The sequence below is a fragment of the Miniopterus schreibersii genome (genome assembly GCF_964146895.1).
Source record: "Miniopterus schreibersii genome assembly, chromosome: 7".
NCBI lineage: Eukaryota > Metazoa > Chordata > Mammalia > Chiroptera > Miniopteridae > Miniopterus > Miniopterus schreibersii.
The window spans coordinates 8214602-8286690 of record NC_138108.1 but is presented as its reverse complement, the minus strand read 5'-3'; the positions used below and the strand labels follow the sequence as shown (position 1 = coordinate 8286690).

At 44.6% G+C, this 72089-nt stretch overlaps 1 protein-coding gene across 1 annotated transcript; it reads right to left on the bottom strand.

The window, feature by feature from the left end:
- Positions 1-38370: 38370 nt before the first annotated feature.
- On the bottom strand, positions 38371-48106 carry FAM124B (family with sequence similarity 124 member B). The gene is made up of 2 exons (XM_081142703.1): positions 46962-48106; positions 38371-41743 (listed from the first exon to the last, which is right to left on the bottom strand). Exons 1-2 carry the CDS (start codon positions 47691-47693, stop codon positions 41096-41098), a joined length of 1380 nt encoding a protein of 459 aa, XP_080998829.1. The 5' UTR covers positions 47694-48106; the 3' UTR covers positions 38371-41095.
- Between the last annotated feature and the right edge of the window lie 23983 nt (positions 48107-72089).

The window sequence follows — 72089 nt, the reverse complement described above, 5'->3', positions numbered from 1 at the left end:
AGCCCAAAAACTTCTGTCCCTGTGGAGTTGGGGTGCATCACTTCCCAGCACGAGGATACGCTCTCCAGCCTGGGAGCTCTCCAAACCCCATACTGTTGGGATGTTTACGGAGCTCCTCATGTAGGCATGACCAATGATTAACTTCACTTCCAAACCCTCTCTTCTCTCTAGAGAAGTGGAAAATTCTAAGTTTCTAATCATGGCTTGGTCTTTTTGGTGACCAGTCCCCATCCAAGAACCCCCCCAGGAGCCACCCAGAGTCACCCCATTGGAACAAAAGATGCTCCAAGTGGTAACTTAGGAACTTACAGGAGTTTTAGGAGCTGTGAGTCAGGATTCAGGGGCAGAGACCAATGTACTTATTTCTTATTATTTCACACTACCTCATAGGGTTTTTGTAATAATTAAATGAGTTAATATATAGGGCTTAGAAAAACACTTGGCACAATGTAAGCCTTACGTAAGTGTTATCTACTATTTTAATTATGTGAAAGAATAGTTCCTATAAGAAGTTTCCAGAATGTTCTGTTGGCACTGAGGTCCAGATCTCCTAAAATATATAACCCGATATCAAGCCCTCCCTGCAGAGAGTGATATAAATTGAGAGAGCAATAAATGCTTTCTCCATAAGGAGCCCGCCTCTTTTATTTGACTTTTATCATGGAGCATTAAATGATTTGTATCGCCCTGGTCCCATTTCAACACAGGCTTGGATACTCACAGAAGCTGGAGGTACGGATCTGAGAACTGACCTCAAGGAAGTTTCTTATCCCAGTCTTTTAATTTCGTCTTTTAATTCCCCCCACCCGCCATGAAGCTCAAGGTTCCATAGCTGTTTGAAGACAGATTTCAGCCTAAAATTTCTGACTGTGTCAATCATCTGATCAGCAATTCTTCTTTCTATATCCCATATAGTTCTTTTTAAAAAATAATAATATAGAAAATAATAATTCCTCTCTTTATCCCATATGGTACTTACTGCTTAGAAATATCTAAATAAGCCTATTGTATGATTTTACCTAATAAAAATAGAATGACTGCATCTGCCCCATTATCCCTTCCATGCTCGGGGAGCAGGATTTCTAGTCTAATAAAAGAAAATGGTTATGGGTGTGATGAGGGAAATTTTAGGGGTGCTAAGAACGTTCTAGTTCTTGATTATGGTGATGGGTACACAACTGCAATCATCTGTCAAAACACGTTGAATTATATATTTTAAAATGGTTAATTTTATCATGTGTAAATTATTACACAATAAAGCTAATATTAAGAAATCCTCACAGAACACAATTCTTAGAATGTGGGCAATTGGTTGGATATAAATTATAACTCGATAAAGTTAACATAAAATTGATGAATCACCATCTACCAAGAAAAACATGCTGAGTTCTAGAGTCTAGAGCATTAAGAGGAGGAAGTGAAATGGGTCAAATATGGCAAAAGAAAGAGAGCAGGAAAAATACTTTAAGGCCAGCAACCACTCGCACAAAGATAGTGACAGCCACCTAGTATGGGTCCCCCGGGGCAGGCTCGGTTACACGGTAAGAGGCAGTGTCAGCCACGGGTGAGATTTTAGCACACCAATGCCAGGCCCCAGTGATGTAAGTAATACATAACCTCTCTAGCATGTGATAAATCCCTGGCCCCGATACTTTCCTCAATAAATAAAAAGCTTATGTTGCTTTTAGGGTACTCCTGTGACAGGTATGTTGGCATATGTTTCACCTTGGCCTGGTAAGGAGCGTCGACCTGAGATGAGCGCCACCAAGGAGCTGCTGAGCTTCGGCACACCCCCCCCCTGGTTTCCTTGCTCAAGAGAAAGAAGGAAGCTGCGGACAGAATTCGGGTGATTTCCCACAAGGAAATTTGAAAGGTTTCCTCAACAATGAATTTTAAAGTGAGATTTATTTGAATAGCTTGGCTGTTTGCCCCAAAGGTATCAAATTAGAGGCAGCCTGTTGAGAAGAGCCGGGCGAACAGGTATATTATGAACTCAATTTTCTCTAAATGTCTGACTCACACTCAAGGTTTGTTGATTTATTGTTAGACACTTTAAGGGAATCAAGACCTTGGGTTCTTAATCTAAAGGGCTGCAAATTCTTGTAAAGAACTAAGACAGGAAAATAAAAGGTAGCTAAGGAGAGGGGCTAATGAGCATTTTGGCAGGTGTTACACTGACCTTTCCCGAGCTCATAATGGTGTGGCTCTCTCTCAATAGGGATGAACCCAATTCAAAGGGAATTCGCAAAGGTTAAATACCACAAAAATGAGTCGAGCATGCTTATCGTAATGGGAATAGATCATTATAAATATATGACACCTTTTTCTCATTGAAGTTTATGTTTTTCAATGTAGTCAAATGAATGGAATGACTCTTGACTGGAAGTCTAACGGAGACTTAGGGATGTTTAGCTTGATGTAGTCCTCTCAGATCTGCCCTTGACTCGACTGACACCAGGACCGTGGCTCCCAGAACAAGGTCACGTGTGCAGAAGGGATCTGGGGTGATTAACCCCTGAAGTGGCTTAGAGCTCCACAGTAGGCATGACCTGGGGATTTTCTGCTGAACATTGTCAAGAAGTAGCTTTTTATTTCCTGACGAGCTACCTGTACTGCAAACCACTCATCTCCCACCTGGCTGGTTAAACCCAACCCCTAATTCCTCAGCTACACTGTTCACTGTGGCAGCCACATGTGGCTACTGAACATGTGGAAAGTGACCAGCACATTGAAACACACTCTAAATATGCTGGAATTGGAAGGCAGAGAGAAAAAAAGAATATAAAGTGTCTCATTATGTTGATCCTGTTTGGGATATAGTGGATTAAATTAAATCTGTTACTAAATTTAATTTCACCTGTTTCTTCTCTTTATTTTTTAATGTCATGTGGCTATTAGAAAATTTTCAGCTACACATGTACCTTGTACTATATTTACATTGGACAATGCTGTCCTAGGGACTGGCTGCTGCTCTGTCCCTCCCCCAGGCCGAGGCTCAGTGGACTCACCACTCCCACACAGCGCTCAGTGGCAATCTTCAGAGGCTCCTCCCTCGGACTTAGAAGACTATGCCTGTGGGCTATGGGTTGTGCCTACTTAGGGATTCAGTTTGGGGTTGCCAGGCCCCTTCCACCCATTGCATCCTTCTGAGTCACGGCTCTGTGTCAGCTTACAGAGATCAATTATAGTCTATATTCCTGCAACACGCCACTTAGAAATTATATTTTAGAAGACATCATCTATATTAGCATAAAAAAGTAAGTTGCACAAGGAATGTGCTTGGTGAATACCGCAGGACAGAATCTTGTGCATAATTCATGTTTTCCATTAATTAAGCAATATTCAAACCATCCTTCTGACATCACTTCAATGAATTTGCATGCTGATGTTTAGATCTGCATGTTTAGTCCTTCTGTACTGAGGTGAGATTTTGCAATGTGCCTGCTTTTTTCCTAACCATGCTAATGGTGGATAAATTTACATCATTAATAAAGAAGGCCAAGGATAGAAAACCAAACTGCAGATCGTGCATGTATTCTACACCTTAGGGGTGCAAATATTGGGCTACGAAATGAAAGGCTGCACACACTTCTGAAAACCTCACCCAATTCCCTGTGGGGCAACTCTAATTAAAAATAACTAAATGAGAGACAAAGAACTGAGGCAAGTAAAAATTGAAATAAAATATTCATTAAAATATTCATAAAACTGTAAATACAATATATTATAAAGTTAAATTAAATAAGGCCTCTTTAAGTTTATTTTAATAATATTTTTTGTTAGCCTTATTAATATTAGCCATTGAGTAGAGGTAATATTACTCATCAAAACACTAATGAAATTGAAAATATAGGGAAACAAGTCTGTAATGTCATAAGTGGATTCCCAGTTGAGTAAAATGCAGGCTGCAGTGCCATCAGGAGCTGTGTTCCTTACATGGGAGCCAAGTGTCTTGTGGGTCCTGTGATCCTGTGTTCAAATCTTGGCTTTGCCACTGAGCAGCTGTGTGACCTTTGCAAGTTATTTAACCTCTCTGGGCCTCAGTAGCACATGCGCAAAAGGGGAGTCATGATACCTACCTCACACAGTTACTGTGAAGACTAAGCAAGTGAAAACATACAAGGCCCAGGACACAACCTGGCACATGGTAAGCGCATGGTAAATGTCAGCTGTCCCCCTCACACCACCAGAGATCTGCACACCCCTCGGGAGCCATGGCCAATTGCTTGAGATGTCAGGTGACACTTCCACTGAGCTCCAGGGAACACGGCTGGCTGCTTTCTCCACACACAGGAGGGGCAGGGGCTGCAGCCACGGGCACTTCGAGGGAAGGCCTGTCGAGGCCTTTGCTCTTCACTCCCCAGCTGCCCTTCCCAGAGAAAGGACCACAGGTCCCCCCACCCTCCCTCCGTGCATCCCGCCACCCACCTAAGAAAACCGTCAGGCCAGAGACTAAATGCTCCAGGCCCTTCCATCGCCCCACAGGGGGAGAGAAAACTGAGCCAAGCAGCACCACAGGCGCAGCAGGCCTCACTGGGGATTTTCTGACTGTAACTAAGCAGAAACTAGAAAGTGACCACTTGGACCCTGAGGGTAAAACCGAAAGGCTGCACCCACTTCTGAAAGCCTCTCCCAGTCCTCTGATTACTGGGCCCCTTCCCTCCACAGTCCCCATTAGTAACAGCGAACTTAGCGCAGCCACGGGTGACAGTCAAGAGGAAAACATAGTTTATTAAATATGTCATGCTGACGGTCCCCAAAAAATCACACACACAGACACACACACACACAGTCAACACACAGACACAAACACACAGACACAATCACTGCCTAAAATCTATGATATTGATGATCTCATTTTTAGTGCACAGCGGGATAGAACTATGTAGCTTTTAGGAGAACCTAATGCTATTTTCTCTATTTAGGTCAAAAGGTGGTAGATGGAGCATTCTGAAAATTAGCAGAGGCTGTTCAAGAGACATCCATACTTTTGTTCTTTGACTAAATTACGGGATTATAATTAAGGGAAATCTTGTCATAGGAGGCCGAACTTCATCTCACACCTTGGGACATCTCCTCTCCACCTGCGAACTGCAGAAATTCATACAGGTAAATGATGATAAATCCCTTTAGCTCGAATGCACTGAGGCCTTCTCAGGGGTCCCTGAAAACCAATCCGGCCCCTCGCCGTCCACTCAGGCAGGTGGCTCGCTCCCTAATGGTGGCCCTTCTTCAGAGTTCCCACCCCATGCTTCTTTTCATTTTTTAAGATCGCTGGATCGGGACTTGTAAAGTGAGATCTGCAGAAATATACTTATGCTTTTGCACGTGGGGGACATCTCCGTGGTGTCTGTGCCTCTTTAAAGTTTTGTTCGTTTGGCGTGATGATACGCAAAGCAATTGAAGCAGTGCTCTCTGGTGTATACGTACCATGTTCTTTTGAATTTATGAGAGAGATTCTTTTAGAAGGATGCTGCTGCAATGAATTTGACTCCCCTTGAGTGGGAGGAGAGAGGGCGGGTGGGCGGCGATGGACCCCAGCACCCAGACCGCTGTGGAAATGGTTCCCCGCTCACCATTGGCACCCAGGGCATGGAAGCCTTTCCCAACCCTGGCTGTGCCTCATTTAAACAAATATTAAAAAGCTATTACATTGTGCCATGTACCAGAGCTACTTTACATAGGATGTGAGCATCAGCATCACTTAAAAAGTGATATTTGAGCCTGGCCAGGGTGGCTCAGTGGTTGAGCATGAACCAAGAGGTCACCGGTTCGATTCCCAGTCAGGGCACATGCCCAGGTTGTGGCCTCGGTCCCCAGTAGGGGGCGTGCAGGAGGCAGCCCATCAATGTTTCTCTCTCTTTCATGTTTCTATCGCTCTCTCCCTCTCCCTTCCTCTCTAAAATCAATAAAAACATATATTTTTTTAAAGTGATATTTGACCTGAACACCAAGTAGCATCTGATCTGAAGCCAGCTGAAAATTGGGGTGGGGTGGGGCGGTGATTAGGTCAGAGGGAACACAGCCTCAAGGCAGGTGAAAAAGCTTAGCAATAGTGGTTTGACTGCGCTATGTGAGCAGAAATAGTTTCACAAGATTATGACCATGACCTGTAATATTTAACGGAAGAAATGTTTCCTCTCTTTGACCTTAAAGTGGGAACAATTTAATCTACTAAATTACAGGCCCGACCAGCCCCTAATGGGTATTATCATTTACTCTGTCCACTGGAGAGCATTGATAAGCTGTTGAACACTAGCTGTGACCTTTATTTACTACCACAAGTTGAGATTAAATGCCTCTTTGTTTCCTCCAGCTTTCCCTAAAATATCATTTAGAATAAATGTATTCATTCCAAACCTCGCTTAAGCGCCTCTTATATTCAGAGTCTCTGTAGGAGAAACATTGAAGAATTAAACCTCCGGATTCTCTGGAATTTAGCATTGGCACGAGGCACTTAACCTTGAGAATTTAATGACTACTGCAAGAGGTACGGGGTCAGTGCCCGCTGGGACAGCATCGGGAGGAGCCTTGCTGGGGGGACCCTTATTGTCTAAGGTTAGTGGAAGGACGTTCTGTGAGCTAAGAATCTGTGTATGTCAAAGAACCAGTAAATGTCAGGCCAAAAAATATCTTAGAGATTCTAAAGGACTCAGGATCGTGTGTATTGTAAGTTTTCCAAATTCTTCTTTAAAATTAGATTCCAAGTATGCTCACTTATTTTACCAAACTTCTCCATGAATCAATTTACAAAAAGGATGAGACAGAAAACGGAAGTCAGAGACACTGAGCTTTTTCTCAGTTTCCAGGTCTCAGAAAACAATGCAATTTAAAACTCTCACGATGAGTAAATCACAATCCTTCGAAAGTCTTGTTCTTATACTACATTCAAAGATTCATAGGATTTAGATCTCAACACGTTACAGACTTCCTAATTTCATTCTAACATTTCAGAAACGGTAAAGCCGAGGTCCAGTGAGTGAGTGGGCTTCTGTAAAGGCCTAGCCTTCCCAGAACGTGTGTGGGCATATAATAAATTAGGTAGGCTTGGAAGCAGCACTGTTGTTGAAGCTGGCAATAACATGAAAGACCTAGAAATCAAAATGAAGAGAGCATAGCTTCCAGATATGGAAGAGGCTCTGCTCAAGTTAATTCTGTGGGCACTGATGGTAAGCGGGTGAAATAATGGTCCCCAACGATGTCCGTATCCTAATGCCAAGAATGTCCTCAGATAACATGGCAAAAGGGGAGTAAGGCTGTAGATGGAATTAAGGATCCTGGGTTACCTGAGTTTGCTCAGCTAAGGCTCCCCTGAGCCAGAGATCTCAAGGTGAACAGGGCTTAACGAGGTCACAACAGCCAGGAGAAACCATCCAGGCAGTAAAAATAGCATTGGCAAGAGCCCTGAGGCCCACAGCGCCCAGGGAGTGCGAGGGACTGAAGAAGTCAGCGCCGAGCTGCTGAAAGAGAAAAGTCCACCTTTGTCTTGGAGGCGACGGCTAGCCATTGAGTGCCTGCCTCCGCTCAAGTGGAGCTTAAAATCATTTATTTTCAGGACACAAGTTAACTTGGATCAAATCATTTTTAAGAAATGCTGCAAAATAATCCATATTGTTTTGAGAGGATTTCTCTTGAATCTTGAATTTTTAATACATGTGGTCGAACAATAACAGAATTACTCTCAATAGAAGAATATGTGGTATAAAAATCCAACTTTTTTAAAAATTGAAAAATGTATAGCATTTTGGTTAATCGAGTATATCTTCAGAAGGACTGAAAAATAAGCTGGTGTGGACAGAATTTAATGAAATTGTCCCCACGGGTAGCACTGTGAATGTACAGCCAACAGGCTGTGTGATTCTCCAAGGTCCCAGGATTAGGCCCATTGTTTCCTGGAGTACGTTATGCTTTATGAATTCTTTTCTGATTCGCTGTGTGGTCCAAGGACATCTGTGACAAAATCCCCTAGCACGAGGAATGTACAAAGGGGGCACCTGGGCCCAAATTGTTTTTCTAACCGAACAACACACACACGCACACACACACGTACACAAGCACACATGTAGACAGCTACCGATGGTTTAATCAAATCGCACAGGTCCATTTCATGAATGGGCTTGATCAAAAACAATAAAAGTATATGAAATTGACATTGTCCTAGGAAATCCTGTCTCTATGCCATCTGTTTCTATGGCAACCAACAAATTGTTAGGCCCTGCATCTGAATGTCCAGTATAATTAACTTCTTATGTGTTGGGATGGTTCAACGCTTCTAAAAAGCACAAAGAAGAACTTGATGAAATCTCTTGAAAACATGAAACACACACACAATCTAAATCTAAAACTACTATCCCTTCATGGGCTCTAACCTCATCCTTGCCGTGGTTTTGTGTTGTAGCTAGAAAATGGAGGGCTTTTCTTCCTTAAGGATCTCTGGTGTTAGCCACTTTTGCAGAAACGCGAAAATATTTTCTCGTGCGTGAGTTAGTTCAGCTGAATGATTATTTTGGTCTCGATACATATTTGCACGGTGGGACTCACCTAAAATGTGAAAAGAGAAGATCAAAATACCTATATGGTAGGTCTCCTTAACCCTGGCTGCATATTAACATATTTGGGAAACTTTTAAAAATAACCTATGCCCTTACAGGTTCGGATCAAACCGTTTTCAGAGCCCTGTCTTTTCTCAGGGAGCATTTCTTTCCCAATCACATTAAAACAAAGCTCATCCCAGCCTTTAAACAGTCCAACTCCATTAACATAGCCCATCTACTAAGACAGTTCCTCAGAATCATGGCTCTGATAGAAACTTTCAGCAAATTTGAGAGAATTGTCAAAATCAACTGCAATTCACTCTAATACTGACTTCGGTAAGATAGTTTCCTTCCTTAAAAAAAAAAAATGCCAAGGCCAATTCCTAGAAATTCTCATTTAAGTGGTCTGATATTTATTAAAAACACATATTGTTTGTTATTAATCACCCAGTGGTACAAATAAATGAAAACTATAGAAAATACCTAAGTTATCAATTTAGAGATCATTTTTAGTTAATCTCATTTGTCACCTCAGGAGTGTGATGTAATTTAAGCACCCAGGCTATGAGTTTATTCCTTGGAAATTATGAGCAGAAAAGTTATCAACTACTGGGAGTAAGGGCACAAGGATGATTTCTAGTTTTGTAGAATTTTTAAAGTTAATTTTAATTGAATAGGATATGTTTAGCTCCTTTATTTTACACATTAAAAACAAACAAACAAAAAAAACAAAACAAAGCCTTAGGCCCAGATAGTTTAATTAACTTGCAAAGACAATTAATGAAGCCAGAACTAGAACCTGATCACGCTTCATGTCTGATCTGTCTTGACAGTGATCTAGAAATATATGCACATTGAATACTGACTGACTTTGCTTTGTAAGGATTTGGGTTGGGGGTGTTTGGGCTTGAAATCATGGTGATAACTTTGCAAATACCACATTAACATAATAAGCAGATTTTGATTTTGCAAGGGGATGAACTTGAATGTCTCATCAAATACTAAAAATCGATTATTTACGTTAGTTTAGAGCTCACTTCAGTAATTTCCAACGAGCAAGATTTAACAGCCCATGGATCCTTGCACTGCACTAAGAATCAGGCAGACACATCATTAATCATTGATCGATGGACGTATTTGCCTAGCACTCAAACATTTCTAGACAAAACAGCTCGTTTTAGTGAGTAATAGGATTCCTTGTAAGAATGTGACCTCGAGTCACTTGATTACTGAAAGTGCTTGTAGGAAAACATTCAAGTCCAATAATTAGCAACATGGTTCATTTTGTATGTCTGGATATTGATGACTGTGTTACCTCCCATGTAAACAGTGGGCAAATCTTTACTGATGTCTTCTATGGCTCCCAGCATGTTCCAAGGATTAGTGGAATCATTGGGAAACACGGTATTTCTCCCCATCACATTCAGGCCATGGTAGAACTTGTTATTGACCTGAACAGCCTGAGCCACTGAACCACTGAACCACTGAACCATGGCCAAAGACATCTGAATGTTGCTGAAGCAAAAAACTGCAAAAAAAAAAAAAAAAAAGTTTGGAAGCGGGGAAGAAATTAAATTTTAGATCCTGGGGAGCAGAAATGAAGAGGTATAAAGATTGTAGGGATTGATTTTTTGTGTGTGTGCTTTGTTTACTCCTGAGAATCTTGATTCACTGAAATGGCTAAAGGAACTTCTGCAACTTAAGAGAGAAATTATTAAAAAGCCAATTATCTCAGTATAGTTATTTCCCATGGAGAAATCTCTTCAATACGCTAAATTGTGAGTTCCTTGTCATGCACCTAAAGATAGTAGGATACAGCAAAATAGCTTTTCATTTGGCCTGTGCATATATTTACACAAGAAAGTCGGCATTTTTACACATAGCATTTTTTTTTCTCAGCTGACAGCATGACCTGAGACCCTGTTCCCTAGACCCTCAGCTTCCTGTGTGCATAAGAGATGTTGGATTTAGATTAAGTAGGAAAATTAAACATTTCCTAATTAAAGGAGCCATAGTCAAGCTTAGATAAATCCCTAATCGTGAGCAAATTAGCATTTGAGAAATGCAGTACTTTCTAAACTCAGTTGTGCGAGTGACCCAGTGTGAGCAAGTCCAGCCTCCTCAGCAGGGTGTGAAGGCCCTTTGTGACCCAGCCCCACCCACTGGCCTACCCGTGTGATCCGGCCCCGCCGCTGGTCCCTCCTTGCCTCCTGCGCTGTGACACCTCCCCACCTCCACTCATCCTCCAGCTGCACCTGCAGCAGAGCCCCACGGTGTTCCCAGGGCTCTATGACTTTCCCTCTTTCTGTTCCTGTCTAAAGGGAACAAGGCTCCTCTCCTTTGATTTGTAGGTTTCTGCTCACCTTTCTCCTTCTACCTGAATCAAAAATTGCTTCTGAATTCTTCCCTGAGCCTCACCGATTGTCTTACTGATTCCCTTCCCGAGGTCCCCTTACGTCCTTGCCATTTTCTACTACACTCGTCCCCACCCCACCACAGTCCTGGCTGGAAACGACACCAAAGACTCAGAACTGTAACAGGTTGGACGCGTGACTCCCCTAAAGTCTAGCAGCTGCATTGAGAACCTGTGCACCATCTGTCAGAGCCTGTAGCTCTCGGAAAGTAGGAAAGATACAATTAAAGAGGCTTATGGAAGGAGTTATTCATTAACTATACAGAACTATTCAGAGAGCTCAAATGTTCATTTCTGGGCAAATGTACTTTTATACAAGTCCATTAAATTGGAAAAACATCAAAGGGTGTGCTCTTGGGCCTTCTGAAAGAACAACTCTATTAGCATGGGAAAGTAACCCCTGAATGGTTTGCAGATCGCTGGAAGCCAGCCAGTAAGCCCCGGACCCATAGTCATCTTTGCAGAGGTTTCCCGCCCGGGAGTGGCAGATAAGGTGTCCATGACAAAGTAAACAGCTCGCCCTGCCTCTGCATTAGAAGGCAAGACTATGGGAATAAAATTAGCGACACATGGACAAAAGCAGCTCAGAATCCTTCCCTGTATCATGAAGGGAGAGGAAGGTAAATACGGATCTTCCATCTCTACGAAGATATCAAAATGCATGTTATTTAGTGATAGAGAAACCCAGGCCAAGCATGCAAGCTAAGTGAAGAATATTAAATTATATAGCATTTGCCAAATCTACCCTTAGTTATCCTGGGTGGGAGGGAAATATCAAGGCTACTTCACAAATGAAAAAGGTCATTGTGACCTTCATCAGTTACACAAAAGTATCCGGGTGTATTTCACTGGGAATGAAAGTAAACATAGATGGTTTCATACATTTCAGGTCCTTTGAAAATGTATTTTGGGGAAGAACTTCTAGAGAGGGTTGGGTACACAGACTTAGTCTCTAAATGAGAATTCTTTTCCATTGGCTCTATCCAATTCTTCCTATAAACCTCCTTCTGAAACAAACCCAAACAGTGAATTATTTAAAATACAGAATGAGAGAGAGGCTTATGGGGTTAAAAAGTAGATCAAGTTTGTAGTTTCACATTCAGTTGGGACCACATTCTAATGCTTTCTAAGTCAAAGATTATAAGAAGTGACTGCGTTTTAGCATTGAGTAATCATTAATTTACTTTTGAAATAACTCTTAGTATTTTACTATAAAAGATGAGTAAAATGTGGAATGTAGAATTTTAAAACAGTGTGGTAGCCCGGCTGGGCTTGGCTCAGCGGTTGAGCATCGACCTAGGATCCAGGCGATCAGGGTTCAATGCCCGGTCAGGGCACTTGCCCGGTTGCGGGCTCGATCAATGACCCTCATCATTGATGTTTCTGTCTCTCTCCCTCCCACTCCTTTCCTCTCTCTGTAATCAATAAAGATATATTTAAAAAAACCAAAAAAAAACAAAAAACAGCGTGGTAAAGGAAGGGCTATCACTGAACTTGTGCGAATCCTATAATAACAATTTGTGGAGTCAGGACTAGAGATGCATATTCATTCGATTTCTAAGGAGAAGCCCAGAGTCAGTGTGTCCCGAAAAGGCGATTATTCAGCCGAATTTCTCTAATCTCCTAATTTCTGGCAATTATCAGGAAGATAATGCCCGCTTACTCTTTTCTGTTCTCTCTCTCTCAGTTTTTTTCTCTTTTTAAAATGTTGCTTATCTCAAAAGCTCCATTGTCTCTACTATTCTGAACAATCACCATAAAATTACCCACTAGGCTTCCCAGGATATAGGCTGAACCCATTTCTTAGTTCACTGAGAGATTCACAGACTCTGAGGGAAAGAAAAGCAGGAGCACAACTTTAATTTCCACGCCACTGAAAGTATGGATCCCAAATGTAGAAACAAAACGAACCGATGCTGGAAGAAATACTAGACTTCAAAGAGTTGACACTGTTTCTAACAGATTCATGTTGGCCAAGTTATCAATTCTAGCCAATGTTTTAAATTTTCATAGAGAATGATTTATAAATATAATTCCAGCTTTATTACCATTGCAGGTTTTTAAAATAATTTCCCATAAATTATGATAAAGATTGTACGGTGTTTTGTATCATTGCAAATTAAATACCACACGAAGAATGAGAAATTAAAACAACAAATTTGGTAATTTCTCTTTCGTTTCTGATTTTGTTTATTTGAGACTTTCCTCCTTTTTCCTTAGTGAGTCTAGCCAGAGGTTTGTCCATTGTATTAATCTTTTCAAAGAACCAGCCCTTTGTTGCATTAATATTTTATATAAGAAAGAACAAATCTGGCATTTTTGTGATCAATACAAATTAAATGACAGGTACATAAACTATGACCGCTTACTTTGTTACATCTTTATTACTGAACCAAGTGTACTTATACAGACAATTTATGACATCTGGCCTTAAAAAGATAATGGCAGCATTTTCCCTAAATGCTCTTCCCACTGCCAGGCAGTGGGGCTCTCTCCGGTACTCTGTCAAATCTTTACCTTACTGCTCTCACACGAAGCTCCCTCCTCAATGCTCTCAAATTGCTGTAAATGCTTTTTTATTCCCAGCTTTTCAGATTTCCTCATCACTGATTAAATGAACTAATTCCTCTAAATTGCTCAAAATGGGGCCTGACACAGAATACAAATTTAATAAAAATTACCTCCTACTACTATCCTCATTGCTACCAATGAGACCCATTTGCCGTCACTTATGATTTTGTAGAAGTGTGATCTATTTAAAATCTGGAGCGTGCTACAATTAGGTCTTTATGCCTTAGCCTCCTTTAATATTTTACTTTCTTTCCATTAAAGGAAACATCAAAGAAAATAAATTTCCATTATTATTTTAGGCATTCAGTCCTGCTGTTTGAAAAAATATTATGGAAAAAATATTATAAACTGGTCTACCTCTTGTATAAAATATAAGTGCAGTTATGTGTATATACATTCATTTTATATTAGCAATTAGAAAAAAATCTGATAAAAGAAGGGACACCAGATTGTCAACAATGATTATCTTTAATCATTGGGAATATCTTTACTTTTTAAGCAGCCGCATGATGGAAACACAGTCTCTGAATCAACTTTGTAGGGAAAAGCTTTTCTGGAAATATAGCTAAATTATCAGGGGAAAAGAGGGATCCAAACAGGATAACCTGCAGCATTCATGCTTTAGGTAAATGCCCAAGGCCTGGAGAATGCCTGGCAGGAACTGAATACACTACCTCTTGACCAAAGCACAGCCAAGGTGTCCTTTAGGTGATAGACATTAAGTAATATAAAGATGGAAGAACAGCCAGCCATTGCCTGGTATTACTTCTAGCCATCCAAATTGTCTACAATGCCACTAAGAAGAATTAAAACTAAAGGCAAAGAGCAGAATAATAAAGGTCATGAGAACATCATCCTTAGTCTCCCCAAAAAGAGACAATAAGGCGCAGTGGGACCCACCTCTGCAGATTAAACATAGTGATGGGGGATGAGTCATGGAGAGGGTACCCCAAAGTAGCAGACGGCTTCCAAAAATGGTCAAACCTGCTTCATTATGGGAAATTTGTCCCCAAAAGCCATCACCCAGCAGAAGGAGTTTATTGACAACCTGGGCTCCCTCCTGAAATCTACTTCATAGTACATACAGCATTGGGCAAGGGGCAAGATACAATAGTCCAGAAAAGTCCTATCACTCAGTACCTTGGGAAAATTCAAAGGTGGGGTCACAAATTATCAGCAAGTATTTGTGGAAAGGAGATTTTTGCATTTAACTTTTCTAAACTTTTTCTAGGTCACAAACCTCGAGTTTAATGATAACTCTTGACTTTCTCCCCGGGAGATCATGCACAGGAACACTCAGATTTGCAGTCAGCTCCAGAGACTTCAAAGACCTCCTGCTGCCTACAGGTCGGAGGAACGAACCTTTGAAATAGAAGCTAAATCCCTTTGTGAAAAGTTAAAGCCTGGTGGGAAAATATCCTTTTACATTTATCATATAAAAACATGGAATTGTTGATACGGAATTTAAAAATACCTAGGAGGACACAGGGAAAAGATGGCCTTTAAATTAGATGGAGGAGTGAAGGGTCCTGAGAAACAACTCGTATCTCATAGCTCTACCTTGCAAAGTTCCTAGCAGATAAAAATAATCATAGTGGTCAAAGGAAGAGTCATTGATTGTGTTATTTAACAGCAATTGAGAATTTTAGTGGTCATTTTAAATAAATTAATACATAGAACGTAGGAGAAAGCTTGAAATATATATCAAGTACTCAAGTTAGCTATTACTATTACAGTCAGGAAGTGCTCAGGTGCTGGTGGGTTTATATAAAATTGCCTGCCCGGACCCCTGACACCACCTTTCCCTAAAAACCCATTGATTCACCCAAAGCATGAGAACCAAGCACAGTAACACCCCCTGCCTTACCTATAGTTTCACTTTTCGAGGTTTCATTTACCCAAGGTCAATGTCAGTCTGAATATGTTAAATGGAAAATTCCAGAAATCAACACTTCATAAGTTTTAAACTGCACACTGTTCTGAGTAGTGTGATGAAATCTTGTCCCATCCCACTCTGTCCCACCCGGGACCTGCATCATCACTTTGTCCGTTGTATCCACGCTGTTCTGTGCTCCCCACCTGTTAGTCAGTACCTGTAGGTTATCAGATTAACTGTCAAGGTATCCCAGTGCTTGTGTGCAAATCATCCTTATTTTACCCGATAATAGCCCCAAAGCTGAAGAGTAGTGATGCTGGCGATGTGGATGGGCCAAAGAGAAGCCGTGAAGCGCTTCCCTTATGTGAAAAGTAGGTACAGTACAATGCGATATTTTGTGTGTGAGAGAGAGAAACTGCATTTACATCACTTTCATTACAGCATATTTTTATAATTATTCCATTCTACTTTATCTTTAGTTACTGTTGTTGATCTCTTACTGTGCTTCATTTATAAATTAAACTTTATTATAGGTATGTATGAACAGAAAAAAACACCAAGTAGGGTCCAGTACTATCAAGATTTCAAGTATCCACTTGGGTCTTGAAAGCTATTTCCTGTGGATGAGGGGGGACTACTCTGTTCTCCTTAAATATTGTGGGTGAGACTGACCAGAGACTGCATTTAGAATAAACATCTAAAAACTGCTGAAACCTGGATCCAACCAGGGACCTTTCGATCTTCAGTCTAACGCTCTCCCAGCTGAGCTATTTCAGCTTGTTTAGGTAGCTTCTCTCTCCTACCTAATTGTAATGAAATAGTAGTTGTTTTACAATAACACAAAAGGTCACTATTCAGGTTCAGCTGGAGATAGGTATTCAACAAATATTACAGAGGTCTTTGTCTACAAGCTAGAAGTCATGCATAAGCTTACTTTCTCAGTTATGTTTTTAACTGCCCTGCAATCTATTTTTCCCATTTAAAAATAAATCACAGACATCTTTCAAGTCAAAAGAAAAAAAAGGTGACTTTAGTTGACATTCTGATTCTGATATTTGCTTAATTTCTAGAAAAATGGCACCATGGTCTGCCTAAATATTTAATGAAATATCAATTTTTCATGAAAGAGATGTTCCATGGACCCATAAACACAGCCAGGATTAGAAACCTGGTGAAGACTAAAGCTCCAAAGAGATCACTAGGGGGAAATGACAGGCACAAAAATATGAACAGTAAAGAGAAAGTAAACTGAAAAGTCCTGTGATAGCAGAATGATAGGCCTCCAAACACGCCGATGCCCCAATCTCCAGAGAACATGGTATATGTTAGGTTACCTGGCCAAGGAGAATTAAGGTCGCAGATTCCTTTATCCTAGACAACTTAAAAATCTATACACTCAGTAAATACAGGAGGTAGGGTTGTAGCTAAATTCCAGTATTGGTTTAAAATAGACTTTATATGATTTAAAACAGAAGGTTGAGTTTAACACTATTTTTCATTGTTATACACATTTCTGCCCTTTTTTAGGTAGAATCGATGTAGTGAAAGAATTGAGCAGTTCATTTCCCTGGACCTCAGTTTCTTCACCTGTAAAATGGTGATAATAACCTGTTATGGACTGAATTGTGCCTCCCTCCCTGCCCCCCCCAATTCAGATGTTGAAGTTCCTCAGAATGTTAGTATTTGGAGTTAACAGCTAAAGAGCTAATTAAATTAAACTGAGGCTGTTAAGGTGGGACCCTAATCCAATCTAACTGGTGTCTTATAAGAGGAAAAGACACCAGGGTGCTCCTACCAGAGGGACATCCATTCAAGGGAGAGGCAGCTGGTGGCCAAATGCAAGCCAAGGAGAGAGGCCTCAAACAGGTCCTTCCCTGATGTCCCTTAGAGGAAGCCAGCCCTGCCTGCACCTCGATCAAGGCTTCCAGCCTCCAGAACTGTGAGAAAACGCATTTCTGTTGCTTAAGGCACCCACTCTGTGCTATTCTGTCATGGCAACCCTAGAAAACTAATACACTATCCAATTCACAAGGTAAATATGTGAAAATTTCAGAGTAAATAGGAGATGAAACAAAGTCATAGATGTCAAAAGCACTAGGTAAGTATCCAGGGGTAATGATATCGGGAGTAATATAGAGATGTTGAACCAAGACAGAATTCTAATTTTTAAAATTATTTTTTAAATCTCAAGGATTGACTCTTTGTTAATCTCTTTGTTTTGCCCAGTATATTTTTCCAGGAGAAAAGAAGCACACTTCTGCCCCAAATGTAAACCTCCTAATTAATATTGCAAGTACTTGGGGATATATAGCATTTTCCAAAGGGCCAGAGTCATTTATTTGCCTAAAATCATCCAGAAATTGGGGGTCTGATCATTGCATGATCACTGCAGTTATGATTTCTTTCTATGGAAGTTCGGTAAGAAAATATATCTTTTAAAGAATAAAACATTGCTTCAGCCGCTCGTTAGGCACAGGGTCATTTATAAACATTCCTTTGAAATATGAAACCAAAGCCTTCTGAGTCAGGAGACCTTGAAGTTGTGAATACCAGACTTTAGAATTCAAGCGGCCCAATCCTTTGAATAAAAAATGAAACGACAGAAACATTTTTAGCAAACCTCTGAATATTGAGGAAAAACAGCTCTTACCGAAAGGAAACCAAAAAAGTCAGAATTAAAGGCCGAGGGTCTATACCACAAATTTTATCCTGAAGCCTGTCACATTTTCTTGAGTAGCTTTGCTCAGATAGGCCTGTTCCCTGGGAGTGATTTTCCTCAGGATAAGCCACTGTGGGTTACACTTAATAATAACCACTGGGTCTTGAATTTCTTTTCAAATTATCTTTCCTTTCAAACATATCCAGAGTGGTCCACTCCTCCTATGTGGTTCTCCATTCCCTTCATCCAAAGCCAAGGGAAATATGGGCTATAGGAAGAAGGATCTGGGACTTGAACTTCTCAGTTATGACACACTTTCAGTCTATGGAATGAATTCACAGCGCATCAAGTATTAGAAATCCCCATGTTCACTTATTAATAAACACCCTTCACAGATGGAGCTTGCCTCCACCGGCCTCAGGTTCCTGTTTAGGATGCTCGAGTGCATCAGTCCGCTCTCTGCAGGGATCTCCTGGGAGACTCGGCTGGTTTACTCCAGGCTCGTCCAGGCAGCGGTCCCTGCGAGAGCTGAGACTTGCAGGGAAGACACCACTGGCTGCAGTCTTCAGCCTTTCTCAAAGTGACTGCTCACACCAGGGACACAGCTGCCATGGCCCCATTTGCTTCCCTGCCCAGACACTGAGGCTCACAACCCTGCATGCTCAGCAGATCCTCATGACGCCCATGGTCAGGCTGTGGCCCCAGCTCCAAGACTAGAGCAACAGGAAGGACCATACCTGACTGGGCTTCGGGGGCTGAGCTCAAAGTTTGAAGCACATGAGCATTCCCTGACCTGAGCTGAAATCGGATTCAAAGTTCAAATACACTTCAGGCTGGGAGATTTCAAATTCCCCCAAATATAATTCACTCCTAGGAAGGAGAAAACAGACTTTTTAAGTGCTGTTATTTACTAGCATGGGTTTCTAAACTCCCTGTGGCTTTGCCACAGCAGGTTTGGTCATGGTGAACATGACACAGTTATGACTTTGATATCGTGTCCTTCACACAGTGGAACAAACTGTCGCTTGGCCTCAGATTACATTCTTAACCCCAGTGATCCACATTAAAACCTCACTGCAAACATCCCTGAGCTTCAGTTTCCTTTCCTCTGAACTAGACAGAATGTTCTCTAAGTTCCCTGCCAGGTCCAGCGCCTAGGATTCCCTGGGACATTAGCCACCAGGTAGGCCAGAGAGACAAGGGGGCCAAGAGGTTGCCATCACCTTCAGCCATCAACCTTCAGGACTCGAGACGGTGTCCCATGCCTGGAAGATCTGGTGCAGCCTCCAGAAAAAGCTTCCATCCCCCCGCAGCACTTGCTCTCAGTATGTGTCAATGCTGCCGCTGACTCACCATTGGCAGGCTATGTATTTTGAGCGAATTTCTCATTAGAGGCGCTAGATTTACATAAATGCATTCACAGTTGATGGGGCTAGAAGATCCATTGTGGCACAAACAGCATCTCTCATGCTCCGAATCTCATTAGAATGAGCCTCTAAGAGGTGCCGTAGGACCCTGATTTCCAATATATCAAGTCAAGTGTTAGGAATTCCCCCCAGAATAGCCAGAAACTATGGTTTAAATAGCAGCCTCAGTAAAAAATGGCTTCGACCTAGAGAGGTTTAATTGGTCATGATGCTGTTTTAAAAACAATTGGTCGTGATGCAAAACTTTAATAAGGAGCAGCTTCATCTGGATAAAGGAAGGGCTGACCTGGCGACTCTGCCGTGTTAGGGGCCAGTCAGGTGGCAGAACAACTGGGGCGTGCTTGGAGAGCGATCTTCCAACGCACTGCTTTGGGTTTTTTACTCCTGTTGTAGACTTTCTTTACTCAGTTCTGTGAGTTTTTAAGTTAGTTCTAAAATGCACAATCCACCTGATCACAGCACCCAGCTTATTTCATGAGCCTCCCAAAGAAGATACCAGCACGCTTTTCTGCAAGGATAGAGAATCTCCTCTTGGACCCTTTGTAACTGTCAGGTGACTTTTGGCATATAGGAGGTGATATTTAAGGAAATGACCCCTTCCCCCCGACCCTTCTACCTCCCTTTCCCCACCACATTGGTAAATTTTATTATCAAAATTAATCCTTGGGAAATCAAAAGAGGGACAAAATTGTGAATAATGGTTGACAAAGTCTGAACATGACTTAATGTCTCAGATCCCGTCTTAGATAACAAACTTTTCATTTTAGGTCCTCAGATAGTTCCAGAAGCAACGCTTGACCTTTCTTCAGCACTTGAAATGAGAAACTGCTTCTTAGGCCTTCCCTTTTTTCTTAATTCTACAATCTATTGACGGACACACCTACGTGTAGCCTTTGAGGGACTACCTCACAACGCATGTGATCCCTCTTCAAGGAAACTAAGACAGCCATTAGTTTCTATGCTTTCATTATATCTTATTTTTTTTCTTCCACATTTTTCTCTTCAATAGAATGATCCTATTTTCTAAGAACCTATTTTCCTCTCATTTAAAGCCACACTCAAGCAATCAACCATTCTCAAGGCTTTCATGTGCAAGAGCAAAAGCAGTCACAAGTGTAGAAGATACACCTGAGAGACTCCCAGAACCACATCACAGTTTTAAGAGCTCAAAGTCCTCACGTCTGCTAGCTAAGAGAAACATTGTGTGGGCTGGTGTCCAGAGACGTCCCCTGCTCTTTCTCCAGGGGACTTTCGGGCACCTGCCAATTGCATCTCCTTTCACCTGTCCTCTTGAGCTTCCTGCCAGGGAATCCAGCATCTCTTTCTGATGTCCGCCTCCACCCAACTGAAAAGCACCTGGTGAGGCTGGGACCTTACATGATGGTGATAAGCTGTCAACATTATTTGGTTGTGCTCATAGAAATAGTTCCCTCATAGAAATAGACCTTAACTGAAGAAAGTGTTGGTAATGGTGGAAAATTCAAGTTGATGTCAGGTTCTCAGGACCAAGACTCTCCTCTGCATTCTCATGTACAACCTTCGCTTACTTCAAATCATTGGCCAGTGCATCATCGTTCTCTGGGCTTGTCGGCAACTCCACCACAACACTGGAAATCCAGCTCACTGTTTCTGGGCCTTCACTATATTATGTGTAGCCAGAGGATTTCAAACAACTTCAGGGCAATCTAGGATATTAAAACAAAATTCTCAAGGTAATTTAATATGATTTAATTTTGGTAATTCAAACACCAGGACAATGTCATGTTTTTAAATTCTCTGTGATTTTCTTTTTCATACAGAGATCTAGAAATTGGAAAATTAAGTGATAAGTGATTTTTGTCAGGATGGAACAAAAAGTGACTGTTAGAGCAGAAGAGTACAGCCATATTCTGCAAGTTTCCATCGAGCGATTAACTGAGACACAGCTCTGCTTGTCTAAAGAGGCAAGAGAATAAAGGTTCGAGCTGAGCTTTGGAGACTTAGAAGAGAATAGAACGTGACCAAGCTACAGAAAACTGGAAGCTGTGTGATGCCTAATACCTGTCACCCCTGAAACGTTACAGAAAATTCCACCGATGTGCACTGAGATTACTTTTTCCAGAAGTATCTATGGGATTGGAAGTTTCATGCCTTTCCCAGTATAATGGGAATGACAGGGGTTTAGTCACATACAGCCCGAAATTCCAAGGTAGTAATTATATATAATTTACCATAAATAGCTAATTATTACAGGTTATAGAAAAGGAAAGAATTAAAAGTTAATCCCCAAATTAGAAAGTGAGCCCTATCAAAAATATGAGCTTTTCTTTTATTTCTTTGGAAATCCTGGGCTACGATTTACTTCACTATTCATGTCACAATTGAGACAACCCATTTCAAAGCCAACCCAGTGAGTTTCGTTTGGAAATGGATACATAACCATCTACCAGGTGTAGCCTGGGCATCTCTCATGGCCCTGTATCACGTGTGGGGCCAGGGTTAGACACAGCTCAAGTTGGAGTCAATTGGTGAGTAATCAATTGACTTACCAAGTGATTCACCCACCTGCAGAAATATTTTTCTAACTTTAAATGTCTACTCACCATAAAAATCAACTTTTCTTGGATCGGTGCTCTGCTGCCCGTGGGTGCAACAAACACAGAGGGGTATCTTATTCTCAACCACACTACAAGGGATTCTGCATAAGAACCACCAAACACCACCCACATGCAACTGGTGAGCCCCAGTTTTTTGGCCATGATGGTTCAGAAATTGGCAAGATTAGCCAAGGCTTGCCTGCTGCTGAGGGAGTGGAGGGTCCAAGTACTCGGGTCTTTACAACTAAAGCACAAACACACTTTGCCTATGACACCAGTGAGAGCAGAATGACATGCCCCTTAATACATGCTTGAATGTGAGGCTAAAATGCAAACGTTGAAAGCACATTGAGATTTTTTACCCCCTTTTTGCTTTGGACATTTTAATGAAGATGGGCATTCTGGTTAATAGTGACATAAATGCAAGCAGCAGAAAGCAGGAGGACCTACCATTCCTCGTCTCACTGTGAGCATGTCCCTCCCATCCCGGGCACCGGGAGGAGTCCAGACCCTCTCTCATCACAAGATGGTCTTTCTTCATGTGCTGTGGACACTGTACCAGGCAATCGACCATCAGCCTGACTCCAAGGGTAGCTCTTACTTGAAAGAGAGAAGCTGGCATTGCTTCACTGTTTTCTGAGACTTTATAGAACCCATGGTCAATCGTGTGGAGGGTATTTTCTAGCCTTTATGGTTTGCCTGCTACATCCACATAAAGCCAATATGAGTTTGGATTTCCTAGGTTGTACGGGAGCCAAATAGCAATTTTCCATTAAGCTACTTTCAGTGGAGTTTTCTATAAGCCTAAGGAAGCCTGTTGTTTGTGTTAAGGTTGCTTTTAATCCTCAGCACTAAAGGAAATGATTCACATACCCTGCCCACTTGTTAGACATACTAATTTCAAGCAGCATAATGCCCTAAGTGGTTGAATGCAGATATTGAGGGGGGGAAAAATGGGCTAAAGACATGAAAAGACAATTCACAAAGAAGAAAAACAGATGGCCAATGGCCATATTAAAAAGAATTTAGTCTTCCTAATAATCATAGAAATACAAATGTAATGATGATTTTTTTTTTCTCTATTAAACTCAAATATTTTGTTGCAATGAATACTAAATGTTGGCAAGAGCTAGATGAGACAGACACTCTTGTGTACTATGGTAAAGAGTAAAGCAGAAAAATATTTCTGAGGGATATATTGGCCACCTACATATCAGGGCTTTATAGAAGGTAAAGGAACTTTAACACAGTAATTTCACTAGTAGGAGTCTGTGGCGGGACTAAGGTGGCCCCAAATACCCTTCTCCCCTTCTTGTCTTAGGAAAAAAATTCTGCCAGGCTCATGGAATTAAGCCTACATTTCTCAGCCACAACAATGTTGTTAGAGAAAAAATAGGATATAAAACTTAAACACAGTTTAATTATAGAAAAAGAACAAAGGTGAGCCAAGATTTTAGCAACAATTATTACCAACAGGTCAGATTGTAACTTTTCTCTCTTCTATTATTCTGTATTTTCTCCCCAAACGCTAATTTTAAAATCAGGAAAAAAATTATCGGAAAAATACTACTGAAAAACCAGGACCATATGATGTGATTCACAAACGTTAAAACAAGGGTTCATACAATAAGAATCCCTGTCATGTCTCATAATAATGACCTTCCATAAGAACATGACATAGTAAGTAATTCAGTTTGTTTTAAAAGTTATTTTTTAAATTATTCTTTCAAAAATAAAACTTGATCTCCTAATCACCGTCAACTTAGTTTCCATTCTAGACAGAGAGAGATGCCCTGAGTGAGTGAGGAGGAGGGTGCCACGTGGCTCAGGGTTCATTCTGTGCAGTCATTTGTAGAGAAGCATAATTCAGAAACCAACAGTAATTCAAAGGGAAGTCTGTTCATCGCAGGTGCGCCTCAAAGGACATTAGGGGACAAAAGCCTTAACCTACCTTAGCCCCTTCTTCTGCTTCCTACTTGTGTTTGGGAAACTCACAGGACAACCCCTCATACTCCCTTCCTGACCCCAATCCTGGGACCTTACTTTCCCTTTCTCCAAATTCTTTTGATTATGTGGATCAATCTAATCTCTTTTCCAGTTAGCATGGCCTTCTCCTCTTTGGCGATGAGGGGACAGAGCAGTCACGGGGGAGGAAGGGACCCGGTATATCAAGGATTTTCTACAGCAAGGAAGGAAGGAAGAAATGCTGTAAACACTCAGGGCTGACAAGTTATGTCCCAGCAAGTAAAGAGCAGCCCCACCCCAAAACAATTGAGCGGATCCCTTGGGAATGTTTCAGATTACTTAAGAGCTTGAGTCAATCACTGTTTCTGACCTCATCAATACAAGCTAGAAATCCAGTCAGTACGAGTACTTCCGTTTTTGAAAAGTATTTCAGGACAGTGCAGAAAACCTCATCTTGAAGCTTTTTATGGAATTTCAGAATTCCAGCAACACCCACACCCCAGCCACAGTTCCTGGGGGAAAGGTAAAGCCGGCGAAACGACTGCTCTGCCGCCACACTGCTGGGAAGTTAGAGACTTAGAATTCCAAAATCATATTTTTGGAAGCAAGAAAGAGACCTATGCTATTAACTTACAGTTATTAATAGTCCTTCACTGTTAAACGGTACCAAGAATTATGACTCATATAATAAAGATATCATCTCGCTGACATTAATAGCACTCTCGGGGCTGTAAAAAGTAATGCGCACGTCTTGTAAAATGAGAAGAAAAGACTCTGCACCAAGTTTTTGATCCTCTTAAAACTTTTAGAAGCACTTTATAACTCACTTTATTTGACTCCATCTAGGGACACTCGTTATAAGAAGGTCTGAAAACCACACTTGTCCACTGCAGAGCGCACCGCAGCGCCAGGTGGGAAGGATGACGCCCTGGAGACCTAGGTCCCCTCGGCCGACGTTGCTGGAACCTGACATCCCACCCGCCACGAGCTGTTTTAATGAAACGGGCACGTCTGCCTCCGAGCGGTGGGTTCCTTCCAGAGTTCAAATTTCATTCATTTCAAGTCCTCGCAATGTAGCAGGAGGGAATTTTGAGACTGACGGGGTGCATATCACTCCAGGTTTAAGGCCTGGACATGAGACTATAGCTTGAGAGCATGAAGAGTATATTTTATTTAGAGGGAGAGAGTCCAAAAACTCATAAACGCACGCGGCCAGCCAGCTCCACGAGGAAGCCGAGGGCTCCCAGTTTCTCAGCATATTTTATCCAGATAGTGCCCGGTGGCATCCCTGCCTCCCTGGCCTCACTCTCACCTCCCATCATCAGAGACACTGGCCACCAGGTTTATAAATTCACCAACCATGAAATGTCTCTGGAAAGAACAGCCTTACTTAACATCATTAATGCATCACCAACGAGACATGTCTGCCCGCTTATTTCTAATAATAGTGTTAGCAAAATTTAGTTTGTTAAAAGCAAAGATTTGGATGATGGTTCTGAGGATCTAAGCAAGTGACATGGCACATCCCCATTTCTACAAACTGCATAAACTTATTCAGAGCTGCCAGCCAACAGCAGTTTGCCCAAATCAGACCCTATGAATTAGTATTTGGGATTATAGGATGCTTTAAAGGGGCCTCTACCCACTTTTCCATCCTGAAATGAACCAAACACACAAAGGAATACTAATAGAAATAGCAATGTAATCTCTGAGAACACAGAAAACACTAAAAACCCAAATCCTGCAGAGAGCTGGGAAGCATGGGAACAGCTGACAAGCACAGACTTCTCCACAGTGATGATCTGTCCACAACAAGTAGTGGCCCCTAGCGCGGTGCAAAAAGATCTGTGCACCTGGGCTGGGCAGGAGAGTGCAGAAGCCCCTTCAATCCTAGTTGACACCACGGAGTGGCAGGGGGCAGGGAAGAACAGCGATGAATAAATGAGTTACCCAACCCAGGTATTTAGATAAACAGAGCACATCCTATGAAAGACCCAAACAGTAATAAAGAGAAAAGCAGCAATCATTGAATCAATAGATAAAAAGATACGACTAAAAGAATAAACCCAATGGCTTGCTCTTTAAAAACAAGAAGAAAACCCATGAAAATATGATAAAATATAATATTCACCAGACAAATCTACCAGTACTTTAAAGCAAAAATACAGGATGTCAGGTGGAATTCAGATTAGAGATGTAAGTTTCAACATTAGGAAATCTAATATAATTTACCACTTTATAATATAATTTATCACTTTAATAAATCATAGAAAAATAACATTCATCTTTATTGTTTCCAGAAGTCATTTGATAAAATTCAACATCTGTTCTTAAAAAAATATAGATTTTTCATATCATGATTTTATGCACCATATAACTACCTACAAGACATACAGGCATTAATATATAGTTATGCTTAGTTCATTATAAATATATGTACATCAGATTGCTCTATATATGTCCCAGTTTGCAAAATGGCGCTGGCTATTCTACATATCTCTATGTCCCTTACACTTTAAAAATAAACTTAAAATTTCCAAAAATATAAAAAATATATGTATTAAATATATGCTTTCCCCCAATATCACCATGAGAGGTAGGAAGCCTCTTTCTCAAAATAAATCATCCAAATATTTCATAGCCCAAGATATAGAGATTATTTCAGACATGAGAGCCTGATACAAATAGAACCAAGTGAGCTCTCTCACCTTAGGACTGAAAATGATGCTTAGAAAGAACCCCTTTCCTCTGTGGGGTGTCATTGGTATGACTGACTTTGTGACTGCAGAGCCTGACCAATCCTTCAGAGGGGTCCAGAAGAATCCAATTGGAGGTATTTTCAAACTAACAAGAGTTTGAGTTCTCTTAAATAAGAAGGCTATAAAAAGAATTCATAATAGAATCATCCAGTAAATAGTTGAATCCAACCAAATATCGACAGCATCGGGGCAGGGGCTGATAGTCTCATATCTGATTTCAGAATTAAATAATGTGTAATTTGAAGAAGGTTGTAAGGCCCCCCGTTTGACAGGTATGGATTCCAGGTCCCTATTGGCTTAATGCCCATTAAAGAGGGCTCTGTTTGTGCCCCCAGATGGTGAAAGGAATCTCCGTCCAGCATGTTCTTCCAGATCTTCTGTCCTCACCAAGGCTTCCGGTTGTATGCAACCTCATTAAATATGAAAATAAAAACAAGCAGTGCATGCTGGATATTTTAAGCACTGGCAATGCTTAAGAGAATTTGAGTACTTAACAGATTAATCTAATCATTCTGATGTAAATGGGCATTTGAGTAATTGATTTAGACTTGAGTGTTTATTTTTAATTTTTAAAAAGTCTTCAATTACAGTTCACATACCATAGTATTTGTTTCAGGTGTACAACATAGTGATTAGACATGTATACGAAGTTATCACCCCGGTAAGTCTAGTACCCATCTGACTAGACTTGAGTTTTTAAGATAGAAGGAATAAGAGAAGTTGACTCAGGTTGTAAACAGTATGAGACTATTTAAGAGAATTGCTGCTTCTCCATATGTGCTGTTTTAATGTATTTGATTTATCAGAATGTCTAAGAACTTGGAAAGGTTTGTGTATTAATTAGACATTTGAAGGACCTCAAAGAGGACTGATTGTATTAAATTCACAAGTGCAGTGTAAAACCTGAGATACCGTTTTCACCCCTCAGAGCGTCAAAAATTCAGAATTTTGATAAAATCATCTGTTGGTGGGGATGTGGAAAAACAAGAAGAACCTTCTGCACTGTAGTGGGACAGAGGCTGTGTGTTTGTTTGGAGAGCAACCCGGCAGGATTTTGTGAGACTGAGCACAGGGATACCCTTTTAACACAGCTTGTCTACTCCTGAGTATAGATCCCAGGCAAGTTCCCTCACAGATGCCCAAGAGACCTCGTGGGTTGAGCACAGCGCTGGGGTTTCCTGGAGTGAGGGACCAGGAGGTGTTCATCAACACGGGACATATAAGTAAAGGCCCACCACACATGCAATCGGACACTCTACAGGGGAAGGAGACAGGAAAAAAGGAACTACCTGCCTGCAGCAACATGGACAGACCTCAAAACCATAATGCTGACTGAAGAAAGAAACCAAGACACAGAATTCACTCAGGGCACCACCCATGAAAGTACATTTTCTAAACAGAAAGCAATACTGTCTTTCTCATGGACACACGCATAAAGGAAGTTCACTGGAAGTCATTGGGAGAGATACATAGTAAATACACCAGACACAGGGAGGGGAGTGGGGTTGGGGACCAGGAGTGAAAATAAAATAATAAATAAAATAAATAAAATAAAATGAAAACTAAAAGAGAGGCTACAGCATAAAACAATGGTGTTTCTGTGCCATGAAACTGAGGCGTGAACAGCTCAGTTCCATGCATCTAAAAGATCTTCATGATCACAATTTGTAATTGAAAAGGGAACAAACCCAAAACCAACAGAAATAACTATGTATTTCCCCCAAGGAAACTTGGGCATATAAACTCAGAGGAAGGGCCGGCTGGCACTGCACTTTACCCTGGATGCTACTGTGGAATAAAATGGTGGCTTAGGCCGTCACATTCTGTGGCCATGTCAGAGGGAAAACAGAACTCGGGATTACTCGGAAACCGTGACTGAAACTAGAGAAAAGGGAGGGAGAGCGCCGGGAAACAGAAACAGCTGTGCAAGGAGGCGGGATCATGGGTGCAAGTTCCTATAATAAAAAGTCATTGCAATATTTCTGAAAATACGGCATTAACAGAACACACAAATCCGTATTAAAAACAAGAAGCACATCACAGCTGGCCTCCTCGGCAGTCAAATGTTGGTTCGGGCTTCCTTGCTTATTTGTCTTTTTTAAAATTACAGTAGCTGGGCTTCTACCATGTGCCCCCTCCCCCCGCCTCCCCCAACCCCTTCAAGGGCAGCAGGCCCAGGTGCTGAAAAAGACCTCAGAAGAGATGGGAAGAAATTTGTCAAAACGTTGACATCTGTTCTAGCCACGTGCAACTACTTGAGTATCTACGCTGTTTTCTGTACTCTCTTGCCTATTTGAAGTATTTTATAATTAAAAGTGTGATCGGATGTAAAATGCCTGGCTGAGAACCTGGCCCGGAGGAGGCATGCAGAAAACCTCGGCGTCCTTCCCCGTGCGCCCTCTGCCCCTCCGGGATCTCCAGGGCGCCCTGCAGGAGGCCTCAGGCCCGGCCATCCCTCCCCTGCCTCCACCCGTCAGCCCCTGCCCTGCTCACAGCTTGTTGCCTGTTGCCAGACCTGCCCATGACCACCGCTAAATAGCCAAGCTTTTCCTAGAGCCCTTGGCCATTTTCGTCCTCGGTGTGGAGAAGTCCATACCCTCTGGGGCAGCCAGGGCCGGCGCAGCAGGCACCCAGGTGCCAGTGCCGGTCCCGCCCGTTTCTGCAGCAGCCACCACTGCCCACCCGGCGAGCAGGTCCCCCGGGCATCGGCACTTTGTTCTTGGTGTCAACAGTTTAAGACACCTCTGACCACCACCCGGTGACTTTGCGGATGTTCTAGGAAAAGAGCTCTCTAATTTCGGAAGAAGGAAAAATCTGGCCCTTTCCCACCAGCAAGATCCAAATATGCCTGGTGAGGGCCTCTCACCTGGTTCTGCCAGGGGGATCCCCCGTCCCGTCCGGGTGCCGTGCAGGAGGCCATCCAGGAGGCCATCCAGGGTGAGAGCAGGAAACGGAGAAGCGTCTCTATTGCCCTCTACTGGGCAGTTTCCTTGACTTTTCCCCTAGGCTATGGACCATCCTGCTTCACGAGTCTTGCCTCCTGGCAGATACCCCAAGACCCGAAACATAACATGACAAGATGTAAATGAGGCATCTTTGGCCCAAGATTGCAATAGGTGTGGACATCCGGCCTGAATCCAGGGCTTTTGAACCTTGGGCCTCTGCGCCACGCTTTAGGCTCCCTTGGTCCTGTGGATATCTGTCCCTTGCTGACCTCCCCTATTCCACCTGCCCCTCCACCCCTCATTCCTCCTTACCTGATTATCAACCGCAATCCCATACTGAGCTTCTCCAATTTTCCAGGGCTTCCCTGAAAGCTACAGACAGTTGACAGGTTTCCCACCGTTGAAAAAGCTTCCAGTTGAGTTGGGGAAACAAGAGCCACGTGGAAGCTGCAGAGCAGTGGTGAGCAACGTGAAAGGTTCTGCGTGCTGGAGGTGAAGGAGTGAGGGGGGGAGGGGGCCAAATTTGGAATAACAGCAGGCCAGGAGGAACCAACTCTCATGAAAATACTGTCACTATTGTCACAGCCACCCGCAGACCGCCTGCCAGAGGCAGACAAAGAACAGAAGCAACTGGCAAGAAAGAAAGAAGTAAAAATTACATAGGAGTGGATGGCATTAAATCCCCGGCCTTCTTTGATGGGGATTCGGGAAGAGGGGCTAGTTTAGGAAGCTTCAGAAGGGGTTTAGTTTAGAATCAATGTCAGTTTTCCTGTCAGGAATATTTTGCTTATTTTCATTTCCAGTGGTTGGAAATGTTCTATCTAGAGCAGGTTTAAAAAAGATGTAACTTGATTTTGTACTGACACTCGCATCAGAAAAAATGTGCTAAGTCAAACCAGGAGGGAGTTCCAGTCGTCCCTGGCAATTCAACGTGAACTTTTTAATATTTACTCTGAAGGGACAGCTGATGCAGTTGGAGTCCGTAGGATTTCACCTGGCAGGTGCCCTGCTATTTTCAGTATTTGGCCCCAAAGCTCCTAGATTCAGCCCACCTGAGAAGAACAGGTGTGCGCTGGAGACACAGGTTCCTTCCTTGCTTCTAATGGTTTGGAGGTATTTCTTGCCCACTTTGGGTCAATGCAGATTTTTGTTAAATTATAGTATAAATTCTTCTAAAGACATGTGAGGTAACAAAACAAGAATATGATAGATTTGCTCAAAAGTAGATGAGGGAAGCTAATCCGTATTTAAATGAAACACGTTATTCCAAGATCAACTCTCAGAGTAAAAACTCTTCTATCTCTGATCACAAGGTGGCAGTCGCACCCTACTCATTCATAGAGGTGACTCCAGCTCTGGGACTTCAGGGATATTCCTTACGATGGTGAGGGTTTATATGGGAGACGTGTGACACCTTTCTAATTTAGAATGCCCTGGAGCCAGCTGGCCTAGCTGACGCAGCCCCCACTCAGGAGGTCGTGGGGGGCTGACGGAGTTCACACACGCACAGAGCGAGGCCCCATGCCAGGCACAGAGCAAGTGCTCGGCGACTGTCCACCGCTCACCTTCTCACTGCTCTGTGTGTAGATCCCGCAGCAGTTTCTCCATCTGCAGTAAGCATGTCTTTTCATTCTCATGCTTTGACTTCTGCCCCTTGCTGACCCTGCAGAGACCGTCCCTCTCAGGACTCGCCAGCTCCTAGAGAAGGTCGAAGACTCCCCTGCAGCGTGCCTTTCATATGCAAACCGACCAGTCCAGAGCCTCTACCCCAACCCCTCCTTTATCTGGCTCCCTAGGGCTCTCACGGGGGGGGGGGGGGGGGGGGGGGCCACCGTGCCCCTGTGCTAATCACCGCAGAACCGGGTACCAGGCACCTGGAGACAGCCACAGACGCAGAGCCCGCTGAAGTCATTCCAACCAGCCATTCCTAACCCTGCTCACCCTGCCCTGCCTGTTCCTCTGCACAGAAACCACAACAAAGGCTCCTGCCCACATCTCCCCTGGCTCCCTGTGCCTCCTGACCGACCCTGGTGCTTTCCCACGGGGCCCTGCCTTGGGTGGCATGCGTGCCCCCTCCTCTTGGGGACAGTGATGACAAACTGTCTGTTAAGAGGCAGTTATCTCCTGATCTGTCAGCCATCTCTGAATAATAATAAAATACCCACATTTTAAAATACCATTTTAACAAGGTTTAAGACAGCCTTGAAATATTGATATTTTCATATTCTAGAATCAAAATTCTACCCACAGACATGATTGCCAATACGGTATAATGCATAGAATTATTCTTTAATATCTATTATGAGCTAAATGCCCTATTGTGTGATTAGGGGAATACAATAATTTAATGAAATCTTTTTAATTTTCCTGATCTCATCACCCAGAGCTTGTGCTTCTTGGCCTGGAGAGAATGGTGCTCCCACTCATGGTCTCTGCATACGGGTGTAGCTTCACCATGATTCTCAGGGTTTCCCGTGGATTCTTCAGGACTCTGCCATGAATCTTCTTGCACGGTGCTCGAAGGGCTCTTCAGATCACTGGGCTTTTCAAGATTCTGCTCAGGTCTGTATTGAGCATCGTGTGCATGGGAAGGTTGTAGTTATTCCTGAGGGAGGCAGCTTTACACCAGGTACCATACAGATCACCTAACTTGGAAAACACTTTCAGTCCAAATGCAGAACAGCCCGCATGCCCACCAGGAGCAAGTTTCAAAATGTTCAGTTTGCTTACATTAAGCAGAGTAATTCCAGGGATGTTTCTGAAGGCTTTGATGAGACCGTTGTCCTCAATCTAGATGATGCAAGGTTCCCTGCACTGGACAGGATGACCGTTTGAAACCTACGTAACCTTATGAACCAATGTCACTCCAATACTTATAATTTTTAAAAAAAGAAAAAAGGTACTTTTCCCCACGACTCTCAATGCTGCTTCTGGGAAATTGCCCCAACAAACACAGGTCCACTCACCTGCACACGGTGAAGGCAGCCGAGAGCATGCATGCACACCCTCTCTACCACCCGGGGGGCCCCTGCTTGCACCTGTAAAAGAGAACTGTACCTTCCTTGCCCACCTCAACACTGGGTGCCTGCATCCATGACTGTCGTGCAAATAGTAATATAGGGCCCAAGGGTGTGAATGGTTTGCACGTCTTATTAAATAAGATTCCTGGGTATGCCAATCATCACCTCACTCCTGTCAACTGCATCCTGATCAACTCTCCGAACAAGAGCAAAAGGATGCCATTTACGCTGGTGGAAGGGAAACACCCCAGACCTCACCCCCACGCACACACACCAGTCTCACTTTCTCTTTTCTTCAAGGGCCTTACTTTGGTTCCAGGCCCGAAGCCAGGGGGCTCTGGCTCTGAGCCCATGTTGGCTGAAGCACTGTATTGGAGATGCTCAGGGTCCTACACTTGTCCCCATGGCAACTCATCCTCAGAGTCAGGAACCTGGTTCAGCCCCTGTCACACTAAACAGGAGGTTCTGTTGCCATGGCCGTGGGCAACTGAGAGGGAGATCCTGGACCTGTGCCTGTCCCCACTCACGCTCCTGCGATTGGCTTTTGACCCAGCAGGCTCACTCTTTCCTTCTCCCTGACCTCCCCTTGTCTGCCTAATAAAATCACGCCAGAGACACAACACTCCTTCCTCCGTCCAGTTCCTCTCCCAGGACAGAACCGGACCAGCAGTCACCCAGCTCCCCAGTCCCTCGCTCAGCCTGTGGCTGCGACCTGGCTGGATCCTTGGGCAACTGTGACCCAGGGGTAATTAAGCAGACACTACAGAGTTATCCGCTTAAAGAGGCAGGGCTTTGCCTTCATGGAAAAACTGAGGCTCTGGCACCATTCTCTTAATAAATACTAAAATATCCCTCCTCTTCCCTCCACGTGGAGTGAGGGGACTGGTCAGAGCCACGGGTGACAGCCGAGAGGATATTAGTTCACTCACTCTGTACCTTTCTATTTTCACCCAGTTCTGCAGGCTTCCCGTGGAAGTAGCCTTACAAAACCTAGCACAGGCCCAGAAATGCGTCATCTTAACTTCAGCCCAATGTAGGAAAGAAAAATGCCAGTCTGCGGTGTGACTCAGGGGGGCCCAGCATGTTCATTGCTAGAGCTGGTGAAAAAGCACTTCTCAGACTTAATAAAGCCTGACAAAGTAAAATAATAATAATTTAAAACAGAAAAAAGAAAGACTGCCCAGGACACAGTTACACTTTTGCCTCTTTCCTAAATTATGCTCACAGCAAAAGGGAAACAATTTCCCTACGAAGTGGGCTTCAATTGCCTCGTTGGAATATCCCCGTTTTACATGCAAACTGCAAACACTCCCAGAGTCGAGTCACACGTGAAATTCCTTCCCGGGTGTGGCTGAAAGCAGCGGCTGTGGTGGAAACTGGTGAGTAACCACCCCAGGAGGTGCTTTGCTCTCTAATTATGCATCTCCCGACCTGGTTTTCTTTCTGGTTTTCTCCCTGCCTGGTTTTCTTTCCCGAGGAGCCCTGTGCTGGGTTTCGCAGGCACCACCTGCAGCAAGGCGGTTTTGTTTTCATGCTTCTGCACTTGGGGAGCATTTCTGTGGTGTCTGTGCGGCTGAAGCTCGCTCACCTAGCACAGCCCTGTGCAGAGTAGCTGAGCCCTGTTCTCGGGTGCACACGGACGACTCTTCAACAGTGACAGCTCTGCTCTCGTGAGAAAGCCACGAGAATCGACTTCAGTCCCTCTGGTCCCAAGCCAGGCACACAGCTCCTCAGGCCAGCCCTGTGGTCGGGGCTCCAGAAAGACTTGCTGAGAGGCCATTGGAAACCCTCCACGCCCACGAGGTGGTCACACGCCGACCCTCAAACCTGTGCAGCATCACCTGTCATTTCATTCTCTGGGTAGCTGTGATATGTCTCAACAGAATTGACTCCATTAATACTCCTCTCCAGTAGGTGTTTCGGACTGATGAGGCCACTGCTCAGGTGGTAGAGCACGTTAATTACGATTTTTAAAATTAGATTTAAGGCAGTTGGAAACAACGTCAGCCTTCCACTTACCAACTGTTGGAACCAGTTTAGTTAGTGTCCATCGGAAGCCTCTTTCATGCCTCCCTTGTTCAGGGTCAAGTTAAGGAAATAAAAATTGAAGAAGGTCACTGACTTGAAAAAGGAGAGTTAGACCAAATAAGATACTTAAAGGCCCTGAGCACACATGGTCTGAGGATTGCTAGCTTAACCTGTAATTTGAGATGAGGAAAATACTGGGAAGAGGGGGGAGAGCTGAAATTATTTACAGCTGAACAGGCAATGAAACTAAAACTAAACCTTTGCAATATGTATTTATACATGCCTTTACCATTAATTCCTAGGGCAGCTTCTAGCACAATATTGTGGCACATAAATTTTGCTTCTCTGAATTAAAGGACTGAAATGATCACCCAGAATGATGGAAAACAGGCCTCAGGGAGCATGTGTATTAAAATGAGGGGTAGAGAAACATACATGCCCAACACTAACACTATGGTTAGGAACAGTACCAAATGTATGGAAAAATGCTAACAAGATACAATCCAAGGAGATCAACTCTTTCATTCAATCAATGAAAACTCACTGAGCATCTACTCTGGTTCTAATCCTGTTTTAGGATTTATAGATACAGCTATGAAGATGACAGGTAGGTACTAACTCAGATGGAATTTATATTTGTGTGTGAGAGTGTGTGTGTGAGAGAGAGAGAGAGAGAGAGAGAAGTAGGGTGGGTGAATGGAGAGTGGCAGACAATACAAATAACTAAACTAACACAGAAAAAAATCACATAATTATAAGGGCTCTGTAGTGGGTTGAATGGTAGCCCCCATAAAGATATGCTCAGATCCAAACTCCTAGTGTGAATAAGACCTTATTTGGAAAAAGAATCTTTGCAGGTGTAATTAAGCTAATGATCTTGAAATGAGATCATCCTGGATTATCCAAGGGAACCCTAAGTTCAATGGCAAGTGTCCCTATAAGAGACAGAGAGTGATATAAAGAAGAGGAGGTGACGTGAAGATGGAGGCAGAGCCTGGAGTTTTGCAGCCACGGCCTGGAAAGCTGGAAGAGGCCGGGAGCGATTCTCCGCTTGGGCCTCCAGGAGTGTGGCCCCACCGAAGCCTTGATTTGGGGCTCTGGCCTCCAGAACTGTCCGAGATTATCTTTCGGTTGTTTTAGGCCCCAGCGTCACATCCCACCAGCAGAGGCCCCTAGTGGACAGGAGGAGTCTTTTCTCAGAGCTCCAGAAAAAAATTCCCGGGACGTCTCAGATCGGCCTGTACTGAGTCACACGGCCAATCACTGTCTCCCGGTGATGGTGCTCTCCGACTGGGAGGCTGTGGATCTGTGTCCGTTTGTGTGAATGAGAGCTGAGGGGTCACAGCCCCACTCGAATAACATGTGGGTCCTGCACAGGAATGAGGCTTTTTTTTTTTATTAATCAGAAGAAGTGAGGAGATGTTTGGTAGGCAACAAAAATAGCCACCCATGCCTGGCCCAAACCAGCTGGTAACGAAGGAAGAGCGCCCTCTGCATGGCCCCTGCTAGGGGGACCTTGGCCGCAGCTCCAGTGGGTCCCATCTTGCTCCCTTCTCAGCCTGATGAAGGGGAGAGGGCAGGTCTTCTTACTGTCACAGCCACGAGGGAGAAGAAAGAAGCGACCCAGAAAGAAGAGTCAAAAGAATCAAAGCGGAGGGAACTTCAAAGAGACCCTGAGCCCCCGAACGAACAGTTTTTAACATCTTTGTTTTACCCTTTGAAAATTCACTTCCCTAATATGGTGCCCCAATTTTGTCCTTGGCTTTAACCTGTCTCAGTGTTTCATTCTGTGTCAATCTCAGTTATCTGGTTGGAGAACAGAACTGATCCTGGCTAATTCAAGCTGAGAAGGAATTTATCAGAAGGCTCGAGAACCGGGCTCAGAAAATGCACAGAACAGAAAGGGGGGATGAATGGCAGGATCACAACCGAAACCAGGCCCTGGACCAGTGTGGACTAAGGGCTCCATGCCGAGGCCTCGCATCGCTCTTTCCAGGACCAGACTGCCACTGTCCCCCCATCCCAAGGACACCTTCCCACCCCAAGGAGGAGCATCAAAACTCCAGGGAGAAGATGCCTGACGGGCCGAGTCTGTGTCTCATGCCAAGCGGAGACCTCATCAAGATTCTCTGGAATAACTAGACTTTTTAAATAATATATTTGAAAATAAAGTTTAACAGGATGAAGTTCTTATCCTGAAACCTAATTATGTGCTCCCTGGGGCCATCATGCCTTTCGTTTTGCTATCACAGACCACAGCCAATCTTTAAAATTGTTCCAGAAGCGTCTCAGACCTCAGAGGAAGGTTTAGTGGGCGTGAAAGGAGAGTGCGGGGAGGCAGCGTGTTTCTGAGTGGTGTGGGGTTCGTGCCCCCAGAGCAGAGCCCTGGGCGTAACCTGGAAACGGGCGAACCCCTCGGACACGGATCTCTGGTTCCTCTCTCGGAGCTTCGCCGTGGGGCCGCTGAGAAGCTGCGGCTGCAGGTCAGCCCCGTGAGGAATCGGGGGGAGGCCCAAAGGCCAGTGCTTCAAACAGGGAAGAATGAAGAGAGTAGCAAATTCATGCACATATATGCATGCACATGCACATATGCATGCATACATACATACGCATGCATGCATATACATGTACACATGCATACATGCACGTGCACATGCACACACGTGTGTGCACATACACACATATACACATGCACGTACACGCATACACATACGTACATGCACACATACACGCACATGCATGCCCGCATACACACGCACGTGTGTTTGTGTGTGCACACACATGTGCACATACATATACGCATGCATACACATGCACACACACAGGAAGGAGAGGGAGGGAAGGGGGAAAGGAATGCAAAGAGAGAGAGAAAAGGGAGAAAGCCCAAACATGAGGGCTTAGAAGACCCAGAAAGCAGACAGAATTAAGTCACGTCAGGGATTTCTTCACTTTATCACATGGAGATGAAATTTAGGAGGTTCCACGGTCTTCCCCTGTGCCCCCTTCCTCTTCCTCCAGGGCTCCCCCTGCCCACACTGCTCTCCATTCCTGTCTGTGCCGTCAGCACCTCTGAGCATAACCGGATGCAGCCAGCAGGTTGTTGGGTGGTGGTGGAGGGACCGGGACCCCTGGACAAAGTCCCGCCAGAGCAGAGGGTGAGTGGGGGTGCAGCTGAGGTGTTGGTCCCTGTCCCTCCCTAAGTCAAGGTATGTGCACCCCAAGTCCCCTGTTCTTCTTCCCCCAACCAACAAACACCATCACAAGCTGGCAAATTTCTATTAGTGTTTAGCAATGTCCAAACACTTGCAAAAAAGTGTGAAACACTATTAATAAGGTTAAAATAGCTGATCGACTGCAGTGCAACCCTTAGAAGAGAAAATAAAATAACCCGACCATCAGGAGTCCATTCAATTTAAAAAATGACACATTTTACATTGTAGGGAATACAATATCATTGTAGTTAAGAGTATGATTTGAAAAATTGGATTAAACTAGTATATCATTAACCCCTTTTATACGATCTCTTTTGAGCTTTAGAATCTGCTTGAATCCTATCTGTAATTCTCTTCGATAGATGAAAATAAACGGCACACACACTAAAAATCTTAGATTTATTTTACTTGTAATCATTACATTGCTGCATTTTTTATTGTATCATTGATTTTACTAAAACTTGTTTCAAAAAGTCCTTCCTTGCTATGACATTTCAAAAGTTTGGGTCTGAAGGGCCATGTGCTAATACTATCTTACATAGTCATGTGCTTGGCAATATCCGAACGCTTTCATGTGCATCATCTTGATCTTTCTCGCAGCCTTTCATTACAGTAGGCAAGGCAACCGAGGGCCAAAGAGGCTGGCAGTTCAAGGTCACATAAAGAGCAAATTTTCAAGCTTGAAACCGTAATCTGGGCCTCTTCCACCTCACCCACTAGTATTTCTACCCTATCACAGTGTAAACTGGATTCCTGCATTGAGTAGAATGCAGCAGGTGATAATGTAAGAGTGTTTTATTTTAAAAGTCAATTTTGTAAGGTATTCAGTCAAAGTTTTCAATATTCTCATGATTCCCATGCACTTATATTCTAACCCATGTATTATGTTAAAAAAGTTTAGGTAACCTGTTAAAGGTGGGAAAGAAATGTCAGAGCGTCCCCTTGCTGGGCTTTTCAAAGCAGCTCAATAGTTCAACTTAAATAAGACTTTCATTTTTTAAATGTTATTATAGAAAGCCATGCCAAAATAAAGTTCTTCATTCACTTTCTAAGATCTACCTTTAATCTGTGGGAGAGAAAGAAAATGAGAATGAGAATATATGGATATTGTAAACACTGAAAAAAAATCCATTTAGGAGTCATGTCTTTGTCCATTAGCAACTCTCCTCCATTTGTACCCTAAGCTGGGAAGAGCACCCCGAACTCAGCCCAGTCTTGCTGCCATGAGATTCGTCCTTAGGCCTGACATACCCTTCTCCCCAGTTGGGTGTACTAAGTAACCAGGCCTCCCAAAGACCCAGCTCATCAGCATTTGTAGTCTTATGTAACAGCTGTCTTGGAGAAGGAAGTTCATAGAGTAGAAGAGCCTCACCAAGCTGTGGTACATATATACAATGGAATATTACTCAGCCGTAAAAAAGAATGACATCTTACCATTTGCAACAACATGAATGGACCTAGAAGGTAATATGCTGCGTGAAATAAGTCAGTCAGAGAAAGACAAATGCCATATGATTTCACTTATATGTGGAATCTAATGAGCAATATAAACAAAACAGAAACAGGCATAGACACAGAAAACAGGCTGGTGGGAGACAGATGGGAAGGGGTTTGGGGACTTGGGTGGAAAAGGCGAAGGGATTAAGGAGTACAAATTGGTAGTTACAAAATAGTCATGGGATATAAAGTAAAACACAGGGAATATAGTCAATAATATTGTAATAACTATGTATGGTGCCAGGTGGGTACTGGAAATATCGGGGGAACAGTTTGTAACCTATGTGATTGTCTAACCACCATGCTGTACACCTGAAACTAGTACAAAATAATATTGAAAGTAAAATGTAATTAAAAAATAAAATACATATATATGTAATACAAAAAAGAATAATCTTATCAATTAATTGAAACACACAGACCTCAGACTTTTTTAAATGTGGGTATAGACCCAACCAAAACCATGCAGCACATGAGCAATCGGAAATTTGTCTGTTACGATGATAACTGAAATGCACAACATGCCCAGCCTCCATTGGCAGGTCGGGAATGCTCACCACAGCCTTGTGCAGCTGATGCGGGAATAAGCTGTGGAAAAGTTCCCAGAGGAATAAATTTGTACCTCACTATATTCTTGAGTTGATAGAATAGATTTATCATACTGGCGGAACTATAAACACTTTTGAATTAATGGCCACAGGATGTATGTGTACCATATATCAATGTCTTATTCAAAATTAGGCGTCCAATAAATATTTGTTGAATGAACGAATGAATATTGCAGAGGAATGTAGGGTTCACACTTGTCCGGATGACCCCAAGTCCTGCTGCAATAATCTGACCACTGCAACCTTCTTGCCGTGCTCCATGGAGATCCCCAACCATCCAATCGTCACACTCCCCTCAGGCTGATGACGTGGGCCTCTGGTTCCACTGGAGTAATTCAGGAACAAATGAGAAACGGAGAAGCAGGAAACCCCTACAGACCAGCTTTCATTTTCAACCTGATTTTTTTTTTTTTCTGCTTCCGGTGTTTCTGCTCATTAACCAGGAAAAAAAATTAATTATTCCTAATTTTCAAAACACTTTGCATGTTAACTCATTCCAGATGCAAACAACTTTAAAGGCAAAACCACTAGAGGGTATGTGGCGAACAGGGCCTAGTTATAAAAGGAGGTCACATAAAAATTAAAAAAACACTAAAGAATAAATAGTCTGTGTTGTCCAGGGGGATGAGCTATGCAACCCCAGTAAAAATTGAAACCAAATTACATACACTAATCAACACGGCATAACACATTCAACTCATCTGCGTACAACGCAATTATCCTGATGGGTGCTGAGCTCGACACTCCTGTCAGGGTTGTGTGTCTCCTGGGACCGAGGTGTGGGCTTTTCCCCTGTGCATTCATGGACTGTGTTCCCTTATGCCCATGACCCTGGCTGCAAAAAAACCACCTCTTACAACACCGTTAGACTTTGAACATTTGAAATAAAAGCCATACAGACCTGCGCGTGGCTAGCATTCAGGCCCTCAGATGACCAAAAAGCAGCGCTCGATTTCTAGAGCATTGCACTCGGCCCTGTGTTTAGAAAACCACACTGGTTTTACGCTAAATGAAGAATTCTTCCTCGCCTCCTTCCTTTCCTTCACCCTGAACTGGCAGATGAGGGGGATGTTTCGAGGTTATCTTCCTTCCACCAAGGTCCCTCTGGCCACCAAGTGACAAAGAACGGACCCTCTCTTTCAAGATTCTGTTGTTTTTGGAGACAGCTGCCCCTAAGGAGGAGGCTGGTGCTGGCTGGCTGGTCAGCGGACCCCTTGGAAATCTGCTCAGAAAAGATGGCCTGGGTTCAGAGTTGACCACGGTGCACCCCGTGTCAACATTGGTCTCTGCCTCCAGCTTCTCAAAACTGTTTTCCTGGCTGCAGGCCTTCATTCTGGCCCCGGGTTCGAGGTGGGGAGAGCACAGAGGCAGCTGGGCATCTGTGGCTGGACTGCTGGCCTGGGATGAGCAGCCAGGGCTCCGCCAGGAGGTGCCACGAGAGCTGGGTGACGCTGGGCCCCCACTGGGCTCGGGGAACTCCAGAGAAGCCGCCTTGAACCGCCTGCCCCGGCTCCTTCGCCTTCTCAGCTCTAGGGTCCTCCTTGTGGAGACAGGGGTCACCCTGTGGCCCTGGGGAAGGGTGTCAGCTCCAGAGGTGCCGTTCAGGAAGGAAAGCTCACCACTCCTAACACCAAGTCCTGGATTCGGTTGGATCTGTCAGACAAAGAAAAGATGGACAAATGTAACCGATGTTTTCTGTGCGCCAAGGGCTAAGGACAGACTGTGCCCTCTTCACCCTGTGCCAGGCCCGGCCCGCAGCCAACTGTCAAGTCGGTTGACCTGAATCGAAGCAACAGGCACCCTCCTTCAAAGGCGGAGCTGCCGTCCCTGTCCCCTCGGGGCTCATCTGACATCAGGTCCCCCTTCGTGTTTGAGCCAGTGAAGCCTTTTCTCTGGGAAATGGAAACTGGCGTGGTGACTTCCATAGACAGAAATCACTCAGGGTGGGGATTAGACTGCCCAACCAGCTGGAGGGAATTCATACATTTTTATCTCATTTGGGCAAATACCAACAAGTACAATTGCTGGATCTTATGGTAAGAGTATGGTTACTTTTGTACAGAAGTGACAAAGTGTCTTCTAAAGTGACCGGACTGTCTCGCATCCCCACCAGCAGTGACCGAGGGTTTTCCACGACTCCTTGTCTTCACCAGCATCTGGTGCTGATGGTGTAGTTTTAGAGTTCATTTTCTAATTGGTTTTATTTAAATGTATGGTATGAAACATTAAAAATTTAACTTCAAGACCTAACTTTCAAGAGCAAAGCAAAAAAAAAAAGGTGTCTGTGACATTTGAAAAAAAAGACTCGGTTCTCTCATTTTTTTGTTTTTATTTTCCAAGAGTAAAAATGGGAAAATTCATAACTTTGCTTCTTGGGGATTTTATTTGTCTAACAACCATGAGCAGAAAGAGAAATCTGAGTAAGGTCCCTTCACCCCCCCTAAATCAATCTCAGATCGGAACAAAATTTGTCCTGAGGCCACAACCAGCACCAAGACATCTCAGGGTGGCCAGGAAGTGCCTGCCGGAGCAGGAGCAGGGGTCGGAATGTCCCCCTGAAACAGCCCAGGGCCTCCCCTCAACTCTGCTCACCCAGTCCCGCGGCCCTCCACTGGGCCTTGGCACCTTAAAGAGCTCCATCTCCCAATTTAAACCTCGCAATTTCAGGCTACCTCCCACTCTTTAGCTCCAGTACTCAATTCTCCCACTACATCTGCTCTTTATTAAACATATATATATATATATATATATATATATATATATATATATATATATATATATTTCAGAGAGAAGGGAGAGGGAGAGGGAGAGAGAGAGAGATAGAAACACCAATGATGAGAGTCATTGATCGGCTGCCTCCCACAAGACCCTGCAACCCGGGCATGTGGCCCGACTGGGAACTGAACCTCCATCTCCTGGATCCTAGGTTGATGCTCAACCGCTGAGCCACAGCCCAGCCCAGCAACCTGCCCACATTTTCTGAACTTGTACCCAGGCAATTGTTCAGACTGGAGCCACCATGAAGGAGTGTTTCCAACTCTGCCCAGGCTACCTGCCAGTCCTCCTGCCTCTTTAGTCACCTCTCTCCATTCACCATGACAGTTGTTTCAAAACTTCTGAACTGTCCTCAAGCAGTGGCACAACCTCCACCCACCCACCCCAGCCCCCAGTCTCATCAGATGCTCTCACCATCTAGATTACAGAGAAGACAAAAGCCATCATTCACTAGCAACTCCCAGTTCCCTACCATTGTAACTACCCACGCTCTCCACAACTAAAGCGACCGGTCCTGTATTATCTGTGCAGTGAATCCATCGACTTTTGCCTTCCTGGGGACCCCACCCTATCAATTATTCACTTTCTCCCACTTTATTATCTTATTTCTTCAATCAATATCTTTCTCTTTAGATAGATGATAGATAGATGATGATAGATAGATAGATGATAGAGATAGATGATAGATAGATAGATAAATAGATGATAGATAGGTGATAGATAGATAGATAGATAGATAGATAGATAGATAGATAGATAGATAGATAGATAGATAGATAGATGATACATAGATGATAGATAGAGAAATGATAGATGATAGATAGATGATAGATAGATAGATAGATAGATAGATAGATAGATGATAGATAGATAGATGATAGATAGATAGATAGATAGATAGATAGATAGATAGATAGATAGATAGATAGATAGATGATAGATAGATGATAGATAGATGATAGATAGATAGATAGATAGATAGATAGATAGATAGATAGATAGATAGATAGATAGATAGATATAGATAGATGATAGATAGATGATAGATAGATCTCCCCTCCTAGCCAAGAGCAATGAAATCTGCTTAAGTCTATCTTAAAAAACGCATTCCTTCAACCCTCCCCTTCACCAGGTCTCCATCTCCTCTCTTTCACAGTCAAACCTCTTTATAAAATTTGCCCACACTTATTTTTCCTACTAACCTTCCCTTATTTCTCCAGCCCATGACTTTGACTTTCCCTCCTACCACTCCCCTGAAATTGCTTTTGCCAAGATCACCTACAGTCAGTCTCCTTGTCATTCATTTTTACTTGAGCCCTGGTAGAATTTTACGAGGCTGGCCTTTCTCTTTTACATTCGAAGTCTTCTCCTTAAGCTTCTACGTCAACCCAGCCTTCTGGGTCTCTTCCTTCCTGTCCATCCATCCCTCCTCAGTGTCCACTGAAGGAGCCCCTTCCCCTGCTAGCTCGTGGTTCTTCAGGGCTAACCTTGGCCCTCTTCTCTTCTCACTTTGCACTCTCTCCCATGGCAATCTTGTTGACACCCGTGACTTCATTATCATCTAAATGACAAAGACTCCCAAAAGTGTAACTACAGCTCAGGTCTGTGTCATAAGCTTCACACTTATCTACCCAACTGTCTTCAAGGCCCGAGCTCCTCAAACTCAGCATTTCCAACATTGATCTCATCTTCCTCCTCACACTCAATCTGTCCCACTTGCTCTTTTAGTCTTAGAAGATGGCATCATTAGCCCCATGCTACCCAAGCAGGAGCATCACCTTCCCTTCTCTAACCTCGATGTCACCAGTTCCCATGGACTCTGCCTTCCAAAGACCTCTCAGATCTTCCCCTCTCTCCAAGCCCATTGCCATTAACCCTAGGGCAGGCTGTCACCATCTCACCTGAATTACTGCAACAGCCATCTGAAGGGACTCCCCATAGATGCTCTTACCTTCCTCCAATCCATTCTCCCCTCCACCACCAGAGGCGTTTGAAAAGAGTTGTGATCATGTCACCTTCCCGCTTCAATGGCTTCCTACTCTTCTTGAGATAAAATTTCAGCCCTTTAGGATGGCCCACCACACCTGTCACATTCTGCCCCTTCTTAGGCACAGTGCCTAACTAACACCTGATAAATAATCACTAGATATCTGTTGATAAATAAATAAAGCTTAACCCCTAAAGATATAAATTTTGCACATAGAAATGTAGAATCTATAAACTGGGCTCCTGATTATTTGACATTAGGTATACATAAAGTCTTATCAAGAATATTAAAAGTGATTTCATCGCATGGCTGGCCATTTCTGCAATCTTTTTAAGAAGAGAAAATGTCAACTTTTTTTTTTTTTAAGAGAAGTCTAAACTCACTAGACCATGTGGCAAAAGTGAGTACAGCATTGTTAATATAGAAATAAAGATGTGTGCAGTTGGAATCAGGACTCTTTAGAAGAAACAATGCTGAGTGACTGAGATAAATCCCTTGAGGGAGAACAAAGCTCCTCCTGCCAAGAAAAATAAATAAATTCGAAATGCATTTGTAGAAATTCTGATCATTTAGGGCCCATCATTCTAAGAAATACTTGTAAAATGTCACAAATTGAGAGCTAGGTTTCTTCAGGTTTCAGGGAACAGCAGCAACTATCTTGATGAACAGGAAGATCATCTGTCACTCAATTGACTCAACACTTTAGAAACAAGAAAATACGCATCACTGAAAAAATGATTAAGCTTTTAAGGGGCAGGCTGACATCATAAAGAGAAAATAATATTGTCTCTTACTAAATGTGATTCCAAGAGATAGCAAAAGAAGGATTTCTCCAAACTGAGAAAAAAAATTGCAAGGAAATGAGTTATGTAGAAAGTAAGCAGCCCGAACGACGCCAGGCTTGCTTAGTTAACAGCTGAAGCCAGTTTCTTTCAATTAACTGATCTTTTGAAAGGTGCTTGTTTTTAAAATCCTTTTTCTTTTCTTTTTTTATTTATTGTGGGGACTATTAGAGAGGCCCTCCATTTCTCTCCCCGTCATCTCCACCCGCCCCAGGCCCCTGCCTGTTCGTTGTCTGCGTCCTGGGCTGTTCGTACTTATTTTAACTGATGAACCAAAACCACTGATACTAACCCGCGGCTCCACAGCCACCTTCAGGGAGATGCCCACAGGCGCCCTTTCAGGGCAGCAGAAACCCAAGTATTGAGAGTGAGAGTGTGGGAATGGGAGTGGGAGTGTGTGCGTGTGTGTGTGAGTGTGTGTGTGAGTGTGTGTGCGTGTGTGTGTGCGTGTGTGTGTGAGTGTGTGTGTGAGTGTGTGTGCACATGTGTGTGCGTGTGTGAGTGTGTGCACATGTGTGTGTGCGCGCGCGTGTGTGCACATGTGTGTGCGTGTGTGAGTGTGTGCACATGTGTGTGCGTGTGTGTGAGTGTGTGCACATGTGTGTGTGAGTGTGTGCACATGTGTGTGAGTGTGTGTGCACATGTGTGTGCGTGTGTGAGTGTGTGCACATGTGTGTGCGTGTGTGTGAGTGTGTGTGTGTGAGTGTGTTCAGCAGTGCGGGGTACGCTGGGGACAGCGATGGAGAGGGGAAAGGAGATGAGTGAAACAACGAGAGGGGAACAGAGCCCAAGCCAGGGCAGCGGAGACTCAGACACGAGAAGAGACGCTTGGAGAAAAGCCGCAGCGGGAGACAGGGCGCCCTCACTTCCAGAAAGGCTGCGCTTTTATTCTAAACGGCTGGAAAGGACATAAGATGATGAAACGAAAAGGCTCTCGCGCTGGTTTTCACCCACCCAGCTTCTGGAACAGACACCTTTTCTGAAGAGAAAACCTTATTTCCCGAGAACAAGCAGCCGATCAACAACTGTTTCCGGAGCAGCTGCTCGTCCAGAGTCTGGACCCCCTTCTCTGTCCGAGCAGTGACCGTCAGCGCCGCCGCATGCTGCCTGTTAGATCATCAACGAGCTTTTGGGAAAAATGCCCAGGTCTGGGCGCCCCCTGAGATCCCAGTCTTGAAAGCTCCCCAGGGGTTCTGAGGTGCGGCCGAGGCTGAGAACCCCACGTTAGCTCGTCTCTCAGGCCACTCGAGAGGCAGAGCAGAAATACCTGGAGCAGGATCTTGTTCCCGTCGTAGTCCTGCGTTTGCCACCTCGTGCGGCTGATGGGGACGCACGGATGGGGCAGGAGAGGCACTAGCTGGCCGATCTCTTGAACCTTGAACTGCAGCACTGACGACTCTTTGGGGTCCACCGACGCCCCGAGGGGCAGCTGCTTCAGGGACAGCTGCAGGGCGAAGCTCTCAGTGGCGTAGAGCTCGAAGCAACAGAAGTTGCTCTTCTGTGGGGTGGCTTCTCTCTGCAGGATCATCTCGTACAGGCTGATGGCGTCTTCGTAGTTATCAAAAGTGCAGTAGAGCGTCACCCTCAGGATCTCGGTGCCACCGTGTGCCCGCCTCACGCCCCAGACGGGCATGTGACTGTCCAGACTGTAGAACTCCTGGCCGGCAGGAATGCAGGGCCCCGGGCTTCCCCGCGTGTTTGGGGCAGGGCAGCCCTGCCAGGGCCACTGCCGCAGGGAGTCAAGAACTCGAAAGAGCCGCTCCTCTCCCAGGCTTTCCTGCAGGAAGAGCAAAACGGACATCCCTGGGAACCGCGACCGCCTGGGGTGGCACCTGTCATAGCTCTTCACGGGACTCACCCGCTCTGACACCATGAAGAGCCGGACCTCGGGGCAAACGCAGCCCAGGAGCTGATCCAGAGCCTGCTGCAGGGGCGCACCGTGCCCCGAGCTGGCGAGGAGGTGGACGGTCATGGCCAGGGGCTCCTGGGTCTTGTCCATCGCGGGGCTTGAGGGTGACAAAGCGCGGAGGACGCCCGGCCTCTGAGATGAAGGCAGGAGCGGGCGGTGCCGGCAGAGCCTGCGGCCCAGCCGGAAAGCTTCGGCAGCTTCGGAGCAAAGCCCTTACTGGGGTCCCGGCGCCGGGGCGCCCACAGCCGGAGAACCCACGCAACCCGGGCCCCACGGCCCCACGGCCCCCACGCCGCACGCTGCAGCCAGGGCCTAATGGAACCGCCTGTGTCGGCTTTTGCAGGCACTCCCGGGATTTCTGTTTGACCCAAAAACCTGCAGTCCTGAGAAACAGCGACGGGGTGGTTCTTACAGACTCTCAGTAAAGGAAATGACCGGGCAGAAAGGAACCCGAGTCCCTCTGTTGGGCTGATAGCAATCTGTTTAGTTGAAAAGACATCCATTTTCTGGACCCACAATGGGCTCTGATTTCCTCCTGACAGCTATCTCTGGTGTTTACAGTAGCCTGCCAGGCCACCTGAGTACAATGACCGCTTTCAAACAATTCCCCAAACTTGTCCCCTTGCCAGCATTTTTTTTTTTTCCATTGTTGTTTTTTTTTAATTTTGTTTTGAACAATTGCAGACAAGAAGTCTTATCTAAATAATTTTGACTGTTCACTGAAAGTTATTTGCTCTACTGCAAAGCCTGAGCGTATGTACTAAAAAGATGTTGGGAAACATAGTCTCTCTCTAGTCATGCCAATTCTTTAGAAAGAATGAGAGCTTTCCCACATCAATAATAATAATTGTATCTGTTGAGGATCTAGTAGGCACCAGTCACAAACTGTCCTAAAACTACATACACTGATTTACACACACACCCCCCCCACAAACCTATGAAGAAGAGACTGTTATCCCTGACTGGGGATGGAGCCCGAAACCCAGGCATGTGCCCTGACCCGGAATCAAACCCTGACCTCCTGGTTCATGGGTCGCCCTCAACCACTGAGCCACACCGGCCGTACAAATCATTTCCTATTCTGATAGCTGTGCTCTAAGAAGGTATGGACAAGCACACTTTTCTAAACAGAGTTCTTAAAATAAGCAGTTTATTAACATTTATAATGGAACCCAGTGCGACTTAATTTCTTTCTAAATTAAAAAGCACTTTTGTGATGAAAAACATAACTTACCCTAACTTTTATTTTATTTATGTAAATTCCTTTAATAGTATAACAACCAAACTTAACATCAAGTGTTGTTATCCATGGAAAGGAATTATTTCTGCTCAGATTTCCGTTCTAAATTTAACCTAAACCTCTAATCACTTGCTTTGTAAGCCCTGCCTTTTCACACTGGAAGAGTCCTGAGAGGTTTTTGTTAGGGTGCTACTGTTCTCAAGCCTTTTTTTGTATCTTAAGTTACGTTGTGCATTGGCATTTGAAGGCAATAACCTCATTCCTCGCCGGGATGTGACCCCTCTTTTCCCCTGTCCATGCACTCACCGAGCTGACTGTACCAGGCTCTGTCAACTTCAGACGTGGCTTTTGGAGCAACCTTCGCAATTCTGGAAGTAACTCTAAAGATTCAAGGAGGAAAATTACACCCCTGAGGCGAAGATATTAACTCACAACCTGCTGTGCAAGGCAAGCATTTAAGCCCTTGCATAAAAAACCTTTGCTCCGGGATGTTGTTTTAACCTTCCACCCAGTGCAAAAGCTATGTTCTTCCTCACAAGGTTGTCATTTCTGTCAGGGTTAAAAAGGTTTCATTAATCTGATGGTGGGCAAAGTGTCAAGAAATAGGGGGCCAGAGAGACAGGGGATACTTGCCAGTATCCTTTCTGACTGGCTGACCCTTCGGAGTAATTGCCTCCACCTTTCCTCAGCCCCTTCTGCCCACCGCATGCCCAGATTCCTGGCTGCGCCTCAGACTCCACGGCAGGAGCTCTTTGGTTCTACAAACCATTTCTACTGAAAGCACAGAAATCCGAGGGCAAGTCATCAGCTTTGACTCCCGGCACCTGGACAGGTGATACAGGCAACGTCAGAGTCAATGGACAGCTTGTTAACTGGTTGGATGTGGGCAGAAAGCTGCAGTGACGAGGCCAGGAGACCTCCCAGGAGCCTGGTGAGGCAGCCAGTCACCAAATAGGGACACCTGAGAAAGAGCAGCTGGGAGTGAGGAGGGGGGTGCAGCTGGGACACGGGGCGTGCAGGTGCCTGTGGGACATCAGCCTGGAGATGTCCAGTAGCCACTTAACATAGAACTCAGAGGAGAAACCGTGGGCTGGGGATTCACTGGTCTCTGGGTAACCATGGGAACACACGGGATGACCCAGGTGGAGGCTACGTGATGGGGACAGGACAGGTAAGAGAATGGGAGCCTGGAGAGCCCAGCTGAAGGGACAAGTGATGTGTAAGTGGCAGCCAGGGAGAATCAGAGCATGAGTGTGTCATCCTGACCCTGCGGCAGCGCTCGTGTGTTAGGGTTCAAGGATTTCTGGAAGTGGCACTGGCTGCACAGACACCTTCACTCAGTTTCAGAAAACGGGTGTGACTCACTCTACCTTCTCCAGGAAGCAGACTCAGGAGCAGCCCGGGAGAACCTCAGAGCCACGCAAGCCTCTGTTTTCCTCGCTTCCCGATACTCAGTTGCTCACCAGGGGCTAAGCATTATAGAATTTAAGACCATAACTTGAGAAAAGGTGCTGGGAAAGGATCATTTCATACTTATTTTTCATCGCCTGCCAGCAGCCTGCAGAGTAGGCACCAGGCAGATCTCTAGCGAAGAAGGAATCTTGGCATCTCCTCTGGGATAAGAATCCCAGGGGGTTACAGGGCTTTCCCGGTGTGACAGAGCTGGTTGGTGGCAGAGCCTGGATTTCTGGCTTTAAACCATGTTTCCCCTCCTCTCCTAAGAGAAGCGATGCACAGTAGCCCTCTCCGCTCAGGTGAGAGCCATTCAGGCTCAGGACACACAGCCAGCACACGACAAGCGGAAAGGAAGAGCTGAGAAGTGGACATGGCACACATTGTCCATGTCCCATGCCCTAGACACCTCTGGTTACCATGTCTCCCCATCCTAGGCATTCCTGCGCCAATGTCATTCCTGTCCTCAACTCTCACCAAGTATGTCAGCCCTACTCCCAACACACACACACGGTGGGGGGGGGAGGTCTGTATTCCTGGCTTCTCAGGGGAGTTCTGGCAGAAAGAGGAGCAGGCAAACAATGGAAGCCTATGCACCCCCATCCTCTCTGGACTCCTCTCGGGCAGAGCAGGGAGGGAGGAAGTGGCCACCACAAGCGCCTCCTCCATGCTGCTGTGGCTCTCAGCTGAAAGCTTCTCTCTTAGTCCCCCAGAGGATACCCCTGCCCAACCCCAAACAATGCTATCAGGTTCTTATTAAATGGCCATCTGTTTCCCCCCTTTCCAGGACAATGCAGTCCAGGAGCAGCTTGTGAGCTGATACTCTGCATTTTCACAGGTGCAACAAAAAAGACGTTTCCTCCTGTTCTTTGTTGGGACCGTCTCTGTGACATCGCTTCCCAGGCTCTGCAGACCAGTTACCCACCTCAACTGTGCCACCTCAGTAACTGCGAAAGGAGGCAGAAAAGTGGACTGGAGCAAGCCTTGAGCCAGAGACCCGGCTCTGCTGCTCCCCAGACAGGACCTGAGAGCCTCAGTCCCTCGGGTTGTTTCATGATCTTCACTGAAGGTAAAAAGGAGCAATGGTAATAACCGACCTGACTCTCTCCATGGATCAAATGAGCTAAAACACCCCAGAGGGCCTTCCGAGCTCTCGAGTGCTCTGCTAGCATAACCATCTCCACATGAAAGATTGTATATCTAATATTGTTTTAACACCCCCAACCCCCACCAAGTAATAACCAGCAAGTGCAGCAGGAAACGGATAAATAAATGAGTGTACATGATCTTAATGGAACACTGTGCAGCTGCAAAAACAATGGAAGAACATTGGAGACACAGATGGACGCTCTCTCTTAGGGTTGAAGATATGCGTGCCCCACATTTCAGCATTTCCCGTCCCAGGTATATTCTCTGGAGAAATTCTCTCACATACACACAAAAGATGGCAGATCCAAGAATGTTTTATGGTTGCATTATTGAAATAGCAAAAAATAAAATATGGGGTGGGAACCACCTAAATGCACATCATTAGAACAATGGATAACTAATTGTCTCTTCTTGCAGAATATGCTACATCCACGAAAGTGAATGAACCTGAGCTGCCCATTTCAGTTTGAATGAATCCAATTCAAACATAGAGTTGAGTGAAAAAAATCAAATTGCAGAAAATGCACACAGAATCATAGCATTTATATACGATTTGGAAGTATGCAAAGACTCTCCAGTGGCTATGGGTATAGACCTAGAGAGTCAAAGAATCAGGAAACGCATGGGAATGAGAGACGCCCAGTTCAAGACGGCGGTTACCTCTGCTCTGGGGGGGCTGTAATCAATGTATTCGTTATATTTATTTAATAAGCTGGGCAGTGGATACGTGAGTGCTCACTGTATTGTTTTTAGACCTTTCTGAAGTATTTCATAACCATTTTAATGAGGGAGGTCTATTATATACCAACCAAGAAATTTAGCTCCAGTATGGTGTTAAACAAAATGAAAGCATATGTAGCATATGATTCTATTTTCCTGTAAGAACTATATGTGCGCATATGTGCATGTGTGTATGATTGGTAAAACAGGAACAAGTCTGAAAGGACCTAACCCAAGCTTGTGTCAATAGTGGACACCCCTGGGAGATGGGATTATAAAGTATAGGAACAATTTCATTTCTTATTTCATATATTTCTGCACTATTGGCATTTATTGTGAATACCATGTATTACTTTTATAACTAAATAATAAATAATACATGAACCAATTCAAAGAATACATGAACTACAGCCTTCCAATTCGTTCTTTCAGCACATGTTTATTAAGCACCTACTATAATTCATACTCTGGGCTGGATATTGCAGATGCCATAACTAAGAAAAGTTAATATTGTCCCGTTCTCGTGGAGCTTGTGTTCTGGTGGGAGAGACAAATAGTAATTAGATAATCACCCAATGAAATGAAAATGACACCTGTGTTCAAAGTTACAGACAGGTGGCACATAGGCTTTGACCTGTTTAGGGCATCTCAGCAGAAGGAAGCTGTGATCTTTGAAAATGAGCAGAAGTTACCTGGAGAAGTGGTAAACATTCTAGGACAAGGACCAGTGATGCAAAGGTCCTGTGGCAAGCAGGAGCCTGGTGGCAGGAAAGACTGGCTTATGTAGCTGGTTGTACCATGCTAAGACAGGAAATGCTACAAAAGCAGCTGGTCTGGCTGGCGGGTGTTTGATATACGAGTGCTGGAAAAAACGTCATATAATGCAGTGTGCTCCTAGCAACCCAGAGAAGCCAATCCAGTCACTGGTCAGATGATAATAATTACTAATACTTATTGAGCACTTACTTTGTTAGGCACTGTTCTAAACATTGATGTATATTAACTAATTATGCATTACTAACTAACTCATCTTCACGACAACTTTATGAGGTAGGTACTATGATTATGCCAGTTTTACAGATGAGCCAACTGAGGAACAGATGGAGAAAAAAATGTAAGCATAGAAGTTTTAGTCATATGACATCCATGACATGTAAAGCCACACAACCTTTCACTATTTGGAAAATTTGTTTTTTGTTACAATATAAAGAAACAATATACTCATATTATATATGAATTTATTATGATAATGTATAATATAAATATATAAACTTATATTGTATACATTTGTTAAATTTTAAAATAATTTAATAAATTAAATTATTAATAAATTACATAAATATGAATTAATAAATATAGAAGTTTATATTTGTGAAATATAATATCTAGTAAAATACAAAAATAAAAACTATTTATATTTAATTATATTTACAATAATTTACATTTATATATATTTACTGGGGAAAACAGCTGTGTGCCCCTGGAAGGCTGAGGTCACATCTGTACAGCCTCCCATGGTGCCACTGGCACAATGCCTGGCACCTGGTGGCACCTCCTAACCATTTGCTACAGTGAGCTGCCAGCTAAGTATATATGAGCAACTTTCTATTGGATGCATGCCCATGCTTTCTATTCCCCTGGTAGAAAAGTGTTGGCTATTTGTCAATAATGTGGGCTGTGGGTCAACTATAATTAATAAGCAATCGCAACCTTTTCTCATTAGAAGTTTAAAAAATGACCCAAAAGTAAACTCGAAATAACAAACGAAGCAAAACAACAAAAACAAAAACCCTGCCAGGGTTTGCAAAAGGGCCGGTCGATGCTGCTGTAAACTCTCACGTGGTTTCAGACAAGCACCTTTCCAACATCAGGACTTAAGTTCATGACGTGACATGTCTAGAAGCTGGAAGGGAGGAGGCCAACTGACTGTGAACCATAAACTGTTCTTAAATATTCCACTCACATATAATGTGCACCTTTAAAAATAAGCTAAGCTAGAAATGGGCACATAATATATCACCATGCCGCAAATTCTGCTAAGATGAGGCTCCATCAAAAAGCCTGGCCTTAATTACCACGTAGGCTACAAATAGAGACGGATATTCTCATGGCAAGAAACCCCACTTCCCATGCCAACCTTTACATCGTGAAAGCTCGCTCAGCAGAACCCGACAGGCCAACCGGACCGAAACCGACGTGCCTGGGCTGGCCGGTCGCCGCGGAGCTGGGCCTGGCGGGGCTCCGTCAGCGGTTCCCCACCCCTAACAGGCCTCCAGGCCCACTTGGCACCTACCCCCGGCTGCTGTCAAAGGCAGACTAAGCTGACCAGACTACAAATAGAAGATATAAATATGCACATTAATAACCACCCTGCTTTTAAAACACGAAACCGGAATTTTGGTCTATTGGACTTCATAAAAAGAACTTTTCTTATGAGGCCCCAGTTGAGGTTGCAGTTTCTATGGCTACCAAGTACAAATATCTGGTGGCTGAATTTTTCCCCAAATATGGATTCTTCTGAAAAGTCTTTTAAATGTGTCTGTGGGATCTGTTCCTCAGGATGAGATGTGAAAAAGAACAGCTCCTGAATCAGGTCTAAGTATAAACAATAATATTGCTCAAATATGCAACATAAAAAGCTGAGGTCCAGCACTGGAAGAGCCTCAGTCTGAGGAAGGGGAAGACCAGGTTAAAATAATGCACAGAGCTAAGTCTTTTTGCTCGTTTCCCAAACAGGCTGGCTCCATCCTCGGTTGCTGTGGGGATCAGGGAGAAAATGAGCCTGCGTGTGCCTTGTACAAAGTACAGGCCCCATAAAGCATTCTTTTCTTCCTTTCTGTCTTTCTTTCTTAGTGTAATGTGCATTGCATTTCTGCCCTTCTGTTCAGTACTGGCATATTTGCTTGTTTCCTATTTTTTTCTATCGCACCAGTTCCACACAACCCTATGATAGCACTCATTTTAACGTAAATGGATTTGGGCTCCCTGGTCTTAATTAAAAAGGGGAGTAGCGTCTATTTGTGGGAAACCTACAGCACATAAAGCTAGACATGAAATTACCTGTTTAGCAAAGTCATACTTGCAGGTTAAGAACAAGGACCTCTTGACTCACAGCTCCCAGACCATAATGGAGGCTCTCAGCACACACCAAGGCAAGTGCCTGTTGGACAAGGTTACCTATGGGATGAGACGAGAGTCAAAATGAGAACATTGGAGTGGCTATTAACATGGTTAAGTCATCGAGCTCAATAACTAGATGGGACCTTAGACATCTAGTCCCATCTCCTGGCTCTTTAGATAGAGAATATGGAATGAAGGAAGATGGGTGGGTGGCCTCAGGTCTCCCAGTTTAACATGGTTCAACCAGAACTAGAACATGGTCTGATGGATGCACTTTGGTCCATCAAAAAAAGAGTCAAGTTTCAAGAAACCCCGCTCAAGAAAAGATAACTTCTATCCCATACAAGTTAACCAGTAGATACCATTTTCTAAATACTTCCTGTAGGAGTCACATTTTTAAGTGGCAGTTTTTTTTCATCATGAGTAAAGGACCCTTTCCCCATAGCTCTAACTCATGTGCGGCGCCATAAGATTTAGGTTACTGGTTACTGGAGGGAATGCTAGTACAGAATGCCATTCTGTCTCCAGGGCTTTCTTTTTTGTATGAGAAAAGGGTAGAGATGAAGGCCAGATGTAACCAGAGAAAGGGAAATTCAGTAAACATCTTTCCACTTAATATAGTCTTCTTACCAGGGAGATACTTTATAGAGCTGGTAGGGGATTACACTGGAAGGCAACCCAAGGTAAAGGTGGCTGGCTGGCTGGAAGGCTGGCTGGCTGGCTGGCTGGCTGGCTGGCTGGCTGGCTGAAAATTAGCTTGAGAATCAAGGGGAGGTAGAAGGAAATCACAGTGGACGTTCACAGTAACTGGGCACCAAATCAGTGAAACGCAGCCATTGGCTCGGAGATCCATGGAACTGAGTCACAGGGATCGTGCCACAGGTCTACTACATGTACAGTCATAGGCAAGTCAAAGTCCTGGTTTGGTTTGGGTTTTTTTGGTTTCTTTGCTCTTGGGGTTAAGTATCAGTAAACTCCAGATTAAAAATATCAATCATGGAATGAAGATCCCTGGTTTTATCACCTGGCAAGACTATTGGGCCATTCGGTATGGCATCCCTTTATTTATCATGTTCATCTACTTCTGCCTAGAACCGTGGAAGCTGCATTTATTTTATATTTCTTAAAGGAAGTGGAACACTACATTTAGGTGTTAGTTAGGCTCCTTTGGAAGTGAATATTACTAACTTTCTAAAGACATAATTTTATAATAATATTTTTAACCTTACAATGTCTTTAACAGCTCTTGGTTTTGACTGCATGACCCTCTGTGACCGTGGAGTTCTAAGCAGTTACAATACACACGATGGAAAACAAGGGTGGAGGAAATAGCTGTAGTGAAGTTCTCCTGATAAATCAGAAGATATATTTTTAAAGTGTTAAAGAAATGATCAGAGAAATCCCTTGTTAAACCCTTTCATTCCACTCGTAGGTTTGGCCCGGTATGAATGATGCTCCGGGTGGGATGCAAGGAGAGGGACGATCTGATGTGGTTTGGAAAGGGCAGGCTTCGTTGCTCTTGATTTCATCAGTGATTATCTGCTGGGTGTTTGTGATGTGGGGAGAGCCATGCCCAGCGCAAGCCCCTGGCTGGCACGGGAGGCGTGTTGAAACTGGCAGGGCCAGGGCTTCCTGCTGGCTCCCAGGCACCCTGCACTCCCCGCCTCCTGGGAGCACAGCCGATGCCCTCACACGTATTAGCTTTGGCAGTTGACGCCTACTTTTGCACAGGAAAGCCGGGCATGGATCATGAAGCATATTTTCAACTGTCTTATTCACTAAGAAAAAAGCCACCATACCCAAGGGTGGCAGTGATGACTTCTCATCTCCAGGAGGGGAACTACAGGTGGCAATAAGTTTGTACTGAACATTTTCTCCCATTGACACGGTGCCTCTCGTGATAAACGGCCCCACGTTGGAGATAGCTGGTGAAGGTGAGAATTCCCTGTTGGTGCCAATGCAATTGTTTTTCTGATCTTCGGGGGATCGTTCCCTCATTAGCACCAAACGAGCTAACATCCCTGAACCCTGCTGCACCATCTCTATTAACTTTATGTTTGCTTTCACAGAGAAAGACCCAGAAACTGCTTAAAAAGACAAATAGCCTAATCATGGTATCAACAAACATGCTTAAAAAAACCTCTTGGAAATAATTGTCCATTTGCCCAGTAATTAGTTAACACCCTAGCATAACTTCAAAGGCGACCGTGACACACGCACAGTGATTCACATCTGCGCCAGCAGCCTGAGCTCCGGAACAACAGGAAATACAGAGCTGGCGGAATTCAGCGTCAGCGGAGCTGCTGCTTTGAAGACAGGCAGGGCCGTGCCAAGCTTTGCTGTTGTGGAGCTCCTGGGACATACTGGATTCCGTGATCTATGGAATACGTAATTCTACATCAGTGTGCTCTCTATGTGCATACACACACACACACACGCACGCACACACATTGCCGACTTATTTGATTGTGTCATTAATCACCACAATCAAACTGTGAAAAACTCCCCATTGTCTTCAGTCAACACAATTTGGAACCTAAATCCTTGAGAAGCATATGCAAGAGCCCCAAATACTCATTTTACTCAGAGCAGTCATGGGCCACCTCCCAGAGAATACAAATAATTATTTTCCAGAAAACCCGTCAGCCCATTGTCGTTGCAGTTGTTCACGATCCTTCAGCTTCGGAAACAATTTGACCGTCAATGTCAGATGCTTTCTTCCAGTGATGTTCACCCGTCGGCCCAAATCTGGCAGGACAAGTGGCCGGCAGTGACTTGGCGGAATTCAAAGCCTGCGGTCCTGTTTCGGTCTCCACACCCTCGACTCTCTGGGTCCTTTGACACGGCTTCCTCTCAGCTCTTCTAGCCATGCCCTGAGTTCTTCAGGCACCCGGGACCAGCTGAAATACAGGTATCTATTCAAACATTGTAGCATCACTGATGCGCAGGGATGCTCTAGGAATTTAACCCGCTTCTTCCACTTTTCTCTCCGACTTACAGCTCAGGAAAGCAGACCTGAATGCGAATATTTCTCCCTAGGATAAAGGAAGCAAATGAGCAGGATGCTTGGGGTAATGCTGTCTGCGGGTCCCCGTGCATTGAGGTCATTTTTGATGCGAGACCACCCCGGAGCGAGGCCATTCTGGTGCCTGGGTAATACATCTCTTGGAAGCCATCCAGTGCAGGCCTGCGTTATACCAGTTTCTGCAGAGTGAAGTGCCAAAGTGGCTTGGAAATGAAGGAACTGCCATGGGAACACAGGCTTTCTGGAAAACAGTTGGGCCGCAGATTATCAAGAGCTTTAAAAACGTGAATCCCTTTTCACTCAGTGATTCTGCTTCAGAAAAGCTATTCTAAGCAAATATTATTAGAAACTCTGGCAAACATTTGTGGACAAAGAGATTCATCACTCTGCAAATTTGCGAAAGTGGGGAAAAGTGGCCTACATTTCGAATAAGATAAAAATAAGTTGAAATGCATCTAAATAATAGAGCATAGTGAAATAAATCATGGCACTAGCCTCCGAAAAGCTTCTTTCAAATAATGCCTACTGATGTAAAACTGCTTCTGTTTGTGTTAAATTTTAAAAGCCGGCATCTAATATTTCATACATAGTATGTTTCTGATCTTCATAAAGAAATATTCATAAAAAAGAACAGTAAGAAAACACAAGTGTGAACAGTGTGATCTCTGGATCATGGGATAACTGTGGTATTTCTTTCCATGTTTATCTTTCTGTATTTTCCAAATTACCTAATTAGAACTTTAATTAGAAGAAAACAATGAATATTATATATTTTTAGCAAGTAACTTAAATGTAGCACCTCCTTCCTTTATCCTGCACAAAAATATTAGGTAAAATGAGTCAAAATAAATCAAACCTTACTGGGGGAGACTTAAAATATTAGACCTTCCAGTAGTTCCTTCAATTGGTTTTAAAATAAAGTGTAAAATCTCAAAGTCCATAAAACAAAATGGAATTGTGCTTCTCCATGATATACATTTATATTTTGAAAACTGAATCTTAATCGTGTACACACACACACATAACAATAACAACAACAACATTTACCAAACTAGGTACCCTTTGTTAATTCACATTTTAATAAGATCTTGTATGAAATTTTTCTTCAAGCTCTTTTTGACCCTGACATCCCTATTTTCTGGGATCCTAAAGCATGTTTCTTTGCTCTTTATTTTTATCAATAAATATTTCTTGAACACCAATTATAGGCCAAGGACCATGCCTAGGGACCAAGGATGCAATAATAAATAAAAGAGACATGATCTGTTTGTGTTCTCTCACCAGGCTGCATGTTCCAATAAATACTAGGCAAACACTCATTACAAACAATACTGCTACTAGACCACAAGCAGTTCTAGTAAGGAAAAGAGCCAACTGGGGGCCCAAATAGGTGTGGGGTGTCAGAAAAGGCTTCTCTGAAGGCTGAGGAAGAACCTCCATCGGCAGCATCCAGGCAGATGGGGCAGCCCGTGAAAATGTCCTGAGCAGAAAGGTGTTGGCTGTGCCTTAAGATCCGCCAGAAATCCAGCGTAGCTGAGGAATAACTGACGGAAAATGACATGGGTGGGATTGGAAGGGGGGTGGCAAGAATGACAGCAGGCAATGATTTCTGCAGCCGGGCTGTGGATTTGCTGCAGTGGAAAACAATGATTTTGTTTACTCTTAAGCAAGTTTTTTTTTTTAAACTTTATTTTTAACTAATTATTAACTCACAGCAAGTTGAAAAAATAGTACCTAGATTCCCGTGTCCCTTAACCCAACTTCCAACAATGGTGGCATCTTGTAGGAGCATCTACAGTATCAGGATCAGGAGACTGGCATTGGCACAACCCTGGTAACGGGACCACAGACCTCCTCAGCTTTACCGACTTCCACACACACTCATTTGTACGCATGTGTCATTCCCTTCAGCTGTAGCCCATGTTCAGATGCCAGTGAAGGCTTTTAAATGAGTGAGATAACCTGATTTATGTTTTTGACACCAACTGCTACGAGAAAAATGGGTTGGGGTCAGCGGTGATGAAAATGAAATGGAATTGTTTGGGAGGCAGAAGACCAACAAGGCCTGGGGGAAGCGGGATGAAGGGGATGCGGGTGGGGGAGAAACAGGCTTCTGGTTGAACAGCCAAGTGGACAGTGATGCCAGTTACCTGGCGGGGAGCAGGTTGGGGCAGGGCCGCTTTGAGCCTGTGTGTGTGAGATGCACGCAAGGACTTTGGGTGGGAGACACACCTTTCGGGGTACCACCACTCAATCATCCAGAGAGTGTTTATCGGGCACCTACTATGTGCCAGGCATCTAGGTGACAAGTATGTAAACGTGAATAAAACAGAGGGGAAATTCTTATCCCCCCTGCCCCATTCCAGTGAGGCTGTCCGAAAACAAACAAAATACATCTTATGGAGGAATTCAGGAATTAAATCTGCAAGTGGGAAAGACATATACAGTCATGATGGTGCTGAAGACCAGAGTGAGAGCACATCCCATGCTGAGTGGGACCAGTCTGATCAGCCGGCACCATGACTCGCTACAATGATCCTGATAAACACTCTCTGATGATTTAGTTTTCTGACTTTATTTGACAGGTAATATAGCAACCAAGCCTGATTTGAAGAAAAAAAAAAAATTCAGTATGTTATTTACATGTCAGATTAAATGCTCTGTCTTACTCTATTTATATGTATTTATTCTCCATCAATACAAGTTTTGAGTGCCTTTACTATAAGAGACATAAACTGAAATAATGACAACATTAGAGTAAAAGGAGAAACCAGATCCTTTAAAGGAAGAAATTTATTTCAGGAGAAAGAACATAGGAATTGCTGTTGAGCTTCCTTGCGGCCAGAGCAAAGCTCAAGGAAACCAGAAACCCTGTTTACCATCCAGATCCAACTTGGGGTACAGGCTCCGTATGTCATCTGATGGGAGCAGGCCAGCAAGGTCGTAACTGGTGGTCAGCAAATGAAAGAGTCACCACAAATCCCCCCCACACACACAAAGTCTGTAGTGATTTCCACTTCCATCTAACGTAGCTTCCTGTTCATTGCAAGGTAAAGATAAACCCTCATCTCATGTTAATTTTCATTTTCACAAATGAGTGGATGGGACTGTTGCAGGTGGAAACGGGGTTCTTCCACGGAGTGGCCAGAAAAGCATGTCAGGACCCACACGGGAGGATGAGGCGCAGCGGTTAGATTTATTGAAGCTGGAACAAACACAAAGGACTGTCCCCAGGTGTCTGGTGGCTCATCCAGGAGATGGCTCAGCTCCCTCCCGCTCTGGGAGAAGCCCAGCCGTGAGGCTGAGGCTCTGTGACAGGGAGCCCCGTTGATCTGCCAAGTGTGGGGTTTGTTCTTACTGCCCATCCTCTGAGCCCTAAAACTGAGTCCTGCCGTGCTCAAGGGGCCACAGATATGCCCTGGGCTGGATTTCCCGGGATGGTCCTTGTGTCGTGTACGCCACTCCTCCAGCTTGCCCGTCCCCGAGCCCAGCCCGGCCTTGCTGCTCAGCTTCTCAGTCCAGCTCCCTTGACCTGACCATGCCAGAAGCTTCCATTTGCTACTCCGATCCTCCACCCTTCTCCACCCCACTCTGTGCCCCAAGACGAAGCACTTGCCCTAGATCATCTCATTATTTGGCCAGTGAGAGGGTCTGAACACTGCAGGACGGTGAAGACAGGATATTATTACCCTCCCTCCCTCCCTCCCTCCCTCCCTCCCTCCCTCCCTCCCTCCCTCCCTCCCTCCCAGGGTCATCTCAGGCTTGCCACCTCCGAAGGTCACAGACATGGCATCCATGCTACTCATCACCAGGTGTCCAACACCGATGATCAGTTATGACCTTGCCATGGTCCCCTCCCGCCCAGGGTTCCTCTGCTAACTGCTCAAACTGATTTTCGGCCCTGAGCACCCTTAGCAGAGATGCAGTGGGCTGCACTGGAACTCTACTCTGTAAATCACACTTGGTTGGACAAATAATGTCACTGTTTTGGGAGGGGTTTCTTCTTAAACTACAAATCAAATAACTCTTCTTCAAGCTAAGCCTTATCCAGGCAAATACAAATGTCATCCAGCTCTAGAACTACTTTTATGGTTATATATGCAAATCTTATCTTTCAAAGGGCATCAGAGTCTGCCAAGGAAATGTGTGAGCGATTATAGGCTTAACAGAAACGGAAGTTCAGAAAAGAATGTGTCTGGACAGACATGCCGATTTATTATAACAATAGTCCAATCAAAGTTCATATCCCCCATTGTTCTGGCCTTCCCCTGAGGAAGAAGCGGGACTCAGTGCTGATGCAGACCAATCCCAAGGTAATTACCGGTTTCCTCTCGAAGAGTCAGATAAAGCAAGAGGAACTCACCGTGAGTAAATGGCAACATGATTTCCCTTCATTTGGTTGAAAGTACTTAGGTTTATAGTAAAATCTCCAAGTAGGTAGTAATTTTTGAAAAGAAGAGCTGCCTTTAATTTTGTCAGAAAAAAGAGAGACAGTTATACTAAAATCATCAAACTTTGTCAACAGACACACTTCCTGGGGACTCCTTATTTTTCAGCTCAGGCACGTGGCCCTGCTATAGCTACCTCAGAAAAAAATGTCCAGAAAGCTGACACTGAGCCTAGAGGTTTTCACTCACAAGCCAAAATTCAGATGTGTTTCATATACTACAATTACAAAAGCAGGAAATGAAATAAATGCATTTTCTAACATTTTCCAATAGGAGCAGAAACGACTAGAGCTAAATATTCTGTTAACCAGAAAAACGTGCTCTCCAGGGCCTGCTGCTAAGCATTCTGGTGGGTCAGCCTTCGTGCCGCTCCGCAGGCAGGCTGTGTTCTACAACAAACGGGGAAGGCACACGGTAGGAAAGCTTAAAGGCACTAAGCTCAGATCACCGCCCTCGAAAGGGGAGCAAATGTCATTTTTTGTGATTATCATTTTTTGCAATCAAAGCTATCTAAAAACAAGAGGTTGTTGGGAAGGGGCAGTGCTTCAGCAGCTCCCGTCTCTTGAATCTGGAGCGAGCCACTCTAAGTACACGTGCGCTCTAAGCCAAGTTAGTACCTTAGGCCCTAGGCTTTAAGGGTCGTTCAAAGCAGCCCATTCCTCCCCTCCCCCAACCCTGCCCTCTTTTGATTTGTGAGCTAATTCTCTTGCCAGTGGAAACGGGGTTCCTCCATGGAGTTGCAAGGAAAGCATGTCGGGGTAGGACAGAGGGATGAGGTGCCATGGTAAGATTTATCGGAGTGGAAATAAAGGACAGTCCCCAGGTGTCCAGTGCCTCATTCACGACCAGGTGACTCAGCTCCATCCCACTGAGGTCCAGCCCTGTCCTCGCCAAGCCCAGAAGAAGGGCCGGGGTTCAAAGATTCTGTGCCACTGCCCGGCATTGGCAGGGCCTCCGAGGCTTTTTCAGTTCAGTTCAGTCCACGCCAAAGCTTGGTCCAGCCCAGTCTCTGTCCCATCGGCAGAGGCTGGGCCGTGGCTATCCCCCGGGTGCCTGAAGCTGTAGCTGCCATACTGAAGCCTGATTAAGTGTAACTTCTCGACTCAGTGAGGCTCAGCCAGTGGAGCTCCTGTCTCTTTTGTTAACTCCTAGCTGCCCACGTTAATAATTCCTACCCCCAGCACAGACTGGCCACTCGGCTGCCTCCACACCAGCACGAGGACCCGCCAGTCCCCTAGATGCAGAAGTCACTGTTGACCACGGCACACCTCTCCCCACCGTCACACCCCCGTAAGCTTTTGTCCCTACACTCCACCCAGCTGTGCCCCTGCCACCAGCACGCCCTCCCACCTACCAGGTCCTTTCAGATTTATGTGGGATTGGGGTGCTGTATAAAGCGAGTCAAGGCAAGTCTTTACAAGCCTGTGCCTAAGAGGATTTAGTTATAAAGTACTTAAAGGATTTTACAATGTAAATTCAACCTTTGTAATGTAAATCCCATGGTATGGCCCTGTGTACGGAATGAGATCAGTCTTAATGTACTTACTATTTTATTATTATTCCTTCTCCCCAACACCCCCAGGAGACTGTAAGGATTCCTAGGAGCAGGAAGAATATTTTCCACTTCTTTCTCACATTTCAAAGCACCTCTGGACCCTGAGAAAGTGAGATACTGACCTTGGGAGTGACAAGAAAAATGGAGAAACACCCAAGATCAGAATGGGAGCTGTGGCTCTGTGAAGTCCTGACTATGCGCCCCTTTCTGATTCTTTGGTTTAATCGATGATAAATTTGACTACAGAGTTTTAGCAGCTTCTTTATGCCATAGTCTGCAACTTTTTTAGTATTCTTAAGTAAAACAAATCAAAACTAAGACAATGCCAACGCTTTAGTTCGCATGATATTGTCTTTGGGATAAAACAGGAAGTCTGTGACTAAATCCGAGACATACACAGCATTACTTATGAATTAGGGTCCATTCGGTTATTTTTAAAAAACATTTGCTTAATGCCTATCAAAGCTATAGCATGAGTCCTACAAAAATAGTTTACATTTTATTTTAGTAATGGCAGTTACATTTGTTGACAGCAGCTGCGGGGTGCAGGTAGGCACCATGTATCACTTAACTCACACAATCCTACGGGGCAGACAAGGATCAGAGGCTCCGAGAGTCAGTAGCTCTCCTTCCCACCACCACCATCTGGTCCCAACTGCCCTGTTCGCCTAGGAGGCCTTATTGCAAAGCAGAGAGATGGGATTAAAATATCCTCAGTCAGTCTAGAAAATATTCTGCATGATTCATGATTAAAGTTAAAGCCATCCACATTTCCCATCTTTGGTTTGCAAGCACTCTCCATCAAAGTGATAATTCTTGCATTGGGTTTCCCGATCACTGCCTTTTTTCACTCCTCTGCTCAACCGGGTGCTTTGGGTTTCCTCCCCGTGTTTCTCCTTTTCTTGTGCCCAATACTCTCCAGCTTAAAGCTGTGCCCTAAGACTGCACCGTTTGCTCGCTGGGGGCCTGCTCTGTTTGACATTCCCGAGCTACTGTACCACTCTTTTGAACGCTGCTGATTCATGAAGCTATTTCTCACTCCTACAGTTTGCTGCCTACTCCCCAAAGTTAGTGAGGGTATCGGGCGGCAGGTCCCCCTAACTTGGGCCATAATTCTCCAAGGTATAAATTTGTCAAGGAAACGGCAAAGTCACCACTTGCATTTTTCATTTCATTGGGTCAGCTTTACAGAAGTAACCTGTAATAAGTGTGGCCTTTCTAAGGCAAGGGCCACCAGCCCAGGGCCTGATCCCGAAAGGGACAGGAGGAATGCCACCCTGCAGAGGGCACTTACTTGAGGGCGGGGTCTATCCCAGCTCAGGTAGTTTTTCCAGCCCGCAGGCCTTTCATTCAGGTACTGGGGGTCCTCACACTGGCCACCACCCTGGCCTCCAACAATCGAGCTGGAGCATAAAAAGCTTTTCAGTATCCAGGAGAAAACACTCCTAACCCCAGGGGGAGAGTGAGGATGGGCCACAGAGCGGTTTCGCAGACTCCCACCCAGAGGAGGTGGCTGGAGCCCGAGGCCAGGGGCCCAGCTGGTCCCCAGGCTGCTGCTGGGGCTCTGCAGGTTGGGCTGGCCAAGGGGGCCGGGCGCGGCTCGGGCTGGGGGGGGGGGGGGGGTGTAGTGCAAAGTGACCCCAATGTGCTGTGAAAGATGGGGGCGGGCAAGGGGGATTTAGCTCGGGGGAGATGGATTTCAGAGGAATTCAAAACGGGAAGCCAGAGAGTCAGGGTGTCGGGACTCAGGAACCAGAGTAACGTGGGCAACGAAACGAGGCAGGAGCCCCGGGCCCAGAGCAGCGAGACGCGGGGGAGACAGGGGAACCGACTCCCGCCCCCCGCGGCCCCGCCCGGGCCACGCGAACCCAAGGACCGCGGGGTGCTCTCCACCGGCTCGCGGGCCGTCGCCGCGGTCGCCCTGCGCCCCCCTGGGTCTCCGCGAGCTGTGCCCGGCGGGTCCGCTGGGGACCGGAGCCCGCGCCCCTCGGCCGCGCCCGGGTCCCCGCGCCCGGCCTTGGCCTCCCCGAGGCTGCCGGCCCCTCGCCGGCTGTGCGCCCCGTGCCCCGGGCCCGCGCCCCCAGCAGCACCCGGAGCCAGGGCCACCGGAGTCCAGGCTGCCGGGGCGGGGGCGCCATCCGGGAAGGCTTCCCGGAGGCGCGGGGCAGGAAGAACGAAGCCCGCGCCCCTTCCAGGTGGAGCTCAGTCTCGGCCTCCCGCCGGCCGTTCTCCTTCGAGAAGCGTCCGCATTGCCCGCGCCCGGTACCCCGTCGTGGCGAACCCGCTGCCGGGAACGGTGCTGTCCGGGCACCGGCCTCCGCGCTGCAAAGCAGGCCCACGGCGCACGGCGGGCTCCAGGCTCGCCTCTCCCGCCTGCGTCCTGCCCCCCCCAGCCCCCCCCCCCCCCCCGTCCCCAGTCCCGCCCCCCAGTCCCCGAGCGTCCGCGGTCCGCAGGGGCGCTCGCTGCCCGCCGCGCAACCGCTCACCCCGAGCGCGCGGGCGGCGCGGCCCCGCCCCAGGGCGCAGGCTCGACGGGCCGGCTGGTGCCCCCCTCCCGGCGCCCTGCCCTCCCCGCGCAGGGTCCGCCCAGCCGACGCGCGGGCCGGGCTCCCGCCCCCCGCCCTGCCCCCCCCACGCCCGCGGGGTACGGCGCGGGCACCCCCTGCTTCCCCTGGAGCTCGGGCAGGCCGGGGGGCTCCCAAAGAAAAGTGACTTCAGAATTTTTTTAAATCGCGGAAGGTGATGTTTAAAGCCTACTTGTGAAGGTCAGGTTTTCAGCCCCGCCTTCCATTTGCTTTCGCAGGTTGGACCCAGAGATACCCCCTTACCCTGAGACTGCCCCCCAAACCCTGCCCGCCCCTTCTGGAAGTCTTTCCAGTGAGAGCCTGGAAGCTGTGATCCCTGCGGTGACCTCAAGTCAAGGCTGCAGCAACTCCCAGAGGGCTGATTTCCTGAGGACAGGTCTTGGGGATCTCAGCCTATGCCAGGAACCGCCAGGCTCAGTGGGGTTAATTTTCTCAGAGTGACATCAAGTGGTAAAGGAAGGACCACCCAGGCTGTCTTCCAAAGAGCTGTCCACGAGGCAGGGGTGGGAAGGGGTGCTGTTTAGCCCCCAAAGCACTAAGTGAAGTCCGAATCTTGGATTCATAAAGTGGAACTGGATTCCGCAGTGTCCCACTGGACCCTCCACCCAGCCCCAGCAGCCCTGGCAGGCGCCCCTGGCAGTCCCTGCACCAGGGGCTGGGCTGGGCCTGGGAGGGTCGGCCTTGACCTCAGACGCCAGTCCTACACCTGAGCAGGAAGGGAGGCTGGGCCACTCTCAGCACTGAGCCCCAGGAAGCGGATCAGGTGTTCCCCGCACTCCCCGCACTCAACACGTTCAAAAGGAAGGTAATTCTACAAAGGGGCGTCTGATTTCTGAGGTGCTTTCAACAGGGGGCTCCTCAGAGCTCCCTTCAGCTAAACAGCTGAACACGGCATTTCCCAAAGTGCATTAGGAATGAGCAGGCATCAGGTGTATAAAGGGGTCCTGTGGCCATAAATACGGACCTGGAAAAGCGTAAACACTTTACAGTAACACGTCTTAGAGGAGGTTATGGGCTATGTAGTTCTTTACCTTCCGAAAGGGGGAACTTGGACGTGGTAGCCAACCCTCAGTGGCCCCCCACCGCCCCCCACGGCCGGTGCCTCCTGCTCTAAGGTGCCCAGGTGTCAGCAGCTCCTGTGCTGAATGGGACCGGGTGTGAGTGGCCACGAGCAAACAGTGGTGTGTGACTTCGGAGGCCGGGTCAAGAAGGCTGCAAGTTTCCACTTGGGCCTCTTCAATATATATGTAACTCTGACTTCAATTTGCTTGTATTTTAATGAGGGTTTTGCGTCTAAATCATGTGCAGTTGGCCTGTGACTTTCTGTCCTGGTGCAGCCCTCATCTTGCCGGTACCAAGGTTATATCAGCTTGGGTGATTAACGGCTCTGCTTCCCCCGCCCCGAAACAGTTTTAGAATAAACTTTAAGCTCCTTGAAAGCTTGTTGAAGCCCCGACCTCCTCCCACTATAAACCCATGTTGCCTGGTGGTGTTTGGAAAACCTTCTGAGTACTGATTTAATTTCTGCCATAGCTATCGGTTTGTTCAGAATTTCGTTGTCCTCTTGGGTCAATTTTGAAACGCACTTTTTTTAAGAAAACTAAATATTTTATCCAAGTTTTTAATGTTTGTATGTGCTTTTAAAAATCTCCACTAAATCTATAGATATATTCTTTCTTTATTCCTAACATTGCTTGGGTGTAGGCATGTGTCTTTACCCTCTTTTATTGTTTTCTGTCTTCTCAGTTTAGCCAAAAAAAATTGGTTTCTTATTTCGTTGATATTGTTTCTTTCTTTTATGCTTTATTACTCTCTCCTAGTCTTTAAAATTCCTTCCTGCTACTCATTCTGTTCTCTGGATAACTTGAGAGGTCTAGTGCTTTATGCATTTTTCAAAATTTCTTCTTCAAAACTACATTTACGCCTACAGAATGTGTTTCTAATGACTGTTTTTGCTGCACCCCACAAATTTTGGTGTGTAATACATTTATTATTCTGGTCTTAAATGATGCAATTTTATTGTGATCTCTTTTTAAATTCACAAATTATTGAGGAGAGCATTATGGTTTATAAATGTGTGTGCCCATTATTTATTTTATTAGTATTTTCATTATTTGTCTACTTAGCCATTTTTTTTCTTGCATTTTCATCTAATTTCAGTGTAGCCTGAGAATGAATGTGGTCTGTGTTATGTATTTTTTTAATTTGGTAGACTCTACTACCTAGTATGTTGTTAATTTTTGACTATATTTTTGAAAATAATCCATTACATAAAATTTAATTTTATTTTTTATTTTTATACGCTTATTTTTAAATAAAAACTATGTAACCAATCAGTATTTTGTAGAAATGTTTTAAAAATCCTCATATGTGATATAGGTTTGTCCGATTTCCCTATGTAAGTTAATTTTTGCTTTCCAAATTTCAAGGCTATTTTTTAGGTATATACATGTTCATGAGTACTATATATTCCTTTATTACTAAGTTTCTTCTTTATCCCTAAAATGTTTTCACCATATATTATGAGTGGAAATACTGCTATTCTTTGGATGTTTGACTAATTTGTGTGGGGCAAGTTTGACCAACACCATCGATTCAGCCTATCGAGGGTGGCTTTATTTTATATACAGCTCTGGAAGAAGACTCTGCCTAGATTTTTAAAATTTGATTTAATCATATAATCTCTTATTTTTATAGTGAGTTTACTCCATTTTTTATTTTTTGGGTTTTTCATGTATTTAAAATTATTTTTACTCTTTTAGTTTTGATTTTTTGTTCACTTTCGTTTGTTTCTTTCTCTGCCTCCGCCTTTCCTGCTCCATTAAACTTGGAAAACTCCCCCCCCCCTTTTATGGCTAAGAAACTATTGATAGTGTTTTTTATTTTTCGACTGCTTATCTTTGGTTTTTACTGTACATATTAGACCATACATTTTTCTAAACAATCCAAAATGCTCAGTAATTTTTGTTCTGAAAAACAGCAAAAAAAGCCTTTAGCACACTTTTAACTGCCCATTGAATTTTCTCTTCAGTTTATCTACAGTTTTAGCTTTGTACTTCTCGAAACAAAACATTGAGGATTTTTGTACAGCCAATCGCTATAAATATTTGCTTACACTTTATCAATTTCCCTGCTCCCCACTCCCCGCTTTTGCATTTGCTGCCTTTCCTCTAGGCTGCTTTTCCTGCCTCGTGAAATATATTCTTTAATAATGATTTTCGTGAGGGTCTTTGTGTGGCTCTGGCTCTGTTCACAGCCTGCATTTCTGCTCCCTTCCAGTCCATGAAATAATTTCTTTTTTGACGCAGACTCCTTCTTAATGGTTTTCCCTCTTTACGGCTTATCTGTTTTGGCTGTGGGTTTGGAGCCAGGGGCTGAGTTAAAAGTTAGCTAATGGAGGCATCTTGACTGCAAGTCAGAGTTAATGGTTAGCGAGCCCTGGGCCTGGAGGGAAAGATCAAAGCCGTCCAGGGCAAGCACGTGTGGCAGTGTGCCCGGGAGGGAAAATCAATTATGGGGCACACGAGCCTCAACAGGCTTTTCCCCCTAAGCGATCTAATTTTTCCCTTGGTTCCACTCTCGCTGTCCGAGTGGTAGCGCTTGGTGTGCTGACCCCTGGTGGATTCAGCAAGTGCTTCTTTATTACGATTTTTGGAGCTGGAATAGATCTTATCCCATGAGTCACAGGCTCAAATGCCTCCAGAGGCCAGACAGGTTATGTAAATGTGTCGGTGACAGTAGATCACGGTGCCAATCAGGATACAGCCGGGGCATGCAGGCTCCAGCAAAGGCCTGTCAACTCAATGTTTAAAAAAAGAAATGTTGGTGGAACACACACGGGTGAAACCTAGGGTGGGCGCTGGATTGGGCCCATCAGCGTGGCCTTTCTACACTTGTCACAAACAGAAAAGTTTAGCCTCTGTCTGTCCCGAGGTCACACCCAAAGTGTAATTTGTAAATGAATAATAAATGCTCTTTCCATGATTCACTCTTTCCAGAAATGTAGCAAAAACTCAATAATGCTAGAATGGGCTACTTTTGCAAATTAAAGTGACACATTTGTTGACAAAGCCCAATGTAAGAAAAATATTAATCTTGAAGTGAATTCATGTATTACTTCTGTGTTTTACGTAAAAAACATTTGTCCTAGATATTATTTGAAACACTGAGTTGAAACATTAAATGGGATACAACTTTTAAATTTTTTTCTCTGCTTTTTTACGCAGTCATCTTAAAGTTTAAGAATTTAAACTCAGAAACTAACCTCAATATACTATATTTTTAACTGAAAAGCATAATTAAAGAGAGTCAGAGTGAATTACATAAGAGTAGGAGGGCGGTGATGTTCTAGACCAAATACTTTGTCCAAATTCTTTGGAAAAATCCAAGTTACATTTCTACCAAGGACATTTTAATTAATTTATTTGTAATTGTTAAAGGGCATTTAATCTTTTATTTAAAATTATTTCTAATTTTCCCCCAGCTTCTGTCTGATGTCTCCCTTTGAAATATCAGTGGCTACCAAGTTCAGTCGCAAATTTCCAGCCCCCACCATCATTCCCTCCATTTTAACCACTGCACCACCGGAGAAAATCGCAGCCTCTCATGTGGAGGGTGCATCTCCCCGGCCAGGTTAGGGCTCAGCTTTCTACGAATCGCCAAGCCAGTGGTCATTACCCATCTGCTCTGCAGCTCCTAACGTTTCCTGCCCTGACCAGGAAGATTTATGCAAAAACCAAACAATAAAACCCACTCTTACTCTCATTTTTGTAGGATTTCAGGAGGAAGTGGAGTTAAGCAAATGTGTCCAACTTGATATCTTTAATGGGTGGTCTCTATTTATTCTTTCAGATGAACTTGAGAACCAGTTTGTTTTGCTAAAAATGTATCTGTGATTAATTCACTCCTACCCAAGGTCAGACTCTTGGTTTGAGCCATGATTTCTATGTTCTCTTGCTTATCAATTAATTTTTTTACGTTTATATTTTTCCTTTCTTTTGATTTGTCTTGTGGTTATTTTTATTATGTGCTTGAACTGAATGCTTAATCTTTTATTAATAAGAGTACCGAATCCTGAATTTTCCTTAGCATATGACTGCGGCCAAATTCCATATTGATATCTAATATTCCCATTGCCATTCAATTCTAAGGACCTTGTAATTCGAATCTTGATTTCCTCTGTGACAGGAGGT

Bases quoted from the DNA above. Each gene is read 5' to 3' on its own strand.
- FAM124B (XM_081142703.1), bottom strand. From the start codon at position 47,693: ATGGACAAGACCCAGGAGCCCCTGGCCATGACCGTCCACCTCCTCGCC. The intron at 41,744-46,961 runs GTATTTCTGCTC...TTTGTCTGACAG, and splicing joins GGAACAAGATCCTGCTCCAG to ATCCAACCGAATCCAGGACT.